The sequence below is a fragment of the Agelaius tricolor genome, unplaced genomic scaffold (assembly GCF_023055355.1).
Source record: "Agelaius tricolor isolate 1412-34295 unplaced genomic scaffold, bAgeTri1.0.p SCAF_5, whole genome shotgun sequence".
In the NCBI taxonomy this organism is placed as follows: Eukaryota; Metazoa; Chordata; class Aves; order Passeriformes; family Icteridae; genus Agelaius; species Agelaius tricolor.
Genome location: NW_027269265.1, coordinates 3,382,432 through 3,452,103, shown reverse-complemented (window position 1 = coordinate 3,452,103; position 69,672 = coordinate 3,382,432). Strand labels below are relative to the sequence as shown.

The 69,672-nt window shown below is 45.7% G+C and overlaps 3 protein-coding genes across 5 annotated transcripts; 2 read left to right on the top strand and 1 right to left on the bottom strand.

Annotated features, from left to right (window-relative positions):
• Positions 1–15,145: 15,145 nt before the first annotated feature.
• GMFB (glia maturation factor beta) lies at positions 15,146–35,603 on the top strand. 2 transcript variants are annotated; one of them, XM_071426124.1, is made up of 7 exons: positions 15,146–15,238; positions 17,752–17,848; positions 18,239–18,288; positions 19,216–19,267; positions 20,301–20,381; positions 21,615–21,688; positions 34,584–35,603. In XM_071426124.1, exons 1-7 carry the CDS (start codon positions 15,236–15,238, stop codon positions 34,596–34,598), a joined length of 372 nt encoding a protein of 123 aa, XP_071282225.1. In that variant the 5' UTR covers positions 15,146–15,235; the 3' UTR covers positions 34,599–35,603. The 2 variants fall into 2 exon arrangements, with proteins under 2 accessions (XP_071282225.1, XP_071282224.1); XM_071426123.1 differs by lacking the exon at positions 34,584–35,603 and adding an exon at positions 23,921–27,738.
• A 1,938-nt stretch (positions 35,604–37,541) lies between these two features.
• Positions 37,542–44,779, top strand: CNIH1 (cornichon family member 1). Of its 2 annotated transcripts, XM_071426120.1 has the most exons (6): positions 37,542–37,699; positions 38,889–38,957; positions 39,223–39,270; positions 42,396–42,508; positions 42,934–43,077; positions 43,872–44,779. In XM_071426120.1, exons 1-6 carry the CDS (start codon positions 37,619–37,621, stop codon positions 43,897–43,899), a joined length of 483 nt encoding a protein of 160 aa, XP_071282221.1. In that variant the 5' UTR covers positions 37,542–37,618; the 3' UTR covers positions 43,900–44,779. The 2 variants fall into 2 exon arrangements, with proteins under 2 accessions (XP_071282221.1, XP_071282223.1); XM_071426122.1 differs by lacking the exon at positions 39,223–39,270.
• Positions 44,780–47,562: 2,783 nt separating this feature from the next.
• CDKN3 (cyclin dependent kinase inhibitor 3) lies at positions 47,563–52,783 on the bottom strand. Its single transcript, XM_071428394.1, has 7 exons — positions 52,598–52,783; positions 51,865–51,920; positions 51,192–51,236; positions 50,177–50,399; positions 49,078–49,109; positions 48,446–48,549; positions 47,563–47,856 (listed from the first exon to the last, which is right to left on the bottom strand). The coding sequence occupies exons 1-7, from the start codon at positions 52,765–52,767 to the stop codon at positions 47,770–47,772; spliced, it is 717 nt and encodes a 238-aa protein (XP_071284495.1). The 5' UTR covers positions 52,768–52,783; the 3' UTR covers positions 47,563–47,769.
• Between the last annotated feature and the right edge of the window lie 16,889 nt (positions 52,784–69,672).

Here is a 69,672-nt window from a genome sequence, read left to right as displayed (position 1 = left end):
TATTCTATTATATCTATTACATGAAATATGCCATATTCAATTTGTAAAATACAGGTTAAAATATACTCTTATGCTATACTGTTAAATTCTACCATATTATATATCATATACGTATACATATTTTATATCATGGACATATAAAATACATATCATATATTTAATATAATACACTGCTATGTAATATGTTTTTGCAATACAAATGAAAAAAAAGTGTCATTCCTGACTAATAAATTTATATTCCCCTCCAGCAAAACTCTAGTACTACATTTTTTCTAGCTTTTACATCTTATGATTGAGTATTATTACAAAAAATGCCAGTTAATATATTGTACAACTATCTTGTTCAACAAAAAAAAGTTATCTAGATATAATAAATATATATCGTTATTTCTAAACTTTTGCCCTATTGCAATCCAGGCACATCAGTCTGGCCCAATCCTTCAAATACCTCCATCCAGGACCAAGTGCAATGTTATGGCAGGGAAAAGCTTTAACAGATGCAGTTACTATATATAAAATAAAGAGATGGAATGGATTAGGGCAGGGAGTGTCAGGAGCCCTGAGCCTGTGCCCCGGTGCAGGGCTGTGCTGGGCAGCAAGCGCAGCTCTGTGCGCCGGCTGCTCACAAAGATGTGCGGCTCGCCTTGGCCAGCCCAAAGAGCATCCCGCTCACCTTCCTGCTCATTCAAATCAGCCTGGTAATTTTCTTCTTGATCATTTTCATGGTTCTCCACATCTCCTTCAAGTCTTTGCACGTCCTCTTGAACCGAAGCCTTCTCTGCTCGATTTCCATCCTGTGCCTTCTGGCCTCTTCTTCAGCTCTCCTGGCTGCTTCTTGCTGCTTCATGGCCGCCCTTCTGCGCCTGAGCCAGAGGAACAAAGGCAGGAAGAGCAGCTCAGCAGCAGCCCAGTAGGGCCCCTGCTGCACGGCTGCTGAGAGCAGGGGTCCCCAGCCAGGCTCAGGTGGCTCTGGGGTAGCCTGCTCCAGGTCCTCTTCGCTCAGCTCTGCATCCTCATGCGAACCAATCACCACGGGCCGTGGGAAGTAGAAGAGGAGCAGCACAACCAGGGCAAGGACTGATTTGAACACCATGGTCTGCAGGAGGAGAGAGACAAGGGTTTCAGTGGGGTTACCAAGGGAGTTTGTGGGGGCTGAAGTGAGGCCCGGAGGCGCAGGGATGGGAGGGCGGGAAGCAGAGGGCCCCAGGCAGCTGGCAGGCAGCAGGGCCTGTGCCAGTGGGCCAGCAGCAGCCCCGTGCCCTGGCCAAGGCGCTGGCCCCAGGGGATGGCCCTGGATGCACGGGGACAATGCAGGCCCGGGTTTGGTGCTTGTGGCCCGGCCCTGGCCCAGCCCAGCCCCACCACGTGCGCACTCACCGCTTGCCCAGACTGTGCTGGGCCAGCGTTACCTGTGGGGCCTTTTATAGTGGCCCCCATTGTGACACGCTGCCCCTGATGTCACAGGGGCCAGAGGCATCACAGCCGGGCCAGCCCCGCCCTTGGTCCCCAGCCCAGCTCAGGGGCTCCGAGTGGGCCCAGCAATGAAAGCTCCAGCACCCAGCAAGTGCAGCCCTTCTGGGAGGGAATGGGCCCCAGGGGCTCCCTTCAGAAAGCAAGCAGAAGTCCCTCTTGCTGACCTCTTGTCAATAGGGAAAACAATATAACCACTAATGTTGAATATGTTGCATAATATCAACTATGAAAGCACCAGAGGTGCTTTCCTCACGGTGCTTTCTGAGTGAGATTCAGGGGGGCTTGCTCAGTTTTTTCTTGCTTGACTATTCCTGGATCCAGCCCCTCCAAGACCTCTGTGAAACCTTCCCATTATGAGACAAAAGAGATAAGGACCTTTAGCCAAACCACCTCCTGCCTCCTTCAGATCAAGAAGCAGCAGAGGAGCAGCTCTGGCAGACAATTTGTGTTGCTTTGCCCAAGAGTTGAACCCCTGTGCTATTAGGGAATGCTTGCTGTTGTGCCAGAATGTTCGAGCAGGGGTGAGAATCTGGTGTCAAAGTGCATTCACGTGCTCCATGTTGCACAGGACACCTGTGTGCAGGAATACAGAAAAATTCCATCAGAAGGGATCTGCTGTGGCAAGGACCCCTCTGGTTTTCTCCTCCATGGAGCAGTTTGCATGCAGAATGTGGGCCGATATTACCTCAGCATTGTCCTCCTCATCCTTGGGTTCCCCTTGCAGAGCCTCAGCCCCTCCATTCTGTCAGGGCCCATGGGCAGGTGGGATATTCCCAGAGGAGAGGGGCCTGCTGTGTCCCCATTCCCCCTGTCCCTTATGTGCCTGTGTTCAGGAGGGCACAGAGAGCATGGGGACTCCTGCCTGCCCCGTGTCCTGTCTGCCTGTTGGGCCTGTCCCAGGGCAGTGGGGCTGTGATTCCTGTGCTGTGTCCCCCTGTCTCTGCTGGCCCTGCTGTCCCTGCTCTCATGGCCTACTGCAGTGTTCCACACCCTACACAGGAGCCATGGTGTCTCCTGAGCTCTGCAGGGACCTAAGTGACAATCTGAGTGGTGGCACTCCTGGTTCTCTTGCATTTGGCATCCCGCAGAGCAGAGGCTGGATCACAGCACCACAGGAACAGCTGCCGGAGGGGAGGAAAGGAGCCTCTGCATGGCCCAGGGGTGCTGTGGTGCCCCTCTGTCAGGAATTCCCCACAGCTGACACCTGAGTCCAACATGGACACCCACAGACACCGCGTTTGTTCAGGCATTGCCTTTATTGCATCTTTGCGCTGACTGCATCTCCCAGAGGGAAGTCACTCTCCCAAGACAGGAGAGCAGTCAGTGTCATTTTCAAATCACAATAACATATTTTAAACACCAAAATTAACAAATTGTGATTATAGTCAATCTTATCTAAGCAACTACTTTATATACTGTTATATATTAACATTAATAAAAGTTGAGTATTTTAATCATGAAGATTATGTAAATTTCACTGCTTAAGATAAAAATATAGCATACCTAAATTTTGTTAATTAATATAATTCATACTAATTTTGATGAATGATAGTAATTATATAATATAAAGAATAAGTGCCATTACTTATTACTTATTATTACCATATTAATCTAGAATTATTCTACACTAAAGTTATTAAAACTTTGAAAAATATTTTAAATAAAATATTTTAAATATTTTAAATATTTCTAAACTATTTAACAATTTGAATCAATCTCGAGGCATTTGGCCGGATCTTCCTTCAAATGGCTCCGTCCTTGAGAAAATGCAAAGCTCCTGCATGGAAAAGTAGAAAGAGAGACACTAATATAGATACTATAGATACAGAGAAGAGATAGAGGGCAGAGGGGCAGGGAGTGTCAGGAGCCCTGAGCCTGTGCCCCGGTGCAGGGCTGTGCTGGGCAGCAAGCGCAGCTCTGTGCGCTGGCTGCTCACAAAGATGTGCGGCTCGCCTTGGCCAGCCCCAAGGAAGCTTTTCTTCACACAGGCCACTGCCTCTGGTCCTCCAAAAGCCTGCCCTGCCTACCTTCAGCATCTTGTTTGTATCCCTATTCATTTGAATCAGCCTGGCCATTTGCTTTTCCAGTTCTCGCATTGTCCGGCGCATTTGCTCCATTTCTTTGTTTCTCTTTTTAAGGAGCCGCCTTCTCTGCTCGATTTTCACCTTCCTCCTTCTGGCCTGTTCTTCAGCTCGCTGGGCCGCTGCTCTCTGCCTGGCGGCTGCCCTTCTGCGCCGGAGCCACCACCCCAAAGGCAGGAGCAGTGCCTGAGCAATTTGCCAGAACTGGTGCAGGTACTGGAAGGCAGCCAGGAGCCGGGGTCCCCAGCCAGGCTCAGGTGGCTCTGGGGGGCCCGGTTTCATCTCCTCTACATGCATTGCTGCCACTTGGGGCGTGGCGTCCTGGGTCGAGAACGGCTCGGTGGCAGCACCTTTGCCACACGGACCAAGCACATGCACTCACCAATGTGCTTGATGGTAAAATGGCCTTTATTAATGGTTGAATCGGGTCATTTATAACAGGGGTTAACAGTAAAAGGTAACAGTAATAGGGGAGGGGTTCTGCCTGACTGTAACATCGCGATATCTTAACCTCCCACATTTCCCCCCCCTTTTATGACTAGTTAAAAACATAGAAAATGCAAAGGTTAAAACTGACAACTGGGAAACGTGTAACTGGTAAAACGTACTGAACTTTAACAATGCAACACAACCACAACAAACTTGTCTTAACTGTAAGTGTTTAACAAACAAAAAGTTAACTATTTCTAACTGGTTTTTAATAAACAATGCTAACTTGTTTAAAATATAAGGTCCAAGATCAATAATAGGGCTTAATAAGGTGGAACCAAGGGCGATCAGTCATGGGGGCTGACTGAACCATGACTTAGGATATCTTTGCAGGACTTCCTCAGATTTTTGGCTGATAATTGTTAACACAGTTGACGATTTGAAATCATACATTTACCACAGCACCGAATTATCCTCCCAGAGTCTGCAACAGCTGACCTTAAAACAAGAGAGATGTGGAGAGCTCATGTCCAGATTCATGTTTCTCCAAAACTCCCTTTGAACCTTTTGACGCAGAAAAACTCTGGGCTGATTGGCTATCATTCCATTCAAGTAGAGGCAGAACCTGGCCAGAGTTCGAACTCTACTTGATGGATACCACTTAAAACAAGACTTTCAAAAACAACATTTATGTGAACCATGACTGATAACATTTTTGTTCAGCTTTTTCCCCCAGTCCTTCTCTGCGCCAGCCTCTCCTTTAGTTTGGTCACTGAGTATTTCATGACCCCGGTATGGTCTGCCATTGGGCTGCTTGATGATTCGTCGCAGCCTTTAGGAAGCGGGGTATACGGGCCATGGGGGTCTGAGGATTCAGTCCTGCAAAACAAGCTTTACAAATTTCATTAGTTTTTGCCCTGAAGGTCCGGTTTTATCGACTTTAAGCGGGCACCATTTAATTTTACTATTTTTCCTGACAGCTGTGTACCCTTGCCCTGTACGTACCAGCCTCCAACCCGTTTCCCATTCTCCTAACGCATTTTTGATCATGAATTGTGGGCCTTCCTCTAGTGCCCGGGTGGCCCAGTGCCTCTGGGCAGGACTTTTTGTTTCGTCTCCCCTGGGGAACTGATTTAAAGCCAGCAGGACGGTTGCCAGGATGCGCGCTTGGTCTTTTGGTAGGATGGAATTGGTAAAACCTTTCTGTTTTCTTTCTTTATGCCCCACTACCTATGAATTTTAAAAATGACATTTGTGAGGGACTCCATTTTCTCCTTCACAGGCCCTTGGCGCGAGCTTTCCTCCTTCGCTGGTCCTCAGTGCGAGACTTTCCCCTCTCACCGGTCCTCTGGGAGCATTCTCCCTGCCAAAGACAGTCCCGCTGCTCTGGCTGCCGTTCACTCGCCCAGGCGATTCCTGCTTCCCGAATCGTCCTGGGTTTTGGTACCACCTGTGGCCGCCGCTTGGGGCGTGGCATCCCGGGTCGAGGATGGCTTGGTGGCAGCACCTTTGCCACACGGACCAAGCACATGCACTCACCAATGTGGTACGGTGAAATGGCCTTTATTAACGGTTTCACGGGGTCATTTATAACAGGGGTCAACGGTAAAAGGTAACAGTAAAAGGGGAGGGGTTCTGCCTGAGCGTAACACCGCGATATCTTAACCTCCCACATACATGGTGTGGCACATTCCCATGAAATCTGTTCACCAGTGATTGTGGGAACGGGAAGATGAGCAGCACAGTCAGAGCCAGGACTAATCTGTCCACCATGGTCTGCAGGAGGAGAGAGACAAGGGTTTCAGTGGGGCTACCAAGGGAGCTTGTGGGGGCTGAAGTGAGGCCCGGAGGTGCAGGGATGTGAGGGCGGGAAGCAGAGGGCCCCAGGCAGCTGGCAGGCAGCAGGGCCTGTCCCAGTGGGCCAGCAGCAGCCCCGTGCCCTGGCCAAGGCACCGGCCCCAGGGGCTGGCCCTGGATGCATGGGGACAATGCAGGCCCGGGTTTGGTGCTTGTGGCCCGGCCCTGGCCCAGCCCAGCCCCACCACGTGCGCACTCACCGCTTGCCCAGACTGTGCTGGGCCAGCGTTACCTGCGGGGGCCTTTTCCAGCTGCCCCCATTGTGACACGCTGCCCCTGATGTCACAGGGGCCAGAGGCATCACAGCCGGGCCAGCCCTGACATGGGTCCCCAGCCCAGCTCAGGGGCTCCCAGTGGGCCCAACAATGAAAGCTCCAGCACCCAGCAAGTGCAGCCCTTCTGGGAGGGAATGGGCCCCAGGGGCTCCCTTCACAAAGCAGACAGAAACACCCCCAAGCTCTTGTCAAGGAGAAACAAACATCAGCAATCCTGCTGATTATAATCAATAATATTATCTATAAAAACACCAGAGATTCTGTTGGGATGGCACTGGTTTTTATATAACTGGAGTGGGTGAGGGTGGCTCTGTTTTTACTGCTCAACTCTTCCCAAATCCAGCTCCTCTAAGTCCTCTCGCAAATCTTCCCATTATCAGACACCTGCAGGCAGCAATTTCCCAGTGGGTAATTCCCTCTGCCAGCAGAGAGTCTCCTGCATGTCCAACAAGTTCAGGTTCACAGTGCCAAGGCCCTGGGCAGTGTCTGGGATGAAGAGACTCTTTGTTGTGTCCCCAGTGAACACACGGAGGTCACAACAGCAGTGCCTCTTGCCTGTTCCCTGCCCACCCAGACCTTCCAGCCCAGGTGAAACACCCAGCATGGCCTTTGAGTACAAAGGGATTGCAGAGCAAAAAGCATCTGTGTAGCCATGATGGTCTTCAGCAGCTGCTGCACTGGGAGGGCACTGAGAGGAGGCCACTGCTGCTCTTGTCAGAGCACTGCTGTGCAGGGATGTCCCTTGCCCTGCTGTGTCCCACATCTGCCCATCTTTTTGCCTGTGGTCTGAGGTCAGGTGGATGCCATCTGCTCCCAATCTGTTCCTTGATAGATGCACAGACATGGAATCCAAAACTTTGAGTATCCCCTGAGTAGCCAGGCATTCAACTGTTCAGTTCGTGTTCTCCTTCCCGAAGCCTTCTCTGCTCAATTCCCATCCTGCACCTCAAAACCTCTTTTCCAGCTCTGCATGCTGCTGCTGTCTGCCTCATGGCTGCTCCCCTGCGCCTGAACCACAGCCCCAAAGGCAGGAGCAGCAGTTCAGCAGCAGCCCAGAAGGGACTGCCCCAAGGCAGCTGCGAGCTGAGCTCTCCAGCCAGGGTCAATTGGCTCATGGGTGCCCTGCTCCAGGTCCTCACCATGCTGCTGCCACACAACCTCATCCAATCTTTATACATGATTTCTGCCTAATATTGCAAAACTATATCTATATTACACAAATATTTACAGGTATACATATTTTATATCTACATAAAAAAACTTTATATATATAATGAAGCTGGTTAAAGATAGACACAGGTAATTTATATACAGTTCATATGTATACACTACAGTCAGGCATCTCAGCTGCCATCACACAGCCCTGTGCCTCAGCATCTCTTTCAAGGGCTGCAGAACAGGAGGTGTTTTTGAACCCATGTCGCAGCCCAGAGTAAACATGGATGGCCTCAGTGTGGGCACCTGGATCATGCACCAGGTGCTGGAAAAGCCTTGGTGGTTCAACCACTCCAAAGTCTGGCCCCAAGCTGATCCCCACAGGAAGCCTCTTGTTGCCTACAACTAAGTGCTCAAGGTCTGTCTTCTCCAGGCAGCGGTGCAGGTGCTCCAAGATACCCAGCAGGAAATCCCTCCTGAGCCACCGTGGCAGGGGTGTTCAGGAGGAGCATCACAACCATCTTTAAGGTGTAGGTGGAAAAGCCTACGCCCACCAGGATGCGGGTGAGGAGCTCCTGCACTGGCAGTGCCAGCTGTGCTGCTGGGGCTGCCCTGCCATGTGCCTGAAGAACTCAGTCTCTGGCACAGCATTGTCTCAGGACACATTGAGCTCAGCATGTGTAAGAAAATGAAATGTTATATTTGCTGATTTAAACTTCACTGGGGATCAGTCAGGGGGCTGACTAAACCATGACTTTGGATATCTTCGTAGGACTTCCTCAGTTTTTTTGGTTGACACCACAGCACCAAATTATCCTCCCAGTGTCTGTGACCTGTTTGACCTTAAAACTAGAGAGATTTGGAGAGCTCATGTCCGGACTCATGTTCTCTCCAAAATGCCCTTTGAACCTTTAACGCAGAAAAACTCCGGGTTGATTGGCATTCCATTCAAGTAGAGGCAGAACCTGGCCAGAGTTCGAACTCTACTTGATGGATACCACTTAAAACAAGACTTTCAAAAACAACATTTATGTGAACCATGACTGATAACATTTTTGTTGAGCTTTTTCCCCCAGTCCTTCTCTGCGCCGGCCTCTCCTTTAGTTTGGTCACTGAGTATTTCACGACCCCGGTATGGTCTGCCATCGGGCTGCTTGATGATTCGTCGCAGCCTTTAGGAAGATACGGGCCGTGGGGCGTCTGAGGATTCAGTCCTGCAAAACAAGCTTTACAAATTTCATTAGTTTTTGCCCTGAAGGTCCGGTTTTATCGACTTAAGCGGGCACCATTTAATTTTACTATTTTTCCTAATGGCTGCATACCCTCACCCTGTGAGTACCAGCCTCCAACCCGTTTCCCATTTCCCTAACTCATTTTTGATCATGACTTGTGGGCCTTCCTCTAGTGCCCGGGTGGGCCAGTGCCTCTGGGCAGGACTTTTTGTTTCGTCTCCCCTGGGGAACTGATTTAAAGCCAGCAGGGCGGTTGCCAGGATGCGCGCTTGGTCTTTTGGTGGGATGGAATTGGTAAAACCTTCTGTTTTTGCCAGCACCTCCAGTTTAGTTTTTAGGGTTTGGTTAGCCCGTTCCACAATAGCCTGTCCGATGCTATTATATGGGATGGTGTGGACTAAAGTTATACCCCATCTTGATGCGAACATTTGGACTGATTTTGAAGTGAAACTCGGACCATTATCTGTCTTGATTTGCCTCGGGATACCAAGCCATGCCATGGCCGTTAACCAATGCTGGATAGTTGCTTTGGAGTCGGTCCTTCGGTGTTGCGTGGCCACGATTACTCCACTGTAGGTGTCCACTGTTACCGCAAGCCATGCTCAGGGTTTCAGCAGCTGGCATAATGTAAAATCTGTTTGCCATATTTCGTCAGTACCTTTTGCTCCCATGGGTTCTTCCCTTTTAGGAGGTTGTTTAGGGGATCCATGACCTCGAGAGGGATCAGGATGATGTTATGGAGCCATTGTAGGGATCCCACCAGCTGCTGCATGTCGTGGAGCGTCCTGATGTTTCGGCGGATTTTTATTTGGGGAGGGGTTTTATAGGAGTCCGAGATTCCCACCCCTAAAAAGGTCACGCATGGTCCCCTTTTTATCTTTGCACTGGCAATTTTAAACCCATTTGCTTTTAAGGTCTCTGAGATCGCAGACACTAGCTGGTCTACCTGGCCTGTCGATGGTGCAGTGATTAGGATGTCATCCATGTACTGGATAATGGTCGCGGTGGGATCATTCTGTCAGACTGGCGCTAGTGCTCGGTCCACCGTGATTCGGCAAATGGCGGGGGAGTTGACCATTCCCTGAGGCAATACCCGCCACTGGAAGCGCAGGTTGGGCTGCTGGCTGTTCGGGAAGGTGACTGAAAAGGCAAACCACTCTTTGTCCTCGTCATGCAGGGGGATGTAAAGGAAGCAGTCTTTGATGTCGAGCACTGCACAGGGTTGTCCTCTTGGCACCATGGAATTCATTGGCAATGAAGTTTGCACAGGGCCCATTGGCTGGATTTTTTTGTTCATCTCCCGTGGGTTGTGTAGGAGATGGAAGCCTTCACCAGATCGTTTGGGTATGACGAAGATGGGAGTGTTCCATGGGCTTGTGGAGGGTTCAATGTGGTTTTGCTGTAGCTCCCGGGTAATTAATTTGAGAAGGGCAGTCATTCGAGGCTTGGACAAGGGCCACTGCTCGACCCACACTGGGTCTAGTGATTTCCATCTCAATTTGATGGGCAGTTGTGGGTGTGTAGCAGTGGCCCTTAGAATAAATTTGTCATTCTAACCTCCAACAAGGTCAGGGCATCCCTCCCTAACAAGGGTGGACATTCGGACATCACATATGGGGAGAAGGTGATGGTTCTCCCTGGTCCCCTCTCCATGCAAAGCGTTAGCGCAATAAGCTGGGTGCTTTTTCAGGTGCGAGACAGTCCTCCAACCCCGCCTATCATGGGGGCTTCCAACTTCCACTGTGAAGGCCAGTGTATGTCTGGAATGACGGTGACATCCGATCCTGTATCAACCCAAAAAGGGATACAGATAGCAGGGCCATCAGAGTTGTTATAGAGACGGCAGACAGCCCACACTATTAGAGGGTGTCTGCCCACCTTCACAGCGAAGGCCACCCACAGGTCTCGCTCCCACGCCTTCATGGCCAGGGCCACCCAGGGGCCTTGTCCCCAGGGAGCCGTTCTTGGTATTCCTGGGGTGTGGATGGGTTTGGCTGGGCCATTGGCTGGGCTGTGAAGTTGACAGTGGGAGGGGGCAGTGGGTGCGGGAGTTCCGTGCCCCATTGACAATTGGCACAACTGGGCCACTTCATGTTCTGGGTGGGAGGGGGCTGAGTGCGGCCCGGGTGCCCACTCCCCCTCCCGTTTCCCTGATCCTTGGGTTTGCACTCCCTAGCGAAATGTCCCCTCCTTCCACATGTCCAGCATGGCCCCCTAAGCCCCGTCTGGTGTGGGGGAATGGCTGTCGGTGGGTATCCTGACTGAGGGCAGTTTACTGCGATATGCCCTGCCTGGCCACACTTAAAGCATGCCATTACGTTAGTTATAGCAGTATGGACAGCTGCCTGAATTGGGGCCAGATGCTCCTCTTTAATGACATGCCTGATCACGTCTGCTATGGTAGCCCCAGGTGGTAGCGACCACAAGATGTCCTTTGTAGCAGTATTACACTGCTGGCGCAAGCACTCTGCTAGCACAGGGCCCTTTGCTTCTGATGGTAGAGCAGAGGAATCAATTGCTGCCTGGAGGCGGTCCACAAACTGTGTGAAACCTTTGCTCTCGCTCTGCTTTATGGTAGACCATGGCGATGGGCGATGGTCTGGCGATCACCTTAGATGCACAGCGAATCGCCTCTCTGGCAGCACGGGTTGTTGTCACTACCTTGTGGGCTCAAAGGCCCTCAGCCTGCGCCTAGGGAGTGATCATAGTTGGGTCTGTGCCCATTAAGCGTTGCAAGCTGGAACCATGTAGTGGATGGTGTGCCCTGGTCACCAAGGCCAGCTGCCTTGCACTGTTGTCCTCCCACTCTTGTTTGAATACAATCATTCTGCCCCATCAAAAATTAATCTGCACATCTGCTTGATATCAAATGGGAGCATGTCATCCCCTCCAAAAACACTGTCAATGAGAGTAGAGACCATCGCTGAATTAATCCCCCTGTCTACAATCGCTTTGACAATTGCCTGTATGTCCTTGGGGTTCACAGGTGTATAGGTTCTTTGATTTCCGCCTGCCCCCCCCACCTGGATGGGAAACGCTAGCTTGGCTGAAGGGGCCCACTCAGCACACACTATTTTTATTCTCCTCCAGTCCATAAGAGGAGCTTGTTCTTTTCCTAGTTTTCCCTTGGCCCAAGCAGGAGGATTGTGATAGCTACCCTTGCGTGCTCCCACTCCCTCTTCGCCCAAATCAGAATCATCAGAATAAGAGTCGGGATCAGGAATGGACCACTTGTGGAACCACTCATCCCAGCTCAGGTCCGACTCGGTCCCGGAACTCGACTGGCTGGAGACTTCTGGGCTCCAAGACCTTTTTGTCAGGCTCCAACCCTGCCCCTTTGTCTTAGCCCTGTGCCCTCCCTCTCTCTAGGCTCACCCCACCTCCTGCTGGGGGAGGCCAGTGCCCTGTGATGAGATTTCCAACGCGTATTCCGAGCAGCGTCAGCTCCCCCTCCGTGTCCTCTACTTCCATTTGCCCGTGCGTGTCTGCGCTGTCCTGCAGACCTTCTCAGTCTCTGTCGATCGTGCTTGCGTCCCCAACCCCCCCCTTCGGGGCGCGCCACCCTGCAGCGCGTAAGGTGGAGGCCCCGCTCAAACTCCCTCGGAGTCCGAATCAATGGCGGGGCTCCGCGCCTCTGAGCTAACGACCGCGCCCCGCGCCTCTGGACTAATGGCTGCGCTCTGCGCCTCTGAATTAACGGCCGCGTTCCGCGCCTCCTCTAGCAGTCCATCCCAAAATGGCCGCTTTTTCCCCATAGTCAGGGTGCCTGGGCTCGGGAGCCGCGAAGAGCGCTCCTGCAGCTGCAAATCCCCACACCCAGTGGACCCACAATTGTCTGCACCGTGCTGGGGCCCCTCGTGCAAGCAGTCCTGGGTGGCCTTCCACTTTCCCTGCTCCTGCTGAACTTGCTGGACCTTTTTCAGAGCCTGCATGACCCTGCCCCATAATTTAAGATTTCGCCCCGAGCCTGAGGACATAGCCTCCTCCGCTAGGGCCCCGGTACAATCATCCCACACTTCCGGGTGGAGAATACCCTCCAGCTGCCCGATTACCCCAATGCGCAGGAGCCTCAACACCGCGAGGATAAAGTCTCCTGGCTTGCAATCTATGCCCCACTGTCTGTGAATTTTAAAAATGACCTTGGCAAGGGGCTCCATCCTCTCATTCACTAGTTTTCAACGCGAGACCTCCTCTTTTGCTGGCTGCGGTGCGAGAATTCCTCCTGCGCCGATTCCCAGCGCGAGACTTCCTCTTTCACCGCCCCTGGTGTGAGCCTTCCTCTTTCATCGGTCCTAGGCATGAGCCTTCCTCTTTCACCTGCTCCTGGTGCGAGCCTTCCTCCTTCACCAATTCTCAGCGCAAGACTTCCCCCTCTCGCCAGTCCTCTGGGAGCGTCTTCCCCACCGGAGACAGTCCCGCTGCTCCGGCTGCCGTTCACTTGCCCAGGAGATTCCCGTTTCCCGGATCATTCCTGGGTTTTCGGCACCACTTGTTGCCGCCGCTTGGGGCGTGGTGTCCCGGGTCGAGGATGGCTCGGCAGCAGCACCTTTGCCACACGGACCAAGCACACGCACTCACCAATGTGGTGGATGGTGAAATGGCGTTTATTAACAGTTTCACGGGGTCATTTATAACAGGGGTTAACGGTCAGGTAACGGTAAAAGGGGAGGGGTTCCGCCTGAGCGTAACATCGCGATATCTTGAGTGTAATATCACAATATCTTCCCACATTAGCCTTCTGTAAATATCCTTTCTCTATTCTTTAGTATAGTTTTAGTATAGTATTCTTTAATATAAGTACCTAAAATAATAATTTAGCCTTCTAAGAACATGGAGTCAGAGTCTCAATTCCCCCTTCGTCCTGGCGACCCAGCAAATACCACACCTGTGCCTTAAGTCCCTGGGTTCAGGTGGGCACAGAGAGGATGGGGACTCGTGCCTGCCCCCCATCCTGTCTGTCTGTCTGTCAGGCCTGTCCCAGGGCAGCTGGGCTGTGATTCCAGTCCCCTGTCCCCTCAGCCCTGCTAGCCCCCAGCCCTGCTCCCTGGGCAGAGCCTCTATGCCTCTGGAGGAAATTGGCCCTTGTCACTCCTGGGCTCTTGGCAGAGGTGCTGGCTCCTGGCAGTACACTCAGGCTCCAGGTGCCCTTTCAGGTCTGTAGAGCACCAGGAGGGCTGATGCTGTTGTGTGCTTGCACAGAGAGCTCTTGGAGCCACAGTGGTGGCACTTGGGGCAGGATTCAGCTTTGCCACCCTGCCGGAGGCTGGAGAGCTCAGTGTGCCTCAGCGTTGTCCCCGGCAGCTGCCAGTCACAGCTGCAGTGGCAGTGGCTGTGAGGTGACCCAAAGCCACGTTCCTGGCAGCACATGGCTGTGCTTTGCTTCCTCCCTGTGCTGGAATGTGGGTTAGATGGGCTGTTGGCAAGGAATTGCTGCCTGTGAGGGCTGTGAGGCCCCGCCACAGGCTGCCCTGAAAAGCTGAGGCTGCCCCATCCCCTGCAAGTGTTCAAAGCCATGTTAGCGGGAATTTGGAGCATCTTGGCCTAGTGGAAGGTGTTCCAGAGCACTGGGCTAAGAACTGGATAATCTTTGGGGTGCATTCCAATGCAAACCAGACTGTGATTCTGTGATTAGGCGGGATACCAGGAAAAGGTTCTTCCCCCAGAGGATGGTCAGGCACTGAACAGGCTCCTGAGGGAACGGTCATGGCCTCAAGGCTGACAGATCTCAATGAGCGTTTGCTCAATGCCCTCAGGCACAGCGTGGGATTTTTGGGTTTTCCTGTGCAGGGCCAGGAGTTGGGCTCGATGATCCCTACGGGTCCCTTCCACCTCAGGATATTCTGTGATTTTGTGTGAGGCTCCAATAGCTGCTCAGCAATCTCACACTTCTGTGGTGTTTGCTGAAGCCCTTGATGAAAATCTGCAGTTTTATCTTATAAATTTGGTGTTTAAATCATTAGTATAAGTCACTAGAAGTTGCGTCTGAGATGTGAAGGCTGCATCGGTCCTCTAATTCTGAGGAAAGCAATTATATTCTTAAATCTGTTATGGAATCCCTTAAAGTGCACTTTTCTCTGCTTTAACAGCATCTAAAAATGTGAGCGGCATGGAAAAGGCTAAATATTCACCCCAGCATCAGGAGAGCTTCACATCAAGGTCCATTATAGACAAGCAGCGTGTGCCTAGCTCTGGCTGCTCCTATTTGTGCCTTGTGCTGCCAGAGACCCCGCATGACTTCCAGAATTAAACTCCACTTCTACACACAAGCACAGCAAGCACAACTTCTGATTCATGTCATGCTTCAATTCCAGGGTTTAAACCTTCGGTCCTTGCCCTTTTTAAGGCACATTAAGAGCTGTAAAGCCGAGCCCACCCCGTCCCGTCCCGCTTCCCCCAGATCCCCTCAGAGCGAAATGGCGCCTGAGGGCGAGCCCGCGAGTTGCCATGGCAACAGTGAGGGGGCGTGGCCCGGGCTGCACAGCAACGGGGAGGGGCGTGGCGCTGCGGGATCACGTGATCCTGCGTTTTCCCGCCCTCGGCGGCCTTGAACCTCCCCGCTGCCCGTAGGCGCGTGACACCGCCCCGCCCATCCCGCGGAAGCGCTGCTGGTTGGTCGGAGGGCGAGGTTGGGGGCGGGGCTTGCACCGCGCAGGCGCGGTGAGGGGGGGGCGCAACCCAGTGAGGAGGAGGCGGCGGCGGCGCGCGAGCGGCTGCGGTTGGTGCGCGCGCCAAGATGGTGAGGGGGGAGCGCGCGCCGCTCCCTCAGGGGGGACCCGGGGGATCGTAAGGGGAGGGAGGGGGGGGTTCGGCCGGGAAGGGGCTCACCCCTGAAATGGTGCATAGTTAGCTGATTCAGAAAGATTCGATAGGGAAATGATAGAATAATCAACAGGAAAACGCGTGATCTGACCTCTGAGGAACTGATTATGTGTCTGTGAAACGACTGATGGCTTGGTCGCGCCTGGTTGTTGGTTGTCTTGTAATGATTCGAGCTAATTCACTGAAGAACATCTGATTGTTGCTCATTGAAGTCATTCACCCGAGTGGTGAATTTGAACTTGAGCTGTGATTGCTGGTTTGGAACAGACCAAGGGAAACAAGGACTGGTGGATGAATGCTCTGGGGTACTTTGCATTAATATTGGTTAATGGGTAAAGTAATGGCTGTGGAGAAAGGAAGAGTCATGCATGCTGCTTTTAGTAAAGGTTTGGGGAGCTGAACCCTCCTGTGGAAGGAGCAGTTGCAAAGCAAATTTGATCAAATCTTGGGCTGTTTTGCTGTGTGCCTCTCTGGTGAGAGCCGTGCTTGAGGCACTTTGGGAGATTCACGTTTATTGTCAGTCTGAGGGTGAGGGGAGCGGGTGTCCCCAGGGCGATCCGCACAGGAGGGTCCGGGGAGCAGCAGCAGCAGCACCCTCTCGGTGGTGCTGGCAGGTGTAACCCGTGCCTGTGCAGCAATCCTGCCTCGCCTTTCTTCAGTTTTTGTTAAGCCAAGCGTTGGTGAGCCGGCTTAGCCCCAGTAAACAGGCTGAATCTGATGTTACCAAGTGTTTTCCTTCAGATCCCCTCAGGGATTTGCGTTCGTGTGGCTGCACAGGTGTGAGCAGGAGCATGGCTTGTCTGCTGGGAGAAGCTGGTGAGCCCAGAGGATTGGGAGAAAAGCCTCCTTCACAAAAGAGTATTTTATATGAAGTATAACCTCAGCTTTGAAATGCAGCCTTGAGTCCTGTTGGGTTTTTAAATTGAGACCTCCTGGGTGAGTGAGAGTGGGTGTAAGTGACATTTTATATGAAATACAAGTTCAGCTATGGAATGCAGCCCTGAATTCTGTTATGTTTTAAAGTGTTTTTTAGGGTCTTTTTCCCTGTATGAGTGAGACTGGATAGTAGAGGTATTTCACAAAATCCAGAACGAGTTAGGTTGGAAAAGACCTTTTAAATCATTGAGTTCAACCTGTTTGGGTCAGAGGACTCACTTGCTGATCAGAGGGAGCCAAGGGTGATCTTTGATGTTTAGGGGAAACAAGCAAAATCGGGGACACTGTACAGGCAGTGCCTGAGCTCTGCTGTCACAGCAGAGCCTGATTTCCTCTCCAGCTGTCCAGAGGAAGCACAGGGATGAACCTTAGTGCCAGAATTTGATCAAGGTGGAAACCTTTTTAGGAGCAAGAACAAACGTGGGGTATTGGAAGTGGGGAAGCAGAGCCACCCATCTGCTTTTTGGGGGAAATCTCACAATGTTGAACACGAGAAGACAGAACTGGGAGCTTAAATAGTGACACTGTGGTTTAAAAGCAGTGATTTGTCTCAATGCAAGAGCTTTTGATTGGTAATCTTACACATTATTTTTATCTGAGGTATTTTTTTTTAAGGAAACCTTGAAATACAGTTACTTTGGTACAAAGTTCTTGATGCCTTGGGAGTTCATAAATACAGTTTAAGCTGCAGATTTTAAGTAACTTCTTTATCAAGCTGGCATGAACCCCTTGGAGATGGAGGTTTTGTGTATAAAATGTTGCTCAGGAAATGGCAGTGGTTGGCTTGGTGCAGTTCAGAAATTGCTTGTGTAAGGGAAGATAACCTGCATGGCTGCTTGTGAAACAATAATTTCCTTCCTCATCTTCAGTGGGATGACTAATATGTTACTTGAGCATCTCTGAGAGCTTGGTGTGCACAGGGAGAAATGGCTGCATGTTTGTGGGTTAAAATGTCTGAAACTCTTTCTGTGTGTGGGAATCTCAATATTTTTGTGGGTAAAAATAAACAAGGACAATGTTGTTCTTAAATACAAATAGTAGCTCTTACTAGGTTAAATGCTTAAATTACTTAATTCCATTTGCTGTTGCTCTAAGGGACTCCCTTATTTCAGGGCTTGGAAAATGAAGTGTAAAATTTTGTTTGTAAGTGTAGAAGTATAAAATCTACTTCTGAAGTGTAAAGTTGACTTCTCAGAGCTCTGAGAATAATCCCACTTCAGGAGTAGTTAATAAATACTCCTATTTAACTGTGTGGCTTTGAAGAGGGAAATTAAAACAGATAAATGTTCTGTTAATGTGGGTTTTTAAAAAAACCAATTTCCTTTCACCCACATTTTTTCTGGTTTATGTGATGCTCTGAAGCTTTGGAGAAGCTGCATGCAGGCCCTCTTCAGTATTTATGCACAGATGTGGGTGACACAGGGATTTTTTTGGTCCGTTTCACTTTGTGGAAGGATTTATCTCTCCCTCCCCTGTGCCATTTCCTTTTTGCAGAGTGAATCTCTGGTGGTTTGTGATGTTGCCGAAGACCTGGTGGAGAAACTGAGAAAATTCCGATTTCGCAAAGAGACCAACAATGCTGCCATTATAAGTAAGTTCCAAACGTGCCTGACAAAAATTGTCAGAACATCCTCTCTCCTCTTTTCCCTGTGTAAGATTGCTGCTGTATCAGGTAAACATGAGCCAGGGGAGTGTTTGTTCTCTGGGCTGCAGCACTTTCAATCCTGCCTGTAATTTTAACAATAAAACAGTGCTGTTCTTAGGATTCAAGTCTCCATCTGCTTTTAGCAGAGTATTTATATTTAATTATGGCTCAGAGTCTACCACTGTTTGTAAAATGATTTTGGGAAGTCATGGGATACACTGAAGAAGAAAAACAGAATCACAAGGACTGTAATTGTTGAGTGCTAAAAAGCTTCATGCATCCATTGTGTAAATCGATTGAAAAAAACATTGATCTGTGTTTTATTTTGATTTATAGTGAAAATCGACAAGGATAAGCAGTTGGTGGTGCTGGATGAGGAGCATGAGGTTTGTTAAATGAATTGTAAATAAGAGTATCTTCAGCCTGCAATGTATTGTTGTCTCTAAGGTACTGCCTTAGTTTCAAATTGTTATCAAACTCTTAATCTAATTTGGGTCATGAGCTTATTTAAATGCATGGTCACTCTGCATGTAAAGCACAGCACCATTAATAGTGAAACTATGCAGAAGCAATTGAGTTGACTAATTAATTGCACCAAAAAAAAAAGTTAATTTTAAAGCTGTTTTAATGATGTAAAAAGCATCTTTGGCACCTGCTGGCTTTTTGAAGAGATTTCTGCTGTGTTTCCACGTAGATCTGCGCATTTGTCTCTGAGCTGGTCTGCCATCAATTAGAAGCAGGATTGCTAATCCCCTGCAGACTCTAAATTTGATGGGTGGCATAATAAGGTCAGCCCAGTGTGTGGTGTTTCTTAACGGTCCATAGGGCAAAATTAAATCCTTCCCAGGGATTTGAGCATTAACCAGGGCTCTTGTTCCCTAGAATGTAGATGTCAACGTAACACTCAGATGTAATGAGGAATCTTTTTTGTTTGCTGAAGGAGGAAGGACTCAAATTTTCAAATTTTTGATTTATGTAGCTGATTTTAACTTACTTTATAGTGTGTGCTTATTTAGTACTAGGGTTGGCAAAGCATGGTAACTGCCAGCATAGCCAACTAAAGCCAAAAATGTTTGCTCAACTTATTATGCCTAAAATAGGGGTGATTATTCATGCTAACATTAATTCTGTGTTTAGTCATAGGAGTCTATTGGCACACAAATCTTCCTAAACTGCTGTAGTAATTTGGGAGGTCCTTATCAGTTCACCTGTAGATAACATCTGCCCTGCAGGTGTTTCAGTGTCCCTTACCCTGCTTTAACCTTCCAGTGTGAGGTACTTGCTCAAATATTGCTTGTGTTTAATGTCACCAGGGTATTTCTCCTGATGAGCTAAAGGATGAGCTTCCTGAGAGACAACCTCGATATCCTTCCCATGCTGCTGCCATTTGGACTTACTCACTCCTGGAAGCTGTTCAAAGTGTTGGACTTCACCTTTTTAGGCCAATAATTGCTGTAGTGTGATCTTGCTGATCCTTCATTTGTGAAATAACCCAGGGATCAGTTCTCAGGCTGCACTGAACTGTTGTACCACTTGCTGAAACAATGACTCATTTAAGCCTTTCCTGACATTTGATTTCCTTTTACACTATATAATGTTTGGGGAAGTAAAGCAAAGCCACGTTTTACATTACCAGTGGCTGGTAATGTAAAGAAGTGAGTAAAATGTACCAGTCAGTGGCCACTTCTAAATATAGGGTACTGCCTGTGTCACTCTGGATGTGTTTTGGTACTTTCTCAGGATGTGGCTGTTGTTGTTTTGCTGCAGTTACTGAGTCTGGAATTGCTGTGGGCATGTGATCCAGGGAGGAATCCCTGTTTTGAAAAAAGAACAAAAGAGGGTGAAGTAAATTAACTAGTGAAATAAAAGGGGCACTTAAGTTACATGTGAGGAAAATACCTGCCCTATTAGCCTCAAGAGCTGGCTGGCACCATTCCCTGTGCTGTTCTGAATCTTGCCTTTCATGCCTACAGTGCAGTGGGAGGCTGTAAAACAGAAGTTCTGGCTAAAACTGCAGTTCAAATTGAGCAGAACACCTGAAACAACGAAGTTCTTGGTCAGCAAAGAAAGAATTTGGCTTTCATTAAAAGCAAAAACCACACTGGTGGGTGTGGGAAGTCTTTTTACAAAGTTGGAAGAGGAATATTTGTGATGAGAGGGTGATTTTTAGCTCTGATGTGAAACATTACTACAGAGACAGCCCTCACACTGAGGCAGGGCCAGTTCTGAAAGTCAGATGTGGAAGTGAAAACAAAACAGTGAGGTTTTTATTGCCAAATTAAAACATCATCTAAAATGCAACACTGACTTCTGCCTGCATCAGGCTCTGATAACTGAGGATTATCTCCTACTAAAATAATTGATTTTTTTTTAGTTTCTTTAACCTCAGAAAAAACATTTATTGTGTATAGCTACAAGTACCAGCATGAAGATGGAAGAGTTTCCTATCCATTGTGCTTTATCTTCTCCAGTCCAGTTGGTGAGTGAACTCTGTAGCTACTGTGTATTGTAAATTTGGGAATATTCTCTTCTAGGGAAGATAAAACTGAGTACTTAGTGCTCTCAAGGAGGTTTTCCTGCCTTTGAGGTTCACATTTAGGGCACTTCAGATGTCTGATAGAAGAGATTCTCTCTTTCCCACTCTGAAGGCTGAGCTGGAGTGTTGGTTTCCTGCCTAGCTGGCCAGAAGGTGTGTCTGCCTAAATGTGCCTGTTGTCAGTGTGCTCAGCAGCCCTCTGAAGGGCAGGGCCTGGAGCCCTCTGCATCCACTCATGGAGGTTTAATCTAATTTAACCTGGTTACTCCTCAGATCTTGGGGAATCCTCAAAACATGACCCTGTAAGGCTCAGGGAGTGAGCACAGAGAGGGCTGGAGGACACTGCCTGTGTTCCTGGGTGATTCTGCTCTGCTGTCTCTTGCTAGTCAGACATAAGTGACTGGGAGGAGGAAATTCCTCTCATCTCACAAGGACATGGGAACCCCTTTCTTTCTGAGGATCTTGGAATCCTCTTCCTTTCATTCTACCCATGAAAGGAACAGGACTTTAGGAGGGTTAGGATGAGATTTGACAGGAGTTTTAGGGGGGCCTGGGTGTAATGGGCAGCAGTAGAGGATGCTGTGAGGGGACAGTCTAAAGGGCTGTCACAGCCGTGGGGGAAAAGGAGGAAGAGAGGGCTCCCTAACTCAGATCTGAGCATGTGAAAGTGCTGGGGGAGCTGTTCCAGGAGAAACAGACTAATCCTGGATCATCCCAGGTTTGTAAAGAGCAGTTGAGAGCATCCTCTGCTTGTGTCACAGCAGCCCTCAACATCAACTGACCTGCACAGGGCACTGTGTCATTTTAATAGAAGCCAAATAACCTGGGTCTTGGTTTGGGCTTACAGAGCTGAATTGCTCCTGGGCTTCCATCTGTGTTCTGAACTGTACTGGTGTATCTTGCTGGTATTACTGGATTATCCTTGTTATCCCCTGGGAGAAGATAAACTGATTGCATTGTTTTACCCTTCATTTCTCAGAGCTAGAGTAACTAGGTATATAAAAGAGTTTAGCAACTACTGAGCATATTCTTCTGTAGCTACCTGAGAATCTTCCTGTGACTATCTTTAGCTTTCAGTTTGGAATTCTTAAAAAAAAACCCCAAACTTATTTTTGAACTGTTGCAGTCAAAATAATTTTTTAAAATCTCCTTCTTTTTTTTTTCCCATAACTTCAGGATGTAAGCCTGAGCAGCAGATGATGTATGCTGGAAGCAAGAATAAGCTTGTACAGACAGCTGAACTCACTAAGGTATAACTGGCTTTTGACTTAACTCCCCCTTCACTGCAGGCTGTTGTTTTGTGTCTTGCTTGAACCAATGGCAAGAAGGGTTTTGTGAGAGTTTGTGATTACAGTGAACAGTGTCTGGTTTAGGAGAGCTGAAGGAGGAGTATGTGTGGAGATTTCTGTACCTTAAAACACCAGGAGGAACAGTGTTCTCTAAAACAAAAATATCCCTCAGTAGGATGGACATCTTTGATGTGGGGGAGGAATTTACTGATGGGAAGAATAGACTGAAGCCTCAGTGTGGTGTAGATCAGTTTAGCTGGTTCCTGGGGCTGCATGCCTGCAGAACAGCCTGCAGAGTAAGTAACATGTGCCAAGGGATGAACAATTTCTTCCTGTGTTGGATTCTTCCAGTACTGACACCAGAAGAAATCACTGCATTCACTAGGTCTGGCTGTGTGGATATTTTAGAAAAGAAATGTCACCTGTTTTTCATATTGGAGATCTTTGAAATTTTTGCCTAATTGGCACCTGGACTCCTTTTTGCCTCAAGCAGTAAAGCTTAATAGAGTCAGTAACTGCTTCAGGTTTTTCATACCATGTGAAATGACTTCAGCACTCCCCATAGCACTGTTCCCTTCAGGTCTTCTTATCCTGAGTCCTTTTGAGTTGGAAGGGACCTTAATGTTCATTCCTTCAAACACCTCCCACTGGACCAGGCTGCTCCAAGCTCTGTCCAGCTTTTGCCTCTTCCAGCTGTACCTTGTAAGAGAAGATGCCTCTGTTCTCAATTAGACCTCAGGTTGACAGGAGTCAATAGGAAGGCAGCAGAAGATGGCAGAAACAATCAGCACAGCCCCAAGAAATCTTTTTTTAGATCTGTTGAGACTGCATCTTGGAGGCCTGATAACTATGATAGAAAGGAGGAAGACAGTTTTCAGTAAGCAAGAAGAAGGGACTGGTGAGAAGAAGGTGAAAGCCTGGGAAGTAGCTCAGTTGGAGTTCTATCACTTCTGAAATGGGAGAAATTCAGCCTGAATGGCTTTTGAATGCAAGTCCAGGACTGGGTTCATTCATCTTTCCTGAAGGCAGAGAGCACAGGCTGTCTCCAGTTGGGATTGCCTGCTTGCTCTTCAAATGTACTTTATTCTTGCCACTTGCTGAGCTGTGTTTCATTTTAACTCCTGCTGTGACTTCCTCCTGGTGTGATTTTTGCTCATGACTCAGCTGAGTTCTCTCGTCAGTCTCCAGTGACTTGCATATTAGCTTGGTTCCTGTTAAGCTGTTCTGTTCTTGTAACACTGATTTTTGGGGTTTCTCCATTTTGAAGGCCTGTGAATTTGTAAAATTACCTGACTTTTGTCTTTGGGCATCTCATGGACTCCAGTAATCAATCATAATTAACATTGTTTCTCTTCAGGCTATTAAAAACAAAACCCAAACCCTAACCTGTTACTTGCCCACATGGAATGTAAAGAGTATATTGGTGTTTTGGACCTTGTTTTCTGCTTAAAGTCTTCATTAAAGACTTCTCAAAGCTTTGGGTTAGTAGTTTTTAGATTGTTTTGGGGATTTTGCCCAGAGAAGCTGTGGCTGCTCCATCCCTGGAAGTGCCCAAGGCCAGGTTGGATGGGGCTTGGAACAACCTGGGATAGTGGAAGGTGTCCTTGCCCATGACAGGGGATTGGAACTAGATGGTCTTTAAGGCCCCTTCCAACCCAAACCATTCTGTGCTTTTAGGATTTTGTTGGGGTTTTTTCCCAAGTTTTCTATTTTGAGGTATTTTACAGGTAAAACAATATGCTACTGGCTACTATGAATTTATTTCAGTTGAAAGAAAAAATAACTGTGTGTTGCACTGAGTAAAATTGCTGAACTTTGGGCTTAAATCAACCCAGATATTAAATTATTTGTATTCTTCAAAATACCATCTTGCTGAGATAATGCATGTGAGATGGGGCCACTTCAGGGTTATTTTGAAATGTAGCACATGTGCTTTTCTCATATTCTTAAGGGATAAGAGTAAAGCCTAGAAATAGCATTACAAGATTCTTGTTCATGTTAGTGATGTTTTTTGCCACTCAGTCTTGTGTGTTTTCCTCTGATCTGATGCTTTCAAGAAAGCACCTGAAAATTGTAGGTTGGTGAGTGGTTTATTGCAGCTCAGACAATGTGTGTGGAAAGGTGCTGCTTGCATTGTGTGTTGTCCCTTCCAGCCCCGTCCCTCAGGAATTGATGCAATGCCATTTTGTTTAGGTATTCGAAATCAGAAATACAGAAGACCTAACTGAAGAATGGCTGCGTGAGAAACTGGGCTTTTTCCACTAAGGAAAACCTCTAAGTATTTATGTACCATCCTGGTGATACTGGAACCAGACATGAGTACTTACATCCAAGCAATGCACTGTATTCACAGCTGTCTCCTGCAGTATCTCTCTTGTGCAGAGTTTGTGCAAAGAATAGCAGGTCTGTCTCCTTGAAGTAACAAATCTTTGCAGGTGTTTCCTTATTTGTACCTGCTAAAAGGGAATACTCCTCTGCAGGGACTCCTTTTGCACTCCTGTGACTAATATTTCTGTAACTAAAATAGTTCAGTTCTGGATTTATAACCGTGTACAAACATCATTTGGAAGCTGACGCTAACTTTTTCTGAGCTACAAATGCATCCTTACGACATTAGCCATTTATATGCAGAATTTATGTACTGTCACTTACCAGAGTAATTTTTGACTTAATGTCTTCTCAATTTTGAAGCATTTGTTGGAAGCTCCCTGGAAGCATTTGTTTGGTATTAAAAAGTCAAAATCCTTGTACTGCAAATCCATCCATTTATCTTTCCATCGAGTCCATGTGAACTGTCTCAAATTCTTGGAACTAATTTTTGTCATTCCAGTAATTCCTCAGTTGCCTGAGTCAATCTTCCTAAATTTCAGGGCAAAGCTTTGACTGTCCAGTTCTCATGCTAATACAGTCTCACAGGAACTAGCTGATAACTAAGGGCTGAACTACAACTCTGGTTCCTCTTGTACCAGATTTCTTCTTGCATCTCTGTTCTGACACTGTTGAGAAGTTTACCTCTGCTCATTTCCTGTTATCTGAACACCTGGTGATACTGTGTGCCTTTCATTTGTTAGCTTTAAAAGGACTTGAGAATTTTACACTGCCACTTCTTACAAATTTGGTAAAAACTTTGTTAAAGAATCCAAGTAATATTTGTTCCTAGTGCCTCGTGCTGCAGTTGACATCTGTTAAAACAAAAAGCCAACCTCATTTTCTTTGAAATTCCAATCATCTGCTCCATTTGTAGGAGTCAGGAGGTTAAAGCTTTTCACAATAATGAATGATTTATATCTCTTTTGTTATAAAAGTTGGCCACACGTAGCTTTTGAGTACTTTAATTACAACCTCTAACTTTCTTAATGGCTTTTTGGTCAAAATTACATTCCAGATGAAGCTTTTGCATAAGTGATCATTTGATTTTCATCTACTTAACGGTTCATCTCTTTGAAACAGCAAATCTAATGTGAAAATAGTATTTAACTTTTATAAATGACCAGTCTTTTTACAGGTCTGTTTTATATTGAATAGAGTAGTTGTCTGATGTGGGCCACGTTCAGCACGTGCCGTGGCAGGAGGAGCACTCACGGGACAGCCTCTCCCTATCTTGCCCGTGAGTGTTTGTTGTGCTTCTGAACAAGTGTCTGCGTAAGAGCAGCTTCCTGTTGATAACACACCTTAAAATACAGCTGCCCCAACCAATCTGCTCGCTGGGAAGGAATGCAGTGTTAAATTTGGAGGCCAGTATTTCATGCTGTGAAACCTTTGCTGAAAGTGGGGTTATTTTTTCATTTGTCAACGTAGGTTGTGTTAGTGGTAAGACACTAACTCCTGCAAGATCACAAGGAATTCATTTGCAAAGGTTTTCAGTGTTGGTAAATCTCTTCCTAGTTTGATGTTATTGCTCATTTATTTGTACATAAATCTGACTTGAGAGGAGCTTTTCAAAATACATGTTGGAATGATCCAATTAAATCGATCTTTTGGTGCGGGAAAGAAGTGCTTGTAATTGAATTTCTGTGTTAACGTACTGAACTGGAAAAACAATTTCATTTCCCTGGATGAAAAAATGTTGATTATGAAACTGTTGCTTGATCATTCTGTACTGCAGATCAATAAAAACCATGTCTTTTGTGACAAACATTGTATAAATAAGACTTTGGCTTAAAGGGTAGTGTCATTCCAAGCATCAGTCTGGGAACAGCAAGAATCTCTTTTGAGGTTTTTTGGGGATTGTACTAAGGTGAGGCATGTCAAAGTACAGTGTGGGCGAGAGGGAAGCTGCTGCTTGGAATGTTCAGCTTGATTTGCAGTGGGGAAAAACTGGATTAATCATGTCTGTTGTACTTTGTACACTGGTGGGCTGCCAGCAGCCAACTGCTGCCTGCACAGGTCTGCACAAAAATAACTGTACAAGAGGCCTGTATCAGGAGGGAAGGGAGGAGCTGCTGCATGAAATGATGAAATTTGACCTTTCATCTCTGGATTGCTCTCCCTTCTGCCAAGAAAACGTTATTCCTTACAGCTGAATCTTCAGCTGAGTTCTTCCACTTCACATGTTCTCGTGCCTCACTTAAGCACTTTCTGCCTTGGGGGCTGCCCCTCCAGCCTTGCAGGGAGCAAACAGATCCTTGTGAGAGTGCTAAAGCCCAGTTTCTCCTGGAAGGTGCTGTTGATGCTGCTCAGCCCACCAGTATTGCTCCTCAGCCAGCCCTGCCTGGCAGCTGTTCCTGCTTCCCTGGCTGAGCTGTGGAAGCAGCTGCAGGTTCTGGGAAGATGAGTGTGCAGAGGGTGTTTGCTGTTCCAGCCTTGTTTGTGTTCTCTTTGGTCTTAATGCAGTGTTCTGACACAACTGGCTGCTGCTAATTGTCCTGGGCTCTTGAGATGCAGGTAGTGCTAACACTTGATTAAACAAAGACATCATTATGTCCAGGTCTTTCCTGCACAAATAATCCTTGTTTTCATAACATCTTTCCCCACCTTATCTGTAGAACTGTGTGTTCTGTGCTGCTGCCCCCTTAGGCTCAGTGGGAGGCAGATGAGTCCATGTTCAGGCCAGTATGTTCCTGCTGGGCTTTGCTGGTGAGTTGCCCATCTGTAATCACACATTTCTCTTGAATTTTCAGACCTCTAAAGAGACATCTAAAGGACAGCATAAATTAGCCTAGGGAGCCTTTGTAGCTAAAGGTCTGAGAGTCAGCATTTTCCATTGGGAGCTCCTATTTTTCAGGAGTTAGTAAGTTGGCCATAAAATCCTCGGTCTGGAGTTAAAGGTCTCTCCAAGGGAGACTTCTGCCACAATTAATCAGGTTTGCTTTAAATATTGACTAGATGGCTGGGATACAGCTCTTATAATCCTGTTCACTGATGGTAAGCTGAATTAAAGCATGAGTTTGCATGTCAGCCCATGAAATAGACTTGTAGTGTTTTGAATATTTTTAACAAAAAATGTAAATGCTGGTATTTGATGGTTTAAGTGTATTTCTAATATCATGAATACCTATCTGATCTATTAAAGGAGGCAATAATGCAGGTGTGGACACCTTTTTCACTTCTCCAAAGGAGCATCTTGGCATTTGTACCAGGATTCCATTTTTGTATCTTTAACTGTAAAATAGCTGGTCCAGAAACGATGTTAAACTGATGACAGGTCTGACTCAAACAGGCAGAAGCAAGAGAATTCAATTCCTTACTTCAGAGCATTCCAAAAATAAACATCATGAACATTGTTTTTCTACATACATGTAGTGCCTGTGAAGTGGAGCTGTGGTGGGAGATGAGAAGGGGCTCAGTGAAACTCTTGTGTTTGTTCTGTGGTCCAGACTTGTCTTAAAAGGTGTGAGAGGTTCATGGCCAGATTTGAGAATTTGGCAGTTCCATGAAAATACCAGTAACCAGTACAACTTCCATATGCTGTTTAGTCTCTGCTACTTCACATTGCATGTTTACTTTAAACCAAATCTTTTTTTTGCTAAGCATGGTGCTTGTATTGGTTTAAATAAAATGTTTCATTAAGAGGTTGTGTTGCCCTGTTTTAATTGCAAAGTGGTCCCTGTGTGACAGGGAAATCTGGTGATGCTTGGTATGACCTTCCTCCTTTTCTCAGCTTCCTGGAGTTTGTGTTGGACTTGTAAGGTGTCTTCAGTCTCAACTGCTCCCTCATTTGCTGTTGTACATAAAATTCCTGTTTCCATCTGCTGTGATGGGGAGGAGAGGAGCTGTTGGAATAGTGCAGGGAACTGCTGTGCTCTGCTGCTTTGCACCTTTGTGTCACAGACCTCCCACTGCCTCCAGATGAGGTGCAAGGCAGCGTGGGGCTCAGCGTCAGCCTGGAATGTCACATAAACTTCCCTGTTCCTCCTCTCCCCCAAGGCTCCTGGCAGAACCTGGAGCTGTGGAATACAATAAAGAGTGCAGGTGCCCCCTGAACAGTGTCAGAGTAGCTGTCAAGGAAACCAAAGCTTGAAGGAGACAGAGGAACTTAGTTTTTCTTACCTTCTCACAGACATTGGCTCATCTCTTTCCTGCTCAAGAGACCACTGCATTAATTTGATTTAAGCCCTTCTTTTCTGCATTCTTGCTGTTTCATCCTGTTGTGATCTTTGGAGACTTTGATTCCTCTACTGTTGAAAAAACTGCCAAGTATAACCCAGGAATTCAGCTTCAGTACCTGACAGATTGTTTCTGTGAACACCAAGGAACTGCATTAATAGGCCACTGATTAGACATGACAGAAATAAACCCCTTTGCTCCCAGGTGAGAGAACTCTGTGAAGGAGAAAATGCACAGCTGCTTCAGCACATCTGGCTCCTGAAGGCATCTCAGTCACTGAAAGGCAAAATCTGTTGCCAAAAGCTCGGGGAAGAAAAAGCTGCTAAGGGAGAAGAATGGTTTTCCAGAAAAGGAGGAAAAAAAAAGGGGAATAAATGGCTCTCCTATGGGAGGAGAAGGTCACCTGTGGGGTCCTGTGGCATTCTCTGCTCGTCACTGAGTGTGCTTCACTAGGAAATGGGCAATAGTTCATTGGTACTGCCACATCACAGGCCATAAAAACAAGAGCAGAGTAAAGAGAATTGCCAGGAGATCAGGGATATGAAGTGAAGGGCAGCTGCTTCCATTCAGGAAAGGACATTGGCTTCTCATAGTTCTGATGAAAAGGTCAATTGAGTGGTGATTAAAGTCAAAGCACAAAGTGGGGAGTAGGGATCAAAATGGGGAACCTGCAGAGCAGGAGCAGCCTGCAGTGTACCTGCAGCCTGAGCATCTCACAGTGGTGCTTTCCCTTCCAGGGCTGTGCAGACAGCTTGCCCAGGGCTGGGAGTTTGCTAAGGAGATCTGTGGCTTGGCAGGGTGTATGGGAACAATACAGAGAAGAGCAAAAATGTAATTTGTTCTGGAGGAGCTGGAAGAAGAATCACAGGATGGTTTGGGTTGGAAGGGACCTTAAATCCCAGCCAGTTCCACCCCTGCCATGGGCAGGGACACCTTCCACCATCCCAGGGTGCTCCAGGCCCTGTCCAGCCTGGCCTTGGGCACTGCCAGGGATGGAAGCTGGGGCACCTGCTGTCTGTGTGTGACAGTGTGTGAGTCTGCCTGTGCTGCTGTTCATTGACTGGAATACAAGCTGGCTCTCCCAGGCTCCTCACAGTGAAGTTCCTGCAGTTTCCTGTTTAGGTGTGGATCAGGGTGGGAAGCCAGGCACAGGCAGTGAGATTCTGACAGTGCCATTGAGAGGCAGAACTGACATGGAGCAGTCTTGAGAGGGAGGGCTGGTGGGGCTGTGGGAAGGACATGAGGCACTCTGTGGGTCTGAGAGTGGCTGGAATTTGTTCAGCTGCACTCCTGTATGGCAGGGCTGAGGATTTAAGGTGGGCCTCACCCCTTGGAGCAAAACTGAAGATGTGACAGGTGGGTCATTCCCTGCACTTGTTAGTTGGCACAGTTGTGTCAGCTGCAGTTTTGGTGATGTACTAGAAGGTCTAAAGAAATTAAGCTCAGCTTCCTGTGGGAAAGCCTGCGCAGAGGGACTTACAAATGTTGGAGGTGTTGGATTTGGCTTCTATGTGTGTAACTCCAGTTTGGTTCCATCCTCTGCAGGGCTTCCCTTAGGGTAGGTAACTGCTTCTCTGCCAGCAAAGGCAGAGCTGTGGAGAAGATGTCATTTGTTCCCACCTCCTCCAGAAGGAAACTGAGCCCAGGGAATTGGTCCTGTGTGCTGAGCTGGCCTCAAGGCTGGTCTGGGAACACAGTTTAAATGATAACTGCTGGGGAGGAGAGAGTTTTTCTGGGATCTGAGAGGCAGCCCTGGTGTTCTTGAAGAGCAGCCTTGAACTGCCAGACATGCAGACACATGGGTTCCTACAGTACAGCAGGGAAAAGGACTTGTAGTTCTCAAAATATGTGTCTGGGATCAACCTCTTGTGGAATTGGCATCCTCTCTCTGGGCTGCAGAGTAAGGGAGTGCACTGGCTTGGTTTGTGCTGTGTTCAAGTCATTGGAAATGTCAATTCCAGCATTGTTTTAATAAATACAGTTCTGAAGTACAAAGACCCCTGGCTTTAGCTTTTAACTTTTGAAATTAATACACATTTGTATCTGGTTTCTATATTGAAAGGTCGAGCATAAGGCTAAGCAACTGCATACCTCAAGTTTTCTATTTTCATTTTGTGGGAAGCAGCAAAGGGTGGAATACTGAAATGAATATTCTCTGTAGGTGGTTAGGACAGTGCTGGCATGTCATCAACCTGTTGGAGTGAGTCCTCAGGAAGCCACCAAGTTGATCAGAGGAATAGAGCATCTCTGCTGTGAGGAAAGACTGAGAGACTTGGGATTGTTCAGCCTGGTGAAGAGAAGGCTTCCAGCACCTGAAGGGACCCTACAAGAAAGATGGAGAGAGAATATTTACAACAGCCTGGAGTACCAGGACAAGGGGGAATGGCTTCAAACTGAAAGAGTAGGTTTAGATTGAATATCTGGAAAACGTTTTAATTGTGAGGGTGCACTGGCACAGATTATCCAGAGAAGCTGTGAATGTCCCATCCTTGGAAGTGTTTCAAGCCAGGCTGGACAGGGCTTGGAGCAACCTGGGATAGTGGAAGGTGTCCCTGCCTAGGGCAGGGGGATTGGAACCACTTGATCTTTAAGGCCCCTTCCAACCCAGACCATTCTGGGATTCCATGGTTCTGAGCTCACATCAGTGTAAACTTGGGCACTGTTCCCCTCCCAGGTCTTGCAGGCTTTTTCCCATGTCTGCTGTTCTTTGGGTGCTGTTGGATGCTGTGATCCTGTGTGGATAAGAGGCTGCCTGGTGCAGTGTGTGTGTGCAGCATCCCGTGCAGCCTCGCCGTGCTCTCTGTAACCTCCCTGTCTTTTCTCCAGCCATGGAGCCAAGGGGATGATGTGGATGCCTTTGCATAGATGTGTTAATCAGAGTGGCCCATTGTGTCCCCGCATGGGGGGATCGTCTCCTCTGGACTGTCCTGTCGTGTTTCATTCCTGCAGGGACTGCAAACATGCTCTGGGTTAACCCTGTTCACCTCTGGAGCAACCTGAGGTGTCTCCTAGAGAACTGATGGAGCTGGGCTGAAACTCCCCTGACAGCTCTCACAGCTCCTCAGCAGGGGACAGAGGGGAGACAGCAGCAATTATCATCCAGAGGGACTCTGCCTGCAGAACAGACGTAAACACTGCGAGAACAGCACGTCTGTCTGTCTTTCACGGCAAATTTACTCCTGTGACAGGGAAGTCCTGTCCAGGCTGTTTGAAAGGCACACACTGTCACCCCCATTCCTGCTGTTCCATGCCATGAGCCCCATGAATGCAGCTTCTCTTCCCTCTCCTGGAGCCCTCCTGGCTCAGCAATTAATATAATGCACCCTTGAAATCCCTGTGCTAAACAGCAGCTGGTGTTGTCACCTCATTTCTGTGGAAAATGGGAAGACAGCAGAAGAAAATGGGGCAGAAAACATTCAGTTGAAAGGGAAAGGGGCACCAGCCATCCTGCACTTTTGCTGAGTGTTATGAGCATGGAAGCAGAGCAAAAATCAGGGGTCATTGCCCCTATGGAGCTGAAGAAGGAACAAGAGAGATCTAACATTTGTTCAAAATAATGTCTAATTTTAAATATCCACTGTTGGAAAATGCTGCTGGATAATTGGAAGGAGAACGTGCCTGCCTTGCTCACAACTGCAGTCTGCCTGGCCATCTGCTCTGCCAGCAACAAATCCTGGATTGATCTGTGAGTGTGATTAATTCAGCGAGGACGACAGGATCAAGGGATCAGCCAGAGACAATATTTATACCCTACCTCCAACTGTGACTGTGCAATTGTTTGCTTCAGGAGTACAAAACAAATTGTATAGCTGTATTACTGGGAGAATAGAAAAATAGAAGCATCCACTCAAGAGCCCTTCTTTCCTTGGATGGCCCCATTCCAAGGTCTGTAAGTACCGTTTAATACAAGCCAGTTCCCTGTCTGGGAGGTGAACAAAGCTGTTCTCATCTGCAGAGAACTTTTGCATCTTTACTGCTGCTGCCTCATTCCTGTGGTTTAGTCCTAAAACCTTGGAGGTACTGGCTCTGTGCCCTCATGCACAGGGGCTGTGGATGTGGAGTGTGAGTCAGCCACTCCACCCAGCTTCCCGTGCCTGAGGTTACTGGTGGAAGCTGCAGCCAGAGCAGAGCTGGACTTTAAATATCAAGAACAACCAGTGGGGTGGATTTCTAGCGCTGGTACAGCTTTGAGCTGATTTGGTAATACGGATGTAGCTGGAGAGATCAAAAGCAAGATTTGTGAAGGAATTTAGATGTGGATGGAGGCTTTTGAAATCCTATTTAGTGTGATTTAAGTGTATAAATACACATTGGGCCTGAAGGTGCCATACTCAGGGCCACAAGGGATGTGTGTGGGAGAACAGAAAGACCAAAGTCAGAGCCCTCCACAGCTTATTTTTTCTGATACAAAGCTGAAGTGGTGTCTATCTTGCCTCCTTTTGGGCAGAAACAATAAAGATGTTAATCCCTGTGAGTGTTCAGGCCAGGCTGGATGGGACTTGGAGCACCTGGTCTAGTGGCGAGTGTCCCTGCCCATGGCAGGGGGTGGAACTGGACGATTTTAAGGTTCCTTCCAACCCAAGCCATTCTGGCATTCCAAGAGCTAAGGACTAAGGGTGACATTTTTGGAGCCACCACTACTACAGCTAGGCTAATGCAAAATGTTTTGGAAAATCCCCTCTGTTGTTGATGAGCAGCCAAATCCTGAAATGCATTTTTTTTTTTTTTTTTTTAAATACAGCTCTTGGTCTCTTTTCCTGTCCACACACTGTTATCATGCTCAGAATTGTGTGGAAAGCCATTAACAGGAGCTCTACCCAGCATGAGAAAAACAAACCCTGTTATTTATGAGGACAGGTTGAGTATTCAGTATTTAGCCTATTAAATGGAAACTGTTGCCATCTGACCATGAATGTTGGAGGGATTGAGGCCACGAGTGGATTCTGTAATGAGTCCTGGTGAGATGCCTGGCAGCACTCGTGTTCTGAAATTGGGTTTTAAATGTGTTTCTCTTGAGACTGGCTTTCATGTGCAATGGAATTTATCATGTTAATTTGTTTATGTGAGCACTACTAAATGGAAGAGCCTAAGCAGGGATTCTGGAGGTGAGTTAATTAGTGCAATAGGAAAGGGTATTTGCCAGTGAGGAAGGGGCACTGGCAAGTTCAGGGATCTGTTTACCCTGCTGATCAAAGACTGAACTGATGTCTGTTAGTGGATAAAGGGGGTAAGTGGGTGAGGAGTTCTGTGCTCTGGCTGCTCCTGATGTGCATTTACAGGGGTGCAGGAAGGTCACCTTGGCTGGATTCTGTTAGAGATACTCAGAGAGTCTCTGCTAAATTCACAGAAGCACAGGATGGTTTGGGTTGGGAGGCACCTTAAACTCACCTCATTCCATCCCCTGCCATGGGCAGGGACACCTTCCACTATCCCAGGCTGCTCTAAGCCCTGTCCAACCTGGCCTGGAACACTTCCAGGGATCCAGGGGCAGCCACAGCTTCTCTGTGCCAGGGCCTCACCACCCTCACAGGGAAGAATTTCTTCCCAATATCCCATCCAACCCTGCCCTCTATCAATTTGAAGATGTTCCTCCTTGTCCTGTCACTTCATGCCTGTATAAAAAGTCCCTCCCCCTCCTTTTTATGAGCCCCTTAAATTGTAGATATATACTCAGTTTTTCCTCTCCTGAAAACCCAGTAAGTAAAGTCTATTAAACTCAGTGGAATTTTTATTACCAAGTTCAATAGTATTAGATTTCTCCTTGATATCTGTAATTGAAATGACAATTTTTAATGTTGAAGGATGTGGTTAACCTGTGCATAATTCAGAGAAATTGCTCCAAAATCTTTCCTCACAGTTCTCTGCCAAAATCTTCCTCATGAACAGCCTGTAACACACTGAATTATGACTGATTATACGGCTGTTTTCCAATAAGGACAAGTACTTGAGAGGGATTTAAGATGAAGGGAACAGACACTGACATTTTCCCTGGGGATTCCAATCAGGATTAAACTCAGTGTGTCCAGACTAACGGGAAAGTGCATTAAGAGCTGTGGGCCATCTCCAGAGCTCCTCTGTGGCTTCCTGGCATTGTTTTCAAAGTTTAATCAGAGAAGATACTCAGTCATTGTTTGATTGGAGATACCAAATGGATGTGAAATAAGAATTGATTAGACCATTTTCTACAGAATTTACTTTTCATTTCCTTTAGTGTTATCTTTAAAAAAAATAAAATCTATGATAAAGAAATCCTTCAGTGCAGAAATCTTTGTTGTGCAAGATTACAGCTGCCTTCCTCTTTTCCTGACAGGATAATTGCAGTTGAATTGTATGCCAGCACCTGAGGGAATAAAACACTGCATTCCTCGAGGCAGAACCAGGATTAATTGCAAATGCAAGTATGTGGCTGACACACCTTTTTACTTCTGAGACTGCACATCCCTCTTGCACAACATTTTCATGTACAAGAAATCATCAAATACAGAAGTATCTACCTTGAATGGATCAAACTGCAGAGGAAAACCTGCATTCCCCAGCCCTAAGGTATAACAGGATCTCTGCACACATCCTGTTTCTCTACGTCCCACAGCTCTTGTGAGGCAAACTGGCTTTGGGTGGCTTTGGAAAAACCTGCACCAGGGTGTTTTCCAGCACAGTCCATTCCAATGTCTGTGGGAATAAGTGTGACTGTGCAGCTCAAGGGTATTCCAAATAAGAAATAAACAATTTGCAAATAAATAAGGCTAAAGAAGCATCAAGTGATATAAGGAAAGCTGTTATTGCAGAGGCTTTGCAGAAATTGTTGTTTCTGGCTCCTCAGGAGTTGAGGGATGAGGAATGGTTGGAAGGTGGCTGTGATGCACTGCCAGGGCCTCTCTTCCTAACCATCCTGTCACCCTGAGCTGGAAGGAAACCACAACAGGCTCAGCCCTTCCTGATGTTCTCACTGCCCAGTGGTCTTCTTGTCTGTCCTTCTTGCAAGGCAATGGGAAGGCTCGTGGGACAGAGCTGGGAATGGCTCAGAGCAGCTGCCTGGGCTGCAGTACCCACCCCACACTCTCCTGTCCTTGTGTTCTGGCACCTTCTTATTAATCTCAGAGTCACAGAATCACAGACTGCTTTGGGCTGGGAGTCCTCAAACCCCATCTTGTTCCATCCCCCTGCCACAGGTAGGGACACCTTCCACTAGAACAGGTTTTTCAGGGCTCATCTTCACTAAAATTTATTTTAAAATCTGTTTTCTGGGTTTCACATCAAAGTTTCATGGGTCATAATGACGCCACAGTGCTTTTATTGGGAGTAGTTTGTGGATGAGATGAGTGATTTTATACAGAAACATCAACTTTATCTTTGCAACAGCTGATTTCCTAAAGACAGCTCATTTGCTACAGCTTTTCCTGTATTTTGGTGAAGGAAATAAAGTTTCTGCTCATCTCTCATTGTGACACTCCATTAATTGTGTATAAAGCTTTCCAGCAGATAACACCGGAAAATATTATTTAGTTTGGCAGGTGTTGGTTTTATGGAAATCATCCCTCACTCTGCTCCAGAGGAAATGATTGCAGCAATGTCACCCCAGCTTGCCTTTACTGCAAGGTGTCACTGCTTAAACTGAAACAACTTGTACATGACCTTTGGAAAGGAGAGTGGGGTGATCTTCTCCTCAAACTGTTTTCTCATCTTGCTGTTTCCTTTGGACAGGCTCCAATTTGTATTGATTTGGGATTGTATGAGCAATCCTCCCTTCCCCAGGGCTCTCACAGCACAGCCTTCTCCAGCATTTCTTCCTTAATTTGCCATCTCCCTTTTCTCCAGATGCAGCTTGTGCTGAGCAGGGAATTTTACATGATCAGGTAGGGATGGGACTCAGGGGAATCGATGTAAACTAAAAGAAGGAAGATTTAGATGAGGTATTAGGAAGAAATTCTTCCCTTTGAGGGTGGTGAGGCCCTGGCATGACTTCACAGAAAAGCTGTGGCTGCCCCATCCCTGAAGTGTTCAAGGCCAGCTTGGACTGGTCTGGTGGAAGGTGTACCTGCCCATGGCACTGGGTTGAAAATTGATGGTTTTTAAATTCCCTTTCAACAGAAACTCCTGGAAAAGCTGTCAGTCTATGGCTTGGACAGGTTACTCTAGGCTGGGTTAAGAACTGGCTGGATGGCTGGGCCCAAACAGTAGTGGGGAATGATGCTGCACACTGGTGGTGCCCCCAGGGATCAGTGTAGGGCCCAGTGGTGTTTAATGTCTTTATTGATGATCTGACTGAGGGGATTGAGTCCACCATTAGCAAATTTGCAGACAATGCCAAACTGTGTGGGAGTATGGATCTGCTGGAGGGCAGGAAGGCCCTGGAGAAGGACCTGGACAGGCTGGATCAATGGACTGAGACCAAGAGTCCAAGGTTGAGTAAGATCAAGAGTCAGGTCCTGCACTTGGGTCACGACAACCCCATGGAGCGTTCCAGGCTGGGGCAGAGGGTCTGGAAAGTAGGAAAGGACCTGGGGGTGCTGTTTACAGTGGCTGGACACCAGCCTAGGTTTGGACAGGTGGGCAAGAGGTCGGTGGCCCTTGGCCTGTGGCAGCAATAGTGTGGCAGCAGGACCAGGGCAGTGACTGTCCCCTGTGCTGGGCACTGCTGAGGCCACCACAAGCTGTGCCCAGTTCTGGCTCCTCAATTCAGGATGGACATTGAGAGGCTGGAGCATGTCCAGAGAAGGGAATGGAGCTGGGGAAGGGTCTGGAGCACCAGGAGAGGCTGAGGGAGCTGGGAAGGGGCTCAGCCTGGAGCAAAGGAGGCTCGGGGGGACCCTGTGGCTCTGCACAGCTCCTGCCAGGAGGGCACAGCCGGGGGGTCAGGCTCTGCTCCCAGGAACAGGACAAGGGGAAATGGCCTCAGAAAACCTCAGGGGAGGTTTGGATTGGATATTATGATAAAATTGCCCATAGAAACGTGGTCAGTCATTGGGAAAAGGCTGCCCAAGGAGGTCTGGAGTCCCCATCCCTTGAGGTGTTCAAGGAATGACTGGAAATGACACTCGGTGCTCTGGTGTGTTGACAGTCACAGGAGTCATTGAAGTCAAAGATCTTGTAGGTTTTTCTAAACTAGATTCTATGATTCCATGATTCTACGCCAACCCTCTCTCACACCACGCTCCGCAAAGCGCGATCGCACTCCCTCCTCCCACACTTTAAGGTGAAAAACTCGGTTTTTGTTCCATCCCCTCACACCCCCCCTCACGAAATGGCGGCTGCGGGCGGGGCCGGCAGGGGGCGCTGCGGGCGCGGCCATGGCGGCTGCGCGGCGGCTGCTGAGGCGCCCGGCAGCCCCCGCGCGGCCCCGCCGCCATGGCCTTCACGTTCGCCGCCTTCTGCTATATGTTGGCGCTGCTGCTCACGGCCGCCCTCATCTTCTTCGCCATCTGGCATGTGAGTACGGGCACCGTGGAGGGGGGGGACCGCCCGGGGAAGGGCCCCGGAGAGCCCCCAGGGCGTCCCCGGACAGCCGCCGAGGGAGCGGGGAAACCGCATCCGGAACCGCCCTAGGAGCGGGAATCGGCCTCTCTGCGGATAAAATAGGTTTTTGTACGGGCATGAGTGGCAGGACAAGGGGCAGTAGCTTCCCTCTGACAGAAGGCAGGAATAGATGGGATATTGGGAAGGAATTCTCTGTGAGGGTGGTGAAGCCCTGGCACAGGGTGCCCAGAGAAGCTGTGGCTGCTCCTGGATCCCTGGAAGTGCCCAAGGCCAGGCTGGATGGGGCTGGGAGCAGCCTGGGATAGTGGAAGGTGTCCCCGGCCTTGGCAGGGTTTGGAATTGGATCTTTCAGGTCCTTTCCAGCCGAAACCATTCCATGATTCTGTGATTTGCTCCTCGAGGCTGGCACTGGGAGAGCAGCCAACAGGACCCTGCCTGAGCTGCTTGAGGGAGGATATGATGCTTGGCAGGACATTTATGGTGTAAAACTGCCGTTTGTACTTCATGCTGCAACTTTGTCTTTATTTTTATGTCAAGAAAAATACCGGTATACGTATATATATATATATATTTTAATTTTTTTTTTAATGGATACACCTTTAGGAGGTATAACCTGCTCTATGTGATCCTGCTTTGGCAGGAAAGTTGGACTGGATGGTCTCCAGAGGTCCCTTCCAGTCCTAACAGTTCTGTGATTCTGGGATGTATGTGGGCTCAGCATTTACTTTGACAATGAGGAAAAATAATGTTGTTGGCTTTTAAACATGCTCTTGCTTTTTCTGGATTAAGGTCCCCCATGCCAGATTCCTGCTGGCCACCAAGAGAGTCCTGGGTGAGGTTGGGGTCTGCACAGTGAGTGGGGCTGAAAACTGATGAAGGGGATGTAGGAAATTCATTGCAGATGGGAAGATGAAAAGTTGGGGAGTAGTCAAAGGCTTTTGAATATCTGATGAAACTACTGCTTTTGTATTTGTAAAACCTGTTCCACATCTGTCTTACCTGTGAGTTGTAGGCAGAACTTAGGTGAAATGTTACTGAGAACAAAGGTAGCAGCTCTGTGCCAAAATGCTACTTTTAATGGATAAAACACAAAATTGCTCCTGGGGAATCAAAACTCTTTCTTTTTTTTTTTTTCCTCTAGATTATAGCATTTGATGAACTGAAGACTGATTACAAGAACCCCATAGACCAGTGTAATACACTCAATCCTGTAAGTAGCACACCAAACATTTTGTTTTGCTGAATAAATACATGTAAAATGCTTATTTTTGGTGTTATCTTGATGCAATCAGCCTGGGCAATAGAATTGCATCTGGGTTGAGAAGCCCTCGCTGTTGGTAGAAGTTGTAGGGAAATTCTTTGTCTGATTCTTTAGTTTCAAGTTGAATATTCTGACTGTTATTAATCTGATGGTGATCTTGTCAGCTGTCATACTAACATTCTTTCAATCTGCTTTCCACATTTTCGGCACAAAGACAGTTGAAAAGGTCAAAAAGATTAAAAGAGTCAAAATTGCATTAAAGGTGTGTACTGCTTTTCAGTTTCATGTTTTTGAACTTCCCTTTCATTTTGTTAGGAACATCTGTAATACTATTTAGCTGTTTTGTTTAGTCTGCCTGTTCATCTGCTCGTTATTTGTTCGTTGGGGTTTATAACAACCTCATGGGTTTCCATATTTTGTGCCAAACCAATTCTGCTTGCTTACCCAGCAACTTGGGGAAAACTGTTACATGCCTGTTAGGTGTCAGAAAATAACTTCAGGCAGAACTAAATTGTGTTTTTTCAAGTCAGATTTACTGAATTCAGATTAGAGGAGAATACTTGCGGGTTTTTTAAAGCATTGACCAAGTCAATTCTGATCTTTTTTTGAGGAGTTGGGTGAGTGGAAGGTGATAGGTGCTATCCTCACTTCTCTGTTCTGTGTTCCAGGATCAGGGCTGTGTCCCAGTGTCCTCTCTGGGATGCAACTCAGACACTCCTTGGCTTAGGAAAAGAATTTGAGGCAAACTGTTTGCCTGCATCTCTGACAGGCCAGCAGCATCAGGGAGGCTTGTTAAAGAACACAGAGCTTGATCCTGCAGCATTTTATGGCTTTTCCTTTGTGTGTGCCCAGGCTGAGGGAGGATGCAGGGGCAGCACAGCAGTGTGGCCTGACCTGTAGCTTTAGTGTGTTTTAAGTAAAATGCACAACAAAAAATAAATTTGCTGTAATTGGGGGTGGAGGAGGGGGCAGAGAGTGTGTTATATGTACAGCACACGAATAAAGTGATTATTTCAGTGTGAGGAGGGGAGGAGGAGAGGAGGTTTGCTGCTAGGAGAGCTGTGCATCTAACAGTTTCCCTTGCTTGGTCTGTTCCAGTCATCTCTGCTGCAGTGTGGGAGAGGCCAACTCTCATTACATCGATGCATTATGACCTTACTGCAACCTTTGTAGTGTAAAAATGTGCATGTTTAACTGAATATTAACCTTCTGCTGCCCCCCGTGCATGGAGTGTCCTTTACATGGCAGCTTTGCTACTGAAAGTCTGAAATAATCTCATATTTGCTGTTCCTGTGGAAGCAGGCTAGTCCCCAAAAGTGAAGTTCAGGCTCTTGAGGGGTACATGATGCTGGACAAACACATGGCTGTGTTGTTTTCCTGTACAAAGAACCAAAGATCTTGGTAGGAATTGAGGCACCTCAGTGGAAAGATTAGCCTAAAATAGTAACTCCTGAGTACACTGCTGATTCCTTCTCTTCCCTGCTCCTGTTATAGTCGTGTCTTTTCTCAGCAACCAGATCCATCCTCCCTCACTTCTGTGATAAATATGGTAGGATCTGATGTAATTCATTTTTCTTTAGGACAGGCAGAGAGGATCAAGTGGGGGAGATTAGAAAGAGGCAGAGATCCTGGTGTGGGAGTAGGGTATAATAAACAAGAGAAAAGAAAAACATATATTGAGATATGTAGGTAAATAAATACAGATTTTTCAGGCCTGGTGAATCTGTCTGAGCAGACTGCCAAATGCATCGTGTGTTGGACAGGGTGATGGTTCTGCTATAAATAATTCCATGTGTAAATGGTAAGTATGCAAAGAAGGATCTGGATGAAAATATTTACTTGAAACATTTTGTGTACAACAGCTGAATTTTGGTGGTGTTGATGCAAGTGTGCTTTGTATGATATTCTTCATTTAGAGAACTAGAATGTCAGCAAAGTAGGTGGTGAGTGTGTTTGTTGGTAGCTTTTAGGTTTCTAGGAAAATATTCTGGGGTTTTAAAAGAAGAAAAAAAAATGGAAACCACTGAAACTTTGATGTTATCATCCTGTGCAATGTTAATGATACTGCACAAAAAGAGGGCAGAGTGTGTTGTGTGTGTACATGCACACACACATTGACAGTTTAAACCTTTGGGTAAAAATGGGGCGTTTTCCATGAGGAATTCTACAGGGCTGAATAGAGAAGGCAAAAGCTTTACAGATCTTCTGCTTCTGCTTGGAGCCAGGCTGGGAGAGCTGGGGGTGCTCCCCTGGAGAGGAGAAGGCTCCAGGGAGAGCTCAGAGCCCCTGGCAGGGCCTGAAGGGGCTCCAGGAGAGCTGGAGAGGGACTGGGGACAAGGGATGGAGGGACAGGAGCCAGGGAATGGCTCCCAGTGCCAGAGGGCAGGGATGGATGGGAGATTGGGAAGGAACTCTTCATAATGAGAGTGCTGAGGCCCTGGCACAGGGTGCCCAGAGCAGCTGTGGCTGTCCCTGGATCCCTGGAGGTGTCCAAGGCCAGGCTGGACAGGGCTTGGAGCAACCTGGAATAGTGCAAGGTGTGGAACTGGATGGGCTTTCAGGTCCCTCCCAGCCCAAACCAGTTTGATTTGTATGATTCCTTCTGAAGCCAGTAATAAAGCAGTAAATAGCAGCACCTTGGGGTGACTTGTATAAAATTTAACTGCTGTGTTGGGTGGGAGATTCCGCAGCTCTTTGCATGCGTTTACTCTCTGTACCTCTCCATGTTGTTCCTATTAACAACACTAATCTCTGCAGCATTCCATGCTTCCTGTGACTCCATGGTACCTGGTACTGAGCTCTGTGGGCTTCTGCTGGAAGCATGATGCTGTAAAGCATGCACAGTGGGAAGCTGTGAGGGAGAAGTGTCTGTGCAGAGCAGCTCCTCTGTGCAGACCTGTGTGTGCCACCACGTCACTGCTGGTTTGGTTGGGTAAAGCTCTGCCTGGGGTGTTACATTTTGGGAATAATTCAACTTTGGAAAGTTCTGGATCTGTAAAACAGGAAAACACAAACATCTTTTTGCCTATAAACCATTCTGCAGAGCATGTTTCCTACTGATATTTCTCTGTTGCATGAGCAGAAATATCTCAGTGACCTCTTCTGAGTGTCACACATAAAGCGTGGAATCTGTTAATTTGATAGAAGCAATAAAAAAATATTGATCTGACCATTAAATCTTATAAATTTTTCTCCTTGGTTCATGAGTAGCATGTGAAAACAGCAAGGCACATAGTGCTGGCTGCTGCTTTCACGTTCCACAGCCTTGTTCTTGTTAGTGTTGGTTTTAAATAACATTTTTAAGCAATTTTGTGCCTCTAAAGTAGCTGAAATGCCACGTTTTGCTCTGTGCAATCGAAACTTCTAACTCACCTTTTTCTTTTCCAGCTTGTACTTCCAGAGTACCTCATCCATGCATTCTTCTGTGTCATGTTTCTCTGTGCAGCAGAGTGGCTCACACTGGGTCTCAATATGCCCTTGTTGGCCTATCATATTTGGAGGTAATTTTGGCAAGTCTGTTATGCTCAGTGAATTGTTACTCATTCTCCTGTTGCTGTCTTCTGTCCAGTGTTCTGTGTCTTGGGAAAACCCAGATGCTTTCTGGGAAAGTTCAGGTCATGGCTGTACAATAAGAGCCATCACCTGGCTTTCTTGGGTGATTTTTATTCTCTTGTGCTGTGTGAGAATTGAGTTGTGTGTGTTCAAGTCAGTGACGTGCCAGAGGTGCACGGAGACAATTCCCAGTGTGGAATGCCAGTTGAATAGCAATTCCAATTTCCTCTGCCATTCCTTAAGACATGAGAATTGAATTGCTTCTGTGTACAGGGTGTTACTGGTGTCTCAGCTGTGGCATTCCCTGGTGGGTGGGGGCAGGACTCAGGTTCCCTGTGGCTGTCACCCCACACCTGCCCGTGCCTCGTTCCAGGTACATGAGCAGACCCGTGATGAGCGGCCCGGGGCTCTACGATCCCACGACCATCATGAATGCAGATATTTTAGCCTATTGCCAGAAAGAAGGATGGTGCAAATTAGCATTCTACCTTCTATCTTTTTTTTACTACCTATATGGGTAAGTTTTCCTCTTCAGGCTGAAGCTTTGGCTCAGTGCAGAGAGAAATACTGTCCATAGGAATATGATCCTTCTCACGCTGGAAGGGAGCCTGTGAGAGCTGGACAGGGACTTGGCACCAGGGTGTGTAGTGATAGGACACATGGGAATGGCTTCCCACTGCCAGAGGGCAGGGATGCATGGGATATTGGGAAGGAATTGTTCCCTGGGAGGGTGGGGAGGCCTTGGCACTGGTTGCCCAGAGAAGCTGTGGGTACCCCTGGATCACTGGAAGTGTTCCAGGCCAGGTTGGAGGGGACTTGGAGCACCCTGGGCTAGCCAAAGGTCTCCCAGCCCATTGCAGGGGTTGGAGTGAGATGATCTAGAAAGTCCCCCCAACTCAAAACATGCTGGGAATCTGTATGGTCATCTACAGTGCCAGCTTTCCTGCAAAAGAATCCACATTCACCCCTGATTCTGCTTTAAAACACAAATCCTAATTTGGTCAGAATGACTTTTTTGAATCTCTGTTCCATAACTGTAGACTAAAAAACTCCAAACTTTTCTTCTGTTAAGCATAATACAATAAATCCCAGGGTATTTTAATTAAAAAGCTGAAACACTGTTTTCAGAGGAAAGTGTGTGATGTAAATGTGATTTTGTTGAAGTCAAAAGTAGAAGAGTCATTTTGTCAGATCTTCAGTCACAATCCATGTATCTCACATGGACTTGTTCCTTATAATAGACCCTGTTAGAGTTAAATGTGTAACACTCATCAAAATGATGCATCTTAATATTTTTTTTTTCTTCTGCAGCATGATTTATGTTCTGGTGAGCTCTTAAGAAGACATTCAGCAAGCTTTGTTCCAGTTAAGTGCATGCAAAAGCCACAAAAAACATGGATTCTTTACAACAAGAACCTCTGACCAAGATTAAATCCGGAACCTGATGTTCACAATTGAGTTAGAAAACAATGACTCCCCTATTTTTAAAATATTTCCACATTTTATACTTGTGGAAAGACTGTTTTCTTATATTTTACTGGGACGCTGAAATTAATGAATTATGTGTAAATTAATATAAAGATGACTGGGGGTTTGAAAAGTTTTGACTTTGCACTCCATAAGGAACAGCCATAACCTTCAAGTAGGTGTTGGTTACTACTAGCCTTAGTACTCTAGGGATTTGCTGTAGGATGGGCTTTGTAGTGGCTCACTTGGACTTGTGTATCCCACTCTTGACTCTAAACCAGCCCTAGCTCCAAGGGCTTGGGAACAACTGGAATGCTGTAAGTTTTGCCCATAGGTGATGTTGGTCTTAGGATATTCATTCATGGACACAAAAGCAAAAATAGTTCTATTTTGGTTTATTTTTTATTATTATCTGGTTAATCTTCCCCTGTATGTGCATCCATAGGTCCACAGCCTTCTGTGTCTTCTCCAAACATTAACCCTGCTTTAATCTCGAGCCTGTGCCATTGTGGTAGGAGAAGCTGAATTGTCCATGAAGGAATGAATTTAAATGTGTTTTTTTTAATGTCTGTGCTGATTAATAAGTGGACAAAGCTCCAAAGTTTATCAAGTCCAATGATGAAAACACTCTTGGGTTTAGGAATAGTAAATACTACAGACTTTTTCAAAGCAGAAGGTGAGATTGTGAAACTGCCCCGCTGTTCCTTAGTGCAATAAATGATAATAAAAAACAAATCTCAAATTCAGCAACATTTTTTATGTGGTGCCTTTTGTTTTGTTTATAAATTCAACAGATCCTCACTGTGTTCATCAGTTGTTTTACAGTGGATTATTGCATTCCCTTTAAAAATAGATCACAGAATTGAATTACCTCTGGAAAAGGGAAGCTCTGAGTTCCTGCTTTTTTTCCTGAAGTTAAATAGCAGATGGGGCAGGGGCAGATGTTTCAGATAAATATTGCATTGTAAATCGTGACTGTGAACAGCTGCTTAATTTACAAGTATTAATTAGGGATCTTTTTCATTTATCTGTGCTGGACAACAATGCAGAGTTTCCCCATTCTAGTAAAATTTTTTTTTTGCATAAACTGTGTATTTGTTCACTTTGGGTCTCTTGGGTATTAGGGGCAGTAAAAGTTGTATGAATGGCTGCACTGGGTTCCACCAGAAATCCAGATATTCCAACATGTTGTGTTGGGCAGAGGCAATGGCTGAGGAAAGGAATATGAAACAGGGCAGGTATTGAGTATCTGCCTGAAGAGTGAGAAATTTGGAAATTTCTGTGTTGCAGATGTCCTGAGTGGCATTTTAAAAAGCTCTGAATGGCTTTTGTGCCATCAGTTCAGATGCTTTTAGAGCACTTTTGTAGCCTGGTCTGGAAGATCGCAGAATCCCAGAGCAGTTTGTGTTGGAAGGGACATTAAATTCAATCCCATCCCATTCCAGCCCCTGCCATGGCAGGGACACCTTCCTGTATCCCAGGCTGCTCCAAGCCCTGTCCAGCCTGGCCTTGGACACTCCAGTGATGGAGCAGCCACAGCTGCTCTGGGCAATCCTGGCAGTGGAATTGCTGTGTGTAAAACCCAGGCATTTAATGGTTCTGCCAGACTCCACTTAGTGACCCTACACTCTCATCTTTTAGGATGTGCTGAAAATGTCCCCCTTTGCACCTTATTTGTGCTGGGTGTGAGTGAACAGACTTTACTCATGTCACCTGTCACAGGGGCTGAGTCTGTTTGTTCTCTGGTTGGAAGTCCCTCCACAGCTTTGGGACTGTCCTTTTTCCTCCACAGCCTTCCCCTTTTCTGGGCTCTTATCACACAAAGTTTGGGTTCCCAGGGCATGGAGAGTGGTAGTTTCTAGTTTTTATGAATATATGGGGTATAAGAGAAGTCAGGCTGTGATAACTTCAAATTCTCTTTCCTAAGTAATAATAGTCCTGACAGTTTATTGCTTTGTACATAAAATTGTTTTCCTCACATTTCCTTCCGTTGATTGAGCATTTCCCATGCCCCTACTGCTCAAGCCTTCAGCATTCCATGATTGGTTTTTTCCTTGTGCAACCATAATTTTTGGCTTTTCGTGGAAGAATTTTTGAAAGGCTTTTTTGGAAACTCATGAATATTGTTCCTATTGGATCATTTTTATTTTTCTGCTGCTTGACTCTTCTGAAGATGTAAGAGATGACTTCAGCCTATGGTAGCAAAGCTCATTAAAACTTTCTCATGTTTGTATATTTATTAATCCATTATGGAAACAAGACTGGCTGCTTGTAGCCCCTGGCTCTCCTCAACCTTCTAAACAAATCTCTTGTTCCCTTGGCATTTGGGCTGGTTAGAGCCAAATTCCACACTGGAATAAACAATGCAGGCCTGACTGAGCCCAACTGACAGCTGCTTCTGCAGCCCCTCCAGCTGCAAGGGCCCAGCAATATTTACCCAAGTGTTTGCACTGTCCTGCTGCTGAGCAGCTTTAGCTGGATGTGTGGGGTGCAGATGAGTATTCCCAGCTGCCCAGGGGTGTGGATAACACCAGCCCTGTCCAGCAACATCAGCCTCCTGGCCCAGGAGTGTTGGAGTAGCCCTTGTGTGATGCCTTGCTGGAGTACCAGGCCTTTGGCATTCAAAATGTGGACCTCATCATTGGTTTTGGAGTTCTAGGAGGCAAAAGATTATGGAGAAGATAAAGAACATTTCTCTTGCCCTCAGCAAGCTTCCTGCTGACTCATGTGATAAATATTTAATATCTGAAAACCATTAGCTGCAAGGATTAAGTACTGAAGCACATTTGGGGCAGGGTATTTGCTGTAAATTATTCTATGCTGTGGAAACTGGAAAAGTTCCTGTTTGCCATAAGAGTGGGGAAGGGAATGGCAGTAAACACTAATTAATCTGCAGAAATCACCTTTCTGCTCAAAGTTCAAATGTTCAGAGATAAATTCTGAAGTTCACAAAGCAGGGACTTGTTCAACTCCAGCCCCCTGCTGTTGTGTGGAGTCTCATCCCAACTTTTGACTTGAGATGGTCCTGAACTTTAGCAAAATCCTGAACTTGAGCAAAAGCCAGGAGCTGTTTCATCATGCTTTTATGAATGGATATAGTGAAACAGGAGGGCTGGGCCCTGTTAGAGGGCTGTTCTGTGAGCTCCTCTCCCAGCCCACAGCTGATTGTTTGTTTACTCTCAGTGGTGGCAGAAGGGCTGTGCCAGCTCACCCACGCAGCTGCAGCAGTGTCTTCCTGCCACAGTCACCTACAGCCCCCCTGCTGGGTGTGTCACAGATTTGTGGTACAACACCTCCTGCTCTTGGAATGAGGAGACTCCTTCCCAAATAGCCCTCAACACATGGAGCAGAGCCTGTGACATTTTAGAACGAGTTGTTAAAAGCTCGGAAGGGGTGAGAGCTCCAGCTTGCCTTGACTTTGCTTTACAGCAGAGCTGATGGTGTGAGGGTGTTTTAAACAGCTCCAGAGATGGAATTTCTATCCAGCTTCATTCTCCCAGCAGAACAGCAATGGACACAAACACACTTGTACATGTATTTTTCAGGCAGTGAGTATTAAAATCACCAAAGAGGGGAAGATGCCACATGTTCTCTAGGATTTCCTTCCCCATCCCAATACTTTACACACAGATTTGGAAGGCAGCAGCTCTGTCACACAGGCAGTAGCACTGAGGAAAGGTCAGCAGAGAAGTGTCTTGTCCAGGAGTTTTCCACACAGGCACAGACCCCATGGCAGGATCAGCTACCGCGACGCTGATCTCAGCACCGGGTCCTTTGTGGCCAGGTGAGCAGCCAGGTTCTCCCGGAAGTCATGGAGGAAATTGTACTGCTGGAAATGCACAACCAGGCCTGCAGTGAGTGCTCTGTGCTTCAGCAAGAGGCACCACCTGTGTTAAAAAGCTGTTTGATAGCCCTGGATGAAAACTGCACCCTCTGGTCCATTTGTTCTTTGTGTGCTTACTCCACATCCTCTGGGATTTTTCACTGTCAGATTCAATTCAAAGCTGCTTTATTTGGAATCGTGGAATCATTTAGGTTGGAAAATCTCTCTAAGGTCTTTGAGTGCAACCATTCCCCCAGCACTCTAAGGCCACCACTAGCCCACATCCCTAAGTGCATTCACATGGCTTTTTAATCCCTCCAGGGATGGGGACTCCACCCCTGCCATGGGCAGCTGTGCCAGGGCTGGACAACCCTTTCAGTGAAGAAATTTCCTCTATTATCCAACTCAAACCTTTTCTGGCACAACTTGAGGCCTTTTCCTCTTGGGAGAAGCTGTTTCTTGAAAGCAGGAAACAGCTCAAACCCCAGAGAGCAGCTGTTGGAAAGGCAAAGGTATCTCTGGGAAGTGAAGGAGGGGACTGCCTGAGCTCTCACTGGTGTTTGGAGCTGTGTATTACCTGCTGCAGCCCCATTACCTTGATGGTCTGTATGGCCCCTGATCCTCTCAGGTTCCTGAGGCTCTCTATCACCTGCTGAGGTGCCAGGGTGTCTGAAAGCTGGAGCAGGAGACAGGCAGCCACTGCAAGGGAAAGTGTTTACACCTGAGTGCTGCTGAGCACCTCTGACTGCACACAGCCACTGATTTGTCCCATGAAAACCATCCTGGCAAACCTATCCAGGCCCCTGAGCTCTTGGATCTCTTGCAGAATTGTATCTCTGGGTACTGGCCCATCTCCCTGCTGCTCCTGCCTAAGCCTATGGGCTTCAGAAATAGGTGAAAACCCTCCCACTATGTTCCCCCTGCCTTCCCAGCAGCATCTGGGATACAATTCCTAGGCTTTTCAGGAATGAGTGCCAGTACACCCAGTTAATTCCCCTTTGTGTCTTCTGGCCATATTCCCACCCCTTCCTTCTGGGAACACACAGTAACTAACACTCCTGAAAGCTTTAAGGGGCAACACTGGGGTGAATCAGATGCAGAGGAATTGGTTCATGTCCTTTCTATTAACCAGGCTGCTCCTGGTAGTGGCAGTTTGGATTGCATCCACAGGGAAGCTTCCAGCAGAATTTGGCTCTGTGGGTTTGTGGGATGGAGACAAATGCTTACCAAGACATGAGCGTCCAAGGCCACCATAACAGCTGGAAGAAAAGAAAACATCTGGTTGGAACAAGCTGTAGCAAACTGCAGCACCCAGGGACCCCCCAACACATAAATAGATGGACACAGTTCTTGCCTTAAGACAATCAAGAGGAGCAGTGGTACCAAAAAAGTCAGAACAAGAATTTCAACATATTTTCTATATTCTATTTCTATACCTACAGGGATATAGCCTATTTATTCTCCAGACCTTCTGTATCTTTCCATGGAAACCTCCAATTTAAAGTTCCCCTTCATTCCTGCTAATAGTCTCAAAGGCACAGGAGGACAGGAAAGAGTAGGAGGATGGACAATTCAAATTTCTTTAAATCCTACTCCAGATTAAGGGTTTGAGGCAGTTGTGAGAACAGCAGGAAGACCAAGGACTCAGTGGATTTCTGTACAGGAAGGTGTCAGTGGGATCATTCAGGGAACATGGAATTTGGAAAGCTCTTCCCTCTCTTCTGAGCTCAGCTAAATAAATTCCTTTAAACTCATTCATGGAAATCAGGAGTGGATTTTGCACTGCTGGAACCCACTGAGTCCCTGATAAATAGTCCAGAGAAATGTTATAGAATTATAGAGTGGTTTGGGTTAGAAGGGACCTTAGAGTCACTTCATTCATTCCACCCCCGCCATGGGCAGGGACACCTTCCACTGGATCAGGTTGTTCCAAGCCCCATCCCTGACCTGGAACACTTCCAGGGATGGGGCAGTCACAGCCTCTGACAAAAGAGTGTTTTAGCTCCCAACTCATTCTGTACACCTGATATCCAGGTAGCTGGGAGCAAAGAGCCCTGTGCTGCCACTCAAAACACACTTTAAAACTCTTGCTGGACAGAGCAAGGGGAAATGGGACATTCTAATCTTGAAACAGGACATTCTGATCTTCTGAAAGGAAGAATTCCCTCCAAATAGGAGAGAGGAGGAACAAGCAGACTTCACAGCATGAACTAACCCTAAAGATTGCAACTGCCTTTTCACACCATCCTATTTCCCCTGCTCATACACCTGGAGAGAAGCTGGCATCCTTTACAGGAAGGTGGGGTGATGGGGAGGCAGAACCTACTGTATCATTGTTTTCTGCTTATTTTCCAGGCAGGTTCTGAGCTCTTCCAGGATCTTGCAGCAGGTGGCAATGTCAGGAGCATTCCCATCAGGAATGGGGTGGTGGTGCACACACATCCCGTGCTGTTGGTAGGTGTCAATCAGGTTTGGCACTCGGTATTTTGAGAGCTCTCCTCTGGTACAAAGCACAAAAACATCCTGGATCCCACAGCTCTTTAGTTCTCCTGCCAATGGATTAAGACACTTGCAGATAAACAAAAGCCAATCAAGCTTAAGGATAAGCAGATAAGGACCTTGGTCCTGATCTCTTGTTTAATCTTTGGGGCTAAGGCAGTAGGAGTGAGCAATTTTGGTTTGAGCACTCTTTCTTCCACTGAGCCTCCCCCACATTTCCCTTCAGCTAATCCAGGAGAGGAATTTTCTCAGTTCAGAGGGAATCCTGAGAGAATCTCACTGGAGAACACAGCAGCACTGAGGACAGCCTGTTACCCACTTAAGGATGTTTCTGTCCCCTCTCCAGTTAAAATCACAGAATCCCAGGAGGGTTTGGGTTGGAAAGGACCTCAAAGCCCATCTCATTCCACCCCTGCCATGGCAGGGACACCTCCCACTGTCCCAGGCTGCTCCAAGCCCTGTCCAGCCTGGCCTTGGGCACTGCCAGGGATCCAGGGGCAGCCACAGCTGCTCTGTGCCAGGGCCTCCCCAGCCTCACAGCCAGGAGTTCCTTCCTAAGCTTGACTTGCCCAGACACTGAGGGGATTTGCTGTTGGTCTCTGCTCTTTAGTGCTTACAGCTGAATACTCAGCAGAAATCTTTACATGATTCCATCTCTTCTATCCCAATTTCACCTTTTCTCTGGGAAAAAGGAAGACTACAAGTTTCTAATTCATCTTGATCCCAGCTGCTCTGAAGATGCCTCAGGGGTACTGTGCAGCCCCTGCCTGGAAATATCCTCACTATTTATTCCATAGTCATGGAATATTCATGGAATTGCCCTTGGCACAAAGAACACTCACCTATATCTTTCTGAAGATTTCTTCTGATATCCTTAAACCTGCAACCTGAAACAAGTTATGAACAATAATTACCACTGCAGGTAAGTGATATTTATGGGATGGCTGCTGCAGCAGAACAGAGCACAGGCAGCCTCCCCCCAAAATCGAAGCAAGGAACAAAGCCACACCCTGAATAAAACATAGTTCTTGTTTTTGCAAGTAGATCCCTGGTGCAGAAGACAGTTTAAACACCATTATCTGCTTAATACTGTAATGCAATAGGATTAATGAAAGAAATCTGCCCAAGGTTTTAAGGTGCTTTGTGTTTTCCAGATAAAAAGTTTTGGATATTTTAAATCAGGGTACAGCATAAAATCCCCCCACCAAACACAAAAAAATCATCCAACAAATAAAAGGGCTGAATAAAGAACACTTAAGAGTTGAATGGAGATTCACCATGGCAGCAGTTCTGGTAATTAAAAATGCAGACAAAGTTTATATGTTTACTTTTTTGACTTAAAAAACCATGATCTTGCATTAAGATATTCTCTAGATTAGCTTTGGTGTTTCCAAAACACTTATTCCAGGGGTAGATTATAAAAGAAGTCACCCACAGCACAGAAATTTGGGGTACAAGGTATTACCCCTCTTCATCTCTCAAATATGCCTGCAAATTTCAGTGAATGCTTCTTACCTGGAAGGGAACATAATCCCAGGAACTCTGAAGAGTAGAGAGGAGACAAAGACAACCTGTTAGAAAATAAAAAATAAAATAAATAAAAATCAGAAGGGAAGATTTCAATTATTTAAATGTATAAATGTCTTTAGAGGGGGTGTCAAGAGGGTGGGACTTTTTCACCAGTGTCTGGTGGGATGATGAGGACCAACAGGAACAAAATGAAACACAGGAAGTGAATATGAGGAAAAATGTTACTTTGAGGGTGACAAAAGCTTAGGGTTGGAGGGGACGTTAAAGATCATCTTGTTCCAATCCCCTGCCGTGGGCAGGGACAATTTCCACGATCCCAGGTTGCTCCAAGCCCTCTCCAAGCTGGCCTGGAACACTTCCAGGGATGGGGCAGCCACAGCTTCTCTGTGCCAGGAGCTCCTCACCCTGTAAAAACAGAGGCCTGGAACGGGCTGCCAGAGAAGTTGTGCAGTTTTAAATGGAAACATTTTAAACCCACCTGGATGCGATCCTTGGCTCCTGCTGTGGGTGAGCCCTCGGGCAGGGCGGTTGGACCAGCCCCAGAGGCCCCTTCCAACCCCAGCCACATCCTCCGACACTTCCCCAGCACCACCCCCAGCCCGGAAGGTCACCAGAGCCCGGCTCGGGTTTTCCTTGCGAAGGGAACACCCTCTTGTTTCTCAGGATAGCGATTTAATACAACTTCCTCGGGGAAAGGACCCCGCGGGTGCCGCCTTACCAGGAGATGTGGAGCGGGCTTGGGTCCTCCTCGGCGGACTCATCGTCTGAGGAGACGAAGCCGTCGGCTGGCGCCGCAGCGGGCTGCGGGGAGAGCGGGGGGCTCATCGTGGGGCCGGGACCCTCGGCGGCACCGGGATCCCGATCCTGATCCCTCAGCGGTTTCACCATGGCGCCGCTCCCCGCCGCCGCCCGTTCAAGTTGGCCCCGCCCACCGGCCCATTGCCCAATGGGAAGCTGCGGCTCAGCGTGTGTGTGGAAAGCCGAGCAGGCCTTCCCCCCCGGCTTCATGAAAGGAGCGCTCTGATTGGTGAGAAGCGAGGAGGGCGGGGTTCAATATGCTAATATAAGCGATGATCCCCGCGCTGATTGGGCGAGGCGGGAAGGGATGGTCTCGAGCGCTGGGCTCCGTGAGGGCTCCGTGAGGGCTCCGTGAGGGCTCCGTGAGGGCTCCGTGAGGGCTCCGTGAGGGCTCCGTGAGGGCTCCGTGAGGGCTCCGTGAGGGGATCCCCCGCCCCTAATTACATTTTAAATTCCTCTTGAGGGTGTGTTCCTAGTTATCCTATTCCTGGTAGTCCCAGTGGTTCTTAACAGTGATAGGGCAAAGGGGAATGAATTCACAAAGACATATGGCAGGGTTAGATGGGATATTAGCGAGAAAACTCTTCCTTGTGAGGATGGTGAGGCCCTGACTCCGGTTCCCCAGAGAATCTGTGGCTGCCCCATGCCTGGCAATGCTCTAAGATCGGCTTGGAACAACCTGGTCTAGTGGAAGGTGCCTGCTGATGGCAGAAGGTGGAACTGGATGGGCTTTAAATTCCCTTTCAACCCAAAACATTCTGTGATTCCGTGATAAAATGGAGAAGGATGTGAGTCTTCACTCACAGAATATGCAAGAGCAGGGATGATCTCGAGCAGGTGCCTTGTGGAGGTTTTGGGTGGTCAATTCCATATGCAGAGACCATAGGACTTTCCAATAGTAAAAAATGAGCCATTTTTGTACTTTTAAGCTGTGAACTTGAAGTATTCTTATCCTGATACTACTTTCAATTGAGCTGTAAAAATAGTTTTTTGAGGCTCTTGCATGGAGTTTTTATCTGAACATAACTAGCATGAAGGATCACTCCAGGGAGGAAAAAATATTTTTGGCTCCCTCTTTTTAAGAGCTGGGCTGCTGCCTATGCTTAGGGAATTCCAGTAGATCTTTTTTTGCAGAATTTCTGGTTTATTCTGTGAGTAACTCTGGCCATTAATCAAGAAGAAGAAATGCATCAATTACCAGTGTGGGATTTTGTTTATTAAAATTGCATTAAGGCATTTCTACAGCCTGTGTTTAGACTCACATAGAGCTATGCTGCAAAGGATCCAGGCACAAACAGTGAGTTTTGGCATTTATTTAGAGGGTAATGCCATGGAGGCTTCCAAAGATGTTCCAAGTCAAAGGAATGGCTGGCCACAAGTGGTTTGAGCTTGGTAGGACTCCCAGTAGGACCAGTGCAAGATTTCCAGGTGTGGAGATTTTAAATTTTAGTCCTACATAGTAACTTTGGTTCCACAGCTGGAAGTTTTATTGAAACCTGCCTGAGAAGGATTGTAGGAGCAAATTGCTTGAAAGGGCAGGATTTGGGATGGGTTCAGGGAATGAAGAAACAGATGATGAGAGGATCAAGGAGAAGACGAGTTTATTAAAACTCAGAATATGATAGCAGAGGTACAAAAATTACATTACTTAGCATAATGGGGAATTAAAACAATCCAGATGTTGCAAACCCTGATGAACTATGGGAAGAAATACCTCCTAAGGATTGAGGCAATGTGAGGACAGGCAGTCACTGTAGCTGCAAACATGATTTTAATAACTCAGGAAAGGCACAAAGGAGCAGGTATGTTGTTTGCTTTTGTTTTAACTGTGGTCCCATTAGATATCATGTACAACACTTGTACTCTGATCAAAATGTGAAATTTGCTGTATTTTTTCCCCCCCGTTATTGATTTTTTTCCTATTCAGGAGAAAGTTACTGCAGACTTGAAGTCTGGGGATTGCAGCTTTATGGAAGCAGCAGCGTGAGGCTGATAAATAAATATGAAAAGAGCAACAATGGTAATGCTCCTGGTCACTCTTTGAAAAGATCAGAAGAATTCCCAGGAATTTGGGTGCCATCATGTAGTGGAAATCAAAATGGTATTGCACAGAAAATGGTGATAATGGCTGTGGCAGAAATAAATAGGGCTAGTAGGTGTGAAATTTGAACTAGATTTTGGAAAAAGATTGGGAAAAAGCACCCCAAATCCTGCCCTGGGGAAGTCCTGTGAGTTTCCTTATTATCCTTGTTATCTTCCAGAATTAAATGACAAATATTGTGTTTATTGGCTGATTGCCTATCAGAGTGGTCTGCTTATTTCTTAAATTGAGCTGTTGCCCAGCACATCAAATTGATTGTTGTCTATTTTGTAGGAAAGGTTAGTTTTCTGCCAAAAAGTGCCTTTTTGACATGTAAAAAGGAGAGCATCAACATCAACATTCTGGAAGTCTTTATCAGTTGATGGACTGAGGGCCTGTGAAGTGGATAAAAGACATAGGTTGAAATTTATAATTTGGACGATTTAGTTGGTGAAAGGTACGATTTAATCAGAATTTTAATTGAGCTTTTAGATAATTGGCTGGGCCAGGAACTGCAGGTGCATGTTCCTCTGGGTACACATGGCTGTTGTGTCTGCCTGCACCAACCAAAGTGAGGAGCTTTATATCCCAAGCTCAGAACTTTTCACACCAGTAAAGTGTTGAAATTCCACACAAGTACAGCTAAGCCTAACCTGGTTTTGCTGTCCCTGGGTCATGGGAAGAGCTCTCATCTCTGGGGACAGTGGAGTGCTGCACACAGGTGACATCTTCTATCTGCCATTCAGCACTCAGGTTTCATGGGCAAAATAAATAATTGATTTACATCAGGTAAAAGCTTGGAATGACCGTGAGTGTGTGGCAGAGAGAGCCAGGGGACTGGTGTGAAACAAGGAGGGGAGGAGATTGAAGCTACATCCTCTTAGGTAAAGATAAACCTTGAATAAACAAGCTCTATAGGTGTGATCTTTCCCTGCAAGGAGATATAAAATCAGATCTGAAATGTCCAAATCATCAAAATAATTTGAAGAATGTTGATAACTGATAACTCCAAACAATCACCTGTGATGCCAAAGACCTGTCACTTCTCATTTCATATCTCACTTTCTGGAAGTTTTAGCAAGCCTGATAATTCATGTATGTCCCAGGTCTCTTCGGGAGCCCTCCACCAGTCATAGCACCACAACATCCCACAAGGAATCATTTTACTTTTCCAGGTTGTTGTTTCTGGAGGGTAAAAAACAATAGGTGGAACAGATCCCTGGAAGTGTCCAAGGCCAGGCTGGACGGGGCTTGGAGCACCCTGGGGTAGTGGAAGGTGTCCCTGCTGTGGCAGGAGTTGGGATGAGATGGGCTTTAAGGTCCCTTCCAGCCCAAATCACTCTCTGCCATCCTCACTCATTTTCCTCTCTCCTAAACAGTAGAGGGCGATCTTGTATTAAAAATTTAAGTTTTACCCCCATCGAAGCCTTTCCCCTACGAATTGTTGCCAAAAGAATGAAGGTTTTTATCTCCAGAAACATACGGGATCGGATGTCTCTATTATTCTGTGTAAATGTTATCTCTGTTAGAGATACTCGCAGTAACTATCAGGTTTTACACCACACAGCAACGTTGCTCCATAGTAAGTGAGAATTACTGAAGTAAAACCGTTATGGTACTAATGGAGCAAATAATGGAATTCACTGTGCAAGAACACTATAAAAGTCTGGTGTGTTGAGTAATATTCAAGAAGTCTTTTGAAATTAATTTTTTTTTTCGATTGAAGAAAACAATTATCTGGTTCAGTATGTTACATGAAGGTTGAGGAACCAACATGCTAAATGTATTTTGTGTTTATTTCAGTCTGGAAAGTGTCTGCCCTTCATCTGCTGCCTGACTGCAAACGGAGGTGCTGAACCGGTCTGCAGTGCTCAGGTGGGGAGCCCTGTTTACACAGACTGTGAGTGAGTGTGGCCAGTCTGCCTGAGCTAAAGCTCAAAGATTATTGCTTCAGTTACTCAAATGCAAGAGATATGAAGCACGTGACTGGGTAAAGAAGTGATATTGTATTCTTTGGTGAGTTAGAGGTTTTGAGCTGTTTTTTAACACTTTTATTTTGTGTGACAGCTTGTATCCCTGACATGTCACCTGGAGTGCTAAAGCATTTGGTCCCCGTGAAGGAGAATCACTGAACTATTGCAGATGGCCTGGCTTGATAAACTTCTTTGTCAATTAATCTGTTGCAAATGCTCTCGGTCTTCTGAATGGGTTTTCCTCTCGCAGGCCTGTGATAGTTCCCTATGGCTCCGGGATGGAACAATCCTGGGCAGTAAAGAGATTGAGATAATGACAGTCCATGGTGACAGCAGGGCTGGCAGAGCCAGCCCGGGGGAAGAAAGACACATACTTGCCAATAGAAATACCTCCATCCTTTGGGAATTGTGGCTTGGGAATCAAAGCTGACCTCATAGACAAGAATGATGGAGAACAAGCTTTTGATTTATGGCTGGATGAAGCTCAAAGTCTGCCCTTCTGATCCTTCTTTACAACACACCTTTTGTATTTTATATGAGCTCTTTCACTTTATTCTCAGAATGTTATCTCCTGGGGTATCGTTTTTAAGTCTTTCAGTGTTGTAATAGTTCACTCATCTCCTTCATAGTAGTTAGCTTTTGTTTTTAATGAAGCTAAAATCCCCTTTTAGTATCACAAGTAAACTGTCATTTATATTTAACATGACTGATCAGCTGCTTTACTTTTTTATTCTTTTATTCTTTTTTTTTTCTGGGTTTCATGCGAGTTAAACCCATATTTACCTTCTAGACCACAGCTAGGGAATTCCATTTGCATTCACTGGTGCTTTGGTTGCCTCAAGTACTTACATGCACTTGAATGTGAAAAAAAAAATTGCATTTTTGGTACTGGAATTTGTGGGTCAGATCCTTGGTAAATGTTGAGCTCTGCTGAGTTTAATGAGGCTGTGCTGCTTTTCACCACCCATCTCTAATGAAGGCACCCACTATAGTGATTGTAACACCATGTCCCTCTCCTGGGAATTCTGCTACCTGCTCATTTTGCCTTAGAGGCTTTAGGCAAAATTGTGAATTCTCTGAAAGTTTTAAAAATGTGAATCTGGGTCTAAATCTTCTGAGCTTGTTCTTGTCCAATCATCCATTGTCCCTGTTTTCCAAATCTTTGCTGTGCCCTCTGTGACAAACCATAGAAAGGGCATAAAAAGCATTCACGTGCCTTTTATAGATGGGAAGGACTGTGACAGCACAAGATCAAGTGCAGCTCTCTGCAAAGGAGCGTTCTGTGCATCAGCTCTGTGGTATCTGTGTTTGGGGTGTTTGTATTTCCATATATCTGTCAGTCTGTCTGTCATCTGCCTCCCTGTCCCCCTGCCTTCTGTGGCTGTTGATAAATACCCTCCGCTGGTGATTAAAGGAAGTGACCTCACCGGTTTGTCTTTGCAACCACAAAGGTTTGGTTGTAACGTGACATTCCATCCTATTACTCTGGTTTACACCAAATTCAACAGCTTGTGGCCTGCAGATACTCAGGATAAAGAGCAGAAAGAGACTGACCTTGACAACCTCATTTCTCATTCCTTTCTTGTTATAGGTAATATAGCTGAAAATGTGGTTTTAATTATAGTACTAATGAAAACTGAAAATCCAGACAGACACTTGACAAACTCTGGTACGCTTTATATTACATTTGTGCTAACTACAAAGTATCCAGCTGGGTGTAACATTATATCTCTTTTCCTTGAGCATCCGCCTGACTTAAGCTGTATAATTAATGTGTACTTTGGCTGCAGGTCAGCTTACAGTTGGTTTTTTAGAATTTTTACATTTTTTAAGATGTTGTAATGAAACGAATATGTTTATTACCTCTGTGCCTGCATTCCCCAGAGGGATTTAATACCTGTGGAGGAGCACTGGCTGGGAGAACTTGAATAAAATGCCTCTGCCAGCTGAGCCTGATGCATCAGAAGCCTGCTTTCAAAAGTGGGTGTAAGAAACAGAATCAAAGAATGTCATGTCCACAGATGTGTTTAACTTTGATTCACCTCCTTTGCATGGTTTGTTGATTTTAAGTTACGACACCAATACACAATTGCCCGAAGTAGAATTTGTGAAGGGATTTATTTCTTTTCTTTTTTCTTTGGAAAGAATTTTGTTTTCAGGACTCACCAATGAGAAACTGATGTTCTCAGCTAGAGCCAGAAACACTAAAAGCAGGTTCCCTGCCAAGCTCCACCAGTGCACCTTCATCCTGACCTGTCTTAACTCTGCTATTCCAGTCAGGCATCTGACTGCACCAGCATGTGCATGTAATCGTGTTAAATAAAATCCCTGTTTTCATGATATGGACAAATGCTCTCTTGGGACAGGACTGAAATTAGCTTTGAAGGAATTTTATTCTGATGCAAGGCAAAGCTGAAATTGAGTTACAAATGATAAAAATCTGAGTACTTCCATTATGCTGCTGTTCTCAAGGACCTGCTGCAGAAACCAAAATTTTTCTTAACAAAAGTATTAGTGTGTTTCTCTTGCCAAACTTCCAAAAAACATTTCTGACATAAAAGGAAATAGCTGCAGCACAACCACGCTCACAGCAGGGACCACAAGGTGTTACTTGTAGAAATGAATGCATAATGATTTTCAAATGAACTTCTCTGGCATGTTCCTGTGGCCGGTAATGTGGTTTGATGTTTGTGTGAGTGCACAAAGCTCATATCTCCAAAACCTATCTGCAGCTGTGCTCTAAACTTGTTTGGGGATACAGATCATCTGAGGCAAGTTTGATTTTTCTCTAACAGCCTCAAATTGTTTCTGCTTTCTGCCAAACATGGATGTGAAAAAAAAAAAAAAGCTTCTTATGAAAAATTATTCATGAGCAGCTTTGCTAATGTTTAACTGAGTTTTGAAAGACAAACTGAGTCCAACTGGTCAAAAGGTCTCCCCAAAAGGCTGTAGCAACAGGTGATTGTTTTTAAAAACTGCCTTTCTAAAAAGGATTGCTGGGTAGAGTCCCTTAAAGGCTGTAACTTGTTCTGGAAGAAATCTTGGAAGACATAATGATAAAGAGATAGACTTCCTTTGTTCAGAGGAGGGTAGGGATTTTGGAGTTAGCCATCTTCTACATTTCTGTTTCCAAAAGACTGAGAAGCTTTGCACGGGCTCAGGCTCTGTCAGACTAAGAGCACAGTCAGCCACAGCCTCTGTTCCAAGGGCTTGTGGTCTGCTGAGCCACCATGGGCAAGTACCAGCCCCAGCTTCTCCCACAGCTCCACTGGTTTGCATGGGGTCTGCTGAGTGCCCATTTGGCACCAGGGAGATACACTGGCAGCAATTAAAGGCATTTCCCATCTCAAAGAGGAAATAACACCTGGTCTCCAGTTAGCAAACAGCTAAAAAATGAATTAAGCCAGATGTGCTGAGCTCTTGGTATTGACACACATGGCAGTGCAGCCTTTAAAGTGTCCCTCCTGTGGCCCCTAGTTATACTGAGCTCTTATTTCCCTCCTATAAACATCATGGAGAATGGTTAAGCAACAGAACCCCATTTATGTCCCACATTATGCCAAGAAAAGTTCATGGCTGTGTTGTTTGTCGAGTGACAGTGTAATGGGTGGGTAATGTTATAACACTTACTTGTTATTCCATTGATTGTGCTAAACAGACTTACAGGACAGAAGAGTTTGATGTTTAAAATTGTGCATTATTATTATTTGGCTTATTTTCTCCCTGTGTTAATTTGGAGTCTCTTTCTCCTTCACCTTAACCATTCTACTGATTAGTCCCATTAAGCCCAGTGGAATTACTACCATGAGTAATGCTCTGTTAGGTAACACTGGCTAGGGAGGGAGGTACTGCTTTCTTAGCCTTTCCCCCAAGCAGTCAGGGCCTGTAAGTGATAAATCCTCATCAGTGGGTGTGTTAAGTGGTTCTGGTGTGGAAAGAGGCAGGAGCTGAATTTCCTGGATGGAAATACTGTCCATTGCTCCAATGAAGTCTTCAGTCACAAGTGTTCTGCATTTGTATATTATCAGCCCAGGATAAAGCTATTCTGGAAACATGGGGAAAAGTGTTAAATTTTCTGATTTACCCACTCATACATAACAGTATTTTGGTATTATGCTTGTCACATGCTATGTGTGGTTTGGATTAATTGTGGTTTTTTAAAAGGTGCAAATAGAAGAAGGAGGGTCAGCATGACAATACCTTTCAGTTTAAATGTTGGTTTGTTGACATTGACAAGGTGTTTGTTCATGGAATTTGCTGGGGCAGTTTCTTAGATGGAGCAGTGTTTACTGTTTAACATTTCCAAGAAAGGGCTGGAGGAAAATTGAGTTTTCTTTGATGGGAACAATATCAGAAAACAAATGTCTCTGGAGTAAAACCAAAAATCTACATTCTGTACCTGTGCCATAGCTGTCTAGGAAATGAGGCATACCTATGCATGTTCCTGGGTGTTTTGTGTTTAAATCTCTGACTTATTTGAGCTTGCAGATCTGTGGAAGTAGATTTCAAAATCTGCTGCTGTTGGTTTGTTGTTTGATAATTTCCTGTCCTTCAGGGGCACTGTCTGTGTGCATGCACTGTCCTGGGCCTGTGCACACGAGTGTGTGCTCAGCTGAAGTGGGGATGCTGGGGCTGCTCACTGGCTGATGCACTCACTCAGTTGCTCCATCCCCTGACAGCAGCTTCACTCTCAAATAACACCCTGCAAAGCTTTATCTGCAGATACCATCAGCTACTCACAGATGGACTCACAGACTGGAGGCAGGATGCAGTTCCAGTTAAATTGGAAAGCACAGTTTGGGCAGCCAGACAGCTCCTTTTGACCACACAACTGAAGGGGATTAAAAATTGGAATTACCCCAGAACTGGATTTACCCCAAAGTTCCTAGCACTGGCTGCATATTCCACAGTACAGAGAAAAACATTAGAGGGAATATGCCTGAGGAGTTTACAGGCTAGATTACTAAGTGTAGTATTTTATACCAAATGCCATATTAACTTGAACCTAGAACTTTCTCTTGATCCAATTTGAGCAGATTGTTCTCTCCTAATTTGCAATAATTAATAATCATACAGTACTTGAGAGAGGATCATGTGAAGAAGGGCACCGAGCACATTCAGTTCTAGAGCTGTAACTTCAGAGGACAGAAACATAATGTTCCTTAAATGGAACCCTGGTCAAGAAAACATATATATACATACATTATATATGTGTGTGCATACAGACAAACACACATTCACAGATGTACTTTGTTTCTGAAGTGGCCCTGTTATGTTTTGGAGCTGGAAGATAACAAGGTTCTCAAAACAGTAATGCTGGAAGCATAGTCATGAATAATGCATCTAAGGAGAGGATTTGTCACTAAACACTAACCATGGTTCTAATCAGTTTATAGAAAGCTTTAGAACCAATTCAACCTTTTTAAAATTAGAGAAAAGAGGATCTATAAAGTAATAATCTTCTCTGTGTGAGACCTGGATGACATAAATGTGAGATCCATTCCTTCAGCTGGGAAGTGCAGTGTACATCCAGCATGGCAGCAATATATTCCTGATGTATTTCTGATACTTGGAATTATGCTACATGTGGTGGTCCTGAGTTGTGTGTGGAATAGCTGTGATCCAGCCCATGGGCTGGTTTGTACCTTGGATGCAGAGTTTTTATGATGGCCAATACTCTGAAACTCATTCAGGCAATAAATTTACTTGCCTTTGAGTTTACAAGGCAATAAACAGTTGAGGCCTTTGACCTCAACATTTACCAAATACATTTGCAGCAGTTGTGTTTATTGACAACTATTTATAGGGAAGTATTTTATATGGAATTTCACATGTGAAAGAGAACAGCTTAATTTTGCAGCTTTTATTCTTTCTGATTTCCATCTTCACTTCCTGTCTCCTTGACTTACTTTAATAGCTGAAGTTGCAGGTTAATGATGCAGAATACTCAGCTATTGATAAAACAGTTAATTCAAAGCTTTGTGACAGATTTTAAATTTTCCTCTATTTGTATTTTGGATGATGAGAAGGAGGTATCTGTGTGCTACATCTTGCAAGACATTATATAAGTTTATTTTAAATGCTCTCAAATATCTCAATAGCTATTTACTAACTTGAAAACATTTCCCATGGTTAAATGGGAGACTGTCAGGCCTGAAATAACGGGAAAGCAGAAAGATAACAGGACTTTCATCCCTCCCTGAGACTGTCAGCTGAGCTCAGACCAGATACACCTGAGTAACTGTTCCCAAAACAACCCTGGCTTTTGGAGTTGTCACTTTTTAAATTTCATTGGCTCTGGCCCAAATCCTTGAGTTAATGTTTAATTTCAGGCCCAAAGCATGAGACTTCAGTGTGACTGCTCATAGGCTTAAAGATAAGGACATGCTCAAGTTCCTTGCTGGAAAACAGCCAGCATGCTTTTTATCTCACAGCATCATGCCTGTAAGATACTCATTTCAATCTGGGGAACCCTGATTGCCTGAGTTCTTCCAGAAAAAGAATTTCAGATCCTGTGGAATTGCAGCCATTCATACCTAAATAGCTCACCAGATTCCTGCCCCCTGGAAGTTGTTTTATGCCAATTTGCAGCAGTTCAGGATTTACTGCAGAATTTTGCTCAGGAATTCTTTGTGCCTTTGTGTAATTTGACTTTTTTCCTTACTGCTGAGGTTTTTAACATTACTATCTTCAGGCCAAGTGCAGCAACATTTTGAAATCTATTAGAAAATCTTATTTAACCAGATGGTCAGACTCTCAGGTGAGTTACACAAAATATGTTTAGAAAGCAGTGTCTTAAGCTTCAATAAATCACCATAAATGGGTCCACAGTAGATTGTCATCCAATGTTGATTTTCATTCATGTGACATAAAAAAAATGGGCTGATTCTCTGGAGTGGGTCTGTCCACACAGGAAGAAGTTAATAAACAAGATATTTTATGTATTTGCTGTGTTGAGTGTTTAAAGGGGTAAGAAATACAATTTATCAGTGCAGCCTCAGCTTGCTTTGTGAATTATGTTTACAGCCCATATCCCAGATTCACACCCTGGAGATCTGTGGAAATAATAGGAAATGTCACTGGCTCACATTGAGGTGGTGACAAGTTGGAGTTCTAGGGTAGGACAGCACTTTCTTGGCACCTCCATGTCAGCTTGATGAGGTGGCAGTGACACTGGGCTGGAGCTGAACTCCTCTGATAGGACAGTGTGGGGAAAGCCCTTTGCTCCATGGGGCTGGGTTTTGGATGAGCCCCAGAACCCTCGGAAGGAAATCCCACACGGGGGTGCCTGGAAGCTGCCTCAGTGTGGAGGTTTGGCTGGGCTTGCTGGGAATGCAGAGCAGGAATGGGGGCCCTCAGTCCTTAGGGATGGAGGTGTGGAGCTTTGTTAAATATGAGTCAAAGAAATAAAAAGGCATGGAGGGGACAGGGGGCATGAGCAGCATGTGACAGTGTGAAGGGCAGCTCCAGACCTGTCAGCACAACTGAGAGGAGCAAGCCCAGAGCCTGGATGCTGTTCCTGCTGCTCAAAGCCTCTTCCACACATCACTGCTGGGGCCTTCGGTGTAAATTCTGCCCTACATGTGGCCAGGGGTGACCTTATTCCTGCCTAGAGTAGTGAACATGAGGAAAAGGAAGAATCTGGTGCTTACTTGAGCTGACTTATAAATTAAAACCAAATTAATTTGATTTAATTTCAGTCAATTTAAAAGTGGGGAAGCACTTTGTACAACTTAATGGTTTACATGTTTAGGTAGCAACATCTGCCTTCACTGTCCACATGTGCCTCAGCCATCATCCTCCACAAAAATGCTCATTTCTTAAAAGATAATTTCTATTTTATTTATAAGAAATAAATATATTAATTTTAAAATAAATTAATTCTTACTTCTCATTGGCTTAACTTAAATTCACTCCTTTATCTGCTTTGTTTTCCTTTGCATTTAAAACAGATTTCCTTTTTTCCTTTGCACATATCTGACCTAAAGCATTAGGCTTTCACATCCTGGGTGGAGGAGTCATTCTTGGGAAGAGCCTTTGGAGGCCAGTGAAAAGAAATCCCCACAAATAAAGCCAGAGAGCCTGCAGGAATTACAGCATCATTCCTAGATCCCTCTGGCTGCCCTCTGGGATCATTCCATGCTTCTGTGAAAGAAGTCACAAAGGTGCTGTTCTTTGTGGTCCACAAGGATTTATTCAGAAAAACAACAATAAGGAAACTTAAAATGCATCAGAGTATTTGTGATCAGAATTTGCTGTTGACTCTTTTCTGATAAAACATGTAGATTTGGGGGGTTTTATGTTGAAAATATCTACATTTGTGGAAATTTTTGACTAAATCACAAAAGATGTTTTATGCTGAAAATTAATTTTTTTATATTCTTAGGATTTTATTGGTTGAAATTCATTATTTTCTACTGGAAATTTGTCAGAAATATCTACCTTTCCTCGACATTTTCAGCAAGGGGAAAACCACTATTTTGTCATGTTTAATAAACTTCCAATATTTTCCTGCTATTCAGTACTTTTCAGCTTTTATATTTTCATTATCACCCAAAACTTAGGGGATGAGGGAAGAGCTAGGTACTCAAATAGCTGGAAAAGAACAGAATAAAAGCACTGTTGAGATTTCCTTTGGGAAGCTTCCCTTGCTGAGTGGAGTTGAATCCCAGCTGCCAGCAATGTCATTGGTGCTCCAGAGAAACTGCAGCCCTGGGATGTGCCCAGAGGGAAGAACCTTTCTGGGAGTGCCTGCAGCTCTCAGGATCCTGGCAGCCTGTGAACAGCACCCCTGTGCCATGGGGCTGACACTGATATTCCTTCTTTTCCAGGACAGCTGGCCACCAGGAGTCACTGCAAGGTCTAACATACCTTTGCCTACTAATCTGTATTACTTGTCCTTAAAATCAAGGAACCTTATTCCTACTTTTTATTTTAAATCTCAATTGGTATCCCCAGAAGAACTGAGATGCTTTGAGTGCATATTGCACTGATCTCTGTTACAGCTTTTTAACTGTTTTTGATTAGCAACTCCTCTCAATCTACTAGAAATGCTTTCATGAAAAAGACACTGTGTAAATCAAACAAACAAATAACCCACAAGCAAACCAAAGGTTTGTCCATTCTCATTGTGAGCCCAAGTAGGCTTTGGTCAAACACCTGAAATCTGGCATGAAAATTGTTCTGATATCAAATGGAGATCTTTTGGCATCCCTATAAATTTTTTTTCCCAAATCTGGCCAAGCTCTATGGCTCTCAAAAGATTTTAGTTCACAGATGTTTAGTAGAGGCTTTTAGGGTTTGGCAGCCAAATTCTCTGAAGTTTTCATTTCATAATTCTTTTTCTTTGCTTCTAGTGCTGTCTCTCAAGTACATGCTCAGGATAAATGGTAGGAAGAAGCACTTGATGGGAATTCCCATGGAGAAAATGGGAGGGAAGTAGGAAGTAGAGGTATCAGGAAACAACAATTTATCTGAGTGGAAGCTGTTAATTCTGTTCTCCAATATCTGTTGTGAAGACAAACTTTTTATCCAGTGTGATGTACTTGGATGTTTTGTCAAAAGAACCCTAGGAATGCCTGTGAGGAAATGGATAATTCCATATTAAATGTGGAGTTTAAGGCCATGTACAGGATAAAACCTGGGGCTGGATGTAGAATGGAAGAATAGAAAGAAGTTGAATAACAGTTTTGAAATCAGTGAGCATCTCTACAGACAGCTCTCTCCTGGACAGCCCTAATTCTTTCCTCACAACAAATGAAGTGGTGGGTTGGTGGAAAAGAGTTGTGCATGATCATGCAATGGACACCTGACTCAAAAAAGGGCTGAATGAAGTTTGTGGCATTTCCTAACTTTTGGATTCTTGGCATTGCATTGTCATTGCTATTTTTATTTTAAGAGAATGTTTGGATGCCATAAGTAAAAGCAATGCTTTCAAAGCCTGTATTCCATCCTTAGCTCCAGATTCCCAATCACTGTCTGGATTAGCCTAGAGGGGCTTGTTTGTCAGACTTGCAGTCAGTGACAAATTGCTCACAGCAGCATTTTAGAAAACAAACCTCATGCCAAGTTTACAAACGATCCTCCAAGAGCTTGGGACAGTCACTTCCACACTCAGAAGACATTTCCATGCAGAACTCAGGAGGTGAGATGTACAGCAACATAGCTGGGATGTCCGTGTGGATTTGAGTGGCTTTCTTCTGGAAACTGCATTTGGATTTAATGCTTGAAATCTTATGAAAGACCACATCCCATTTCCCTTGTAGTAAAAGGGCCCAGTCCCTTTGTCAGTGTAGAGGGAGCACTAATGAGGGTCCTGGCTCAGGCTGCCATCTGTAAAAGAGTTAAGCATATTCTGATCGTTGTTATATCATTAAGGGCATACTTAACCCCACCGACTTAATGAGGAACATACAGCCTTCAAGGTAATCACATACATAAGTGCTCTGCTGAAAAGGGATTGATTTAAACCTGATACAACTCTGTAACTCATCCTGTTCACCAAGCACCCCTTCAAATTCCTTGCTTAACTACAGGGTGGCTGTACACCTTGTGGACATGGCTTTGAGCAGCAGCAATGTGGAATTGAACTGCTTCTCCCAGAGCTCTAGTAGCAAAATATGGCTGAAAAACACCTGCAGAGGTTCTTCATCACAAAGGTGCTCAGCTGTGATCCACAGGCTGCAGCAGTGCTCATCCAGAGGATGAAACCAGTTTGCAACCTGCTCCTTCTTTTCAGGTAGAAACTCAGGAGCACACAAAGTGTGTGGTGTTGGCTGCCAGAGTGTTTGGATAGTGAAAACCCAAGATCAGGATTCCTGTTTTCCTTGTGGGGTTCCTGGACTTGCATTCCATGAGGTGCATGCAGCCAGATGTGAGCTCCAGGGAAGAATATCAGCAAGGTGTAGGTACCATCTCTGGGGCTGCTCCTCTGGCTTGCAGTCTGCATCTTCCCAACTCTCCCTCTAAAAACAAGGCAACAACTGGGGACAACCTCATCAAACAGATCCAGCACACGTTTGTGACTTCTTTTTGGTTGTTTTTTTTTTTTTTTCACCAAGGGAATGCTGTGATTCTTAGGGGCTTTTCTGCATCCATGGAAAACTGAGAGACTCCAAGAAGTGCCATTCCTGCTATTTGTGCACCCCAAATCTTATAGGGAAGGTCAGGAAAAATGATCCATCCAGCCAGAAAGTCTGAATACTATTCACCTAGTTTGCTTCCTTGCCATGATGGGACTGGCATTAACTACTTTTTCCTGTCAGTTTTGTGTTTATATAAGTTTTTTGTATAATTTAAAAATAATTATTGTCCTTTTTAAATAGTGTCTCAGAACAAAGGTATGAAATTTTCCTCCTGTCTGTTAATCCAAGGGCAGCAGCACAGTGTTACTCTGTGTGTGTGCTGTATCACAAGGCAGAGACACATTTGGCCAGCAGACTGTGAATCCTCACGGGAAGTGGCACAAGGGTTTTCCAAACCTCAGAATTTTATGTTGAAAATAATTGTCTGGAAGGTAATAGTCCCCCAGAATGGACTAATAGCCTGTCAGGTTTCACGTTTCCTTGAGTCACTTTTGAATTCATAAAACATTCTGAAATGCTCTGATCCAAATTTGGTGCTCAAAAATGTCAGCTTCTTGTGGGATGAAGCTTTTCACTCCAGGTTTTATCTGAGGAGGATTCCTGTTTACCTTTCTCCTTTGGATTGCTGGAGACAACCAGGTGAGTCAGTTTGTGTTTACTGTCAGTAGAAACTCTGTGAAAGCCCTAATGAGGCTGCTGGTGCTGTAAGTGTCCAGCTGCTAAAATACAGATGTTGTCCAACTAAACTGGATTGATCCAGATCCAGAATGGTATTTCCCTGGCAAGGTTTAGCATTCTTAATGCAAAGTGAACCCTCCTAGCAGGGCCTCTTATACTGTAGGGTTTGTATTTTAATGAGGTAGATATTTAATCAATTTTAGGGTATACTGGTATCTGCCTTTTGCACATGTTTCAAATAACAATGAAATTTATCCGCAGATGAAGTAATTGAGGCATAGCCTGATTTCAGAAGGGTGCACAGCCCTTTCTGCAGTGTAATTCTAAGAGATTGGGGATCAATCAAAATGTTTTAAAATTAAGAGTTTTCTGCAGCTGGGACACTCCCAAGTTGAGCTACTTTGGTTTCAGTTTATAGCTCAACTTTTTTTCTCCAAGTCAAATGGTTTATTGTACTCAGGAATTTTTAACTGTCACATCTGAAAATGAAAAGTATCTTTAAAAACCCTGATATCCTGTAGAGATCTAAACCCATATTGAGCTGTGTGACCCAAACATACCCTGAACTTTAATGGCAAGAAGTTTAAAATTGAAATCCAGGTCCACATTTCACATGAGTTCCTATCCTTGTATGTCAGAATTTGAACACCATATTCAGCTAAAATACCTTGGAATTTGCCTTTGCTTAACTGCTCTCACATGAGTTACAGCTCTGGCAATTGTTTATTGCTTCTAAGTATGATTTTGGTGACTGTTTAGAAAATAACTCTTATCTTTGTGGTGGTTCATATCACACCATTTGGTTTATATCTTATCTGTAAAGGTTGAAATATTTGAAATCCAGATATGGGTTGTTGGGCCAGAACCATGGCCAGATTTTCACAGGGTTACTTTACAAATCCTCTTACTTTTGTAATGCATTTTCAAACTTTCTCTGTATTACTTTCTCTGTATTACAGCTTTCCTCTGAGCTCTGGTTTCTGATACATTTTCTTGTAGTAACACCACAATTTTTGGACTGGGAACTGTTCATTCTGGGAATAAAACAGGACAACTTTCCCCATCCAGGTCTCATCCAAGACCCATGGAGTACAATGGAGGTATCTCATTGCTTAGCAGGGCTTTAGATGTGGTTGAAGAACAGAATAATCAAGTCATCAAGAGTAAAAATTAAGACTAA

Excerpts from the sequence above, each read along its gene's own strand:
- CDKN3 (XM_071428394.1), bottom strand. The coding sequence starts at position 52,767 with ATGGTGAAACCGCTGAGGGATCAGGATCGGGATCCCGGTGCCGCCGAG. Across the intron at positions 51,921-52,597 it reads AGCCCGCTCCACATCTCCTG|GTTGTCTTTGTCTCCTCTCT; the intron begins GTAAGGCGGCAC and ends ATTTTCTAACAG. Across the intron at positions 51,237-51,864 it reads GGGATTATGTTCCCTTCCAG|GTTGCAGGTTTAAGGATATC; the intron begins GTAAGAAGCATT and ends AACTTGTTTCAG.
- CNIH1 (XM_071426120.1), top strand. The coding sequence starts at position 37,619 with ATGGCCTTCACGTTCGCCGCCTTCTGCTATATGTTGGCGCTGCTGCTC. Across the intron at positions 39,271-42,395 it reads GAGTCAAAATTGCATTAAAG|CTTGTACTTCCAGAGTACCT; the intron begins GTGTGTACTGCT and ends TTTCTTTTCCAG. Across the intron at positions 43,078-43,871 it reads TTTTTTTACTACCTATATGG|CATGATTTATGTTCTGGTGA; the intron begins GTAAGTTTTCCT and ends TTTCTTCTGCAG.
- GMFB (XM_071426123.1), top strand. Across the intron at positions 18,289-19,215 it reads TGCTGGATGAGGAGCATGAG|GGTATTTCTCCTGATGAGCT; the intron begins GTTTGTTAAATG and ends TAATGTCACCAG. Across the intron at positions 21,689-23,920 it reads AGACAGCTGAACTCACTAAG|GTATTCGAAATCAGAAATAC; the intron begins GTATAACTGGCT and ends CATTTTGTTTAG.